Source organism: Hydractinia symbiolongicarpus, chromosome 1 (assembly GCF_029227915.1).
Source record: "Hydractinia symbiolongicarpus strain clone_291-10 chromosome 1, HSymV2.1, whole genome shotgun sequence".
In the NCBI taxonomy this organism is placed as follows: domain Eukaryota; kingdom Metazoa; phylum Cnidaria; class Hydrozoa; order Anthoathecata; family Hydractiniidae; genus Hydractinia; species Hydractinia symbiolongicarpus.
In genome coordinates, this window is record NC_079875.1 from 26,587,092 (window position 1) to 26,659,180 (window position 72,089).

General features: G+C 33.8%; 7 protein-coding genes across 7 annotated transcripts; 6 read left to right on the forward strand and 1 right to left on the reverse strand.

The window, feature by feature from the left end:
• Positions 1-13,536: 13,536 nt before the first annotated feature.
• On the forward strand, positions 13,537-16,123 carry LOC130638570 (N-lysine methyltransferase KMT5A-A-like). Its single transcript, XM_057447017.1, has 5 exons — positions 13,537-13,702; positions 14,184-14,276; positions 14,859-14,918; positions 15,163-15,274; positions 15,804-16,123. The coding sequence occupies exons 1-5, from the start codon at positions 13,660-13,662 to the stop codon at positions 15,967-15,969; spliced, it is 474 nt and encodes a 157-aa protein (XP_057303000.1). The 5' UTR covers positions 13,537-13,659; the 3' UTR covers positions 15,970-16,123.
• Positions 16,077-18,023, forward strand: LOC130638409 (uncharacterized). The gene is made up of 3 exons (XM_057447004.1): positions 16,077-16,131; positions 16,381-16,419; positions 17,011-18,023. The coding sequence occupies exon 3, from the start codon at positions 17,014-17,016 to the stop codon at positions 17,491-17,493; it is 480 nt and encodes a 159-aa protein (XP_057302987.1). The 5' UTR covers positions 16,077-16,131; positions 16,381-16,419; positions 17,011-17,013; the 3' UTR covers positions 17,494-18,023.
• Positions 18,024-22,117: 4,094 nt separating this feature from the next.
• LOC130623804 (uncharacterized) lies at positions 22,118-23,386 on the forward strand. The gene is made up of 2 exons (XM_057439359.1): positions 22,118-23,180; positions 23,307-23,386. The coding sequence occupies exons 1-2, from the start codon at positions 22,118-22,120 to the stop codon at positions 23,384-23,386; spliced, it is 1,143 nt and encodes a 380-aa protein (XP_057295342.1).
• A 5,668-nt stretch (positions 23,387-29,054) lies between these two features.
• LOC130623983 (uncharacterized) lies at positions 29,055-30,509 on the forward strand. Its single transcript, XM_057439570.1, has one exon. It carries the CDS (start codon positions 29,055-29,057, stop codon positions 30,507-30,509), a length of 1,455 nt encoding a protein of 484 aa, XP_057295553.1.
• A 2,900-nt stretch (positions 30,510-33,409) lies between these two features.
• Positions 33,410-34,678, forward strand: LOC130624072 (uncharacterized). The gene is made up of 2 exons (XM_057439672.1): positions 33,410-34,523; positions 34,644-34,678. The coding sequence occupies exons 1-2, from the start codon at positions 33,410-33,412 to the stop codon at positions 34,676-34,678; spliced, it is 1,149 nt and encodes a 382-aa protein (XP_057295655.1).
• Positions 34,679-54,182: 19,504 nt separating this feature from the next.
• LOC130648563 (uncharacterized) lies at positions 54,183-55,852 on the forward strand. The gene is made up of 2 exons (XM_057454618.1): positions 54,183-54,343; positions 54,433-55,852. The coding sequence occupies exon 2, from the start codon at positions 54,816-54,818 to the stop codon at positions 55,845-55,847; it is 1,032 nt and encodes a 343-aa protein (XP_057310601.1). The 5' UTR covers positions 54,183-54,343; positions 54,433-54,815; the 3' UTR covers positions 55,848-55,852.
• A 7,080-nt stretch (positions 55,853-62,932) lies between these two features.
• LOC130624171 (uncharacterized) lies at positions 62,933-64,256 on the reverse strand. Its single transcript, XM_057439773.1, has 2 exons — positions 63,683-64,256; positions 62,933-63,633 (listed from the first exon to the last, which is right to left on the reverse strand). The coding sequence occupies exons 1-2, from the start codon at positions 64,254-64,256 to the stop codon at positions 62,933-62,935; spliced, it is 1,275 nt and encodes a 424-aa protein (XP_057295756.1).
• Positions 64,257-72,089: the final 7,833 nt, after the last annotated feature.

Below are 72,089 nucleotides of genomic sequence, written 5' to 3' on the forward strand. Positions count from 1 at the left end.
AAAGAAAAAATATATGTCGCCATAAGCTGCATTAATCCAACTGCTGAAAACAACACAAACATGACCCAAATCAAAGAAAAAATATATGTCCCCATAAGCTGCATTAATCCAATTGCTGAAAACAAAACAAATATGACCAATATCAAAGAAAAACATATATATGCCCCCATAAGCTGCATTAATCCAACTGCTGAAAACAACACAAACATGACTCAAATCAAAGAAAAAATGTATGTCCCCATAAGCTGCATTAATCCAAATGCTGAAAACAACACAAACATGACCCAAATCAAAGAAAAAATGTGTGTCCCCATAAGCTGCATTAATCCAATTGCTGAAAACAACACAAACATGACCCAAATCAAGGAAAAACATATATGTCCCCATAAGCTGCATTAATCAAATTGCTGAAAACAACACAAACATGACCCAAATTAAAGAAAAAATATATGTCGCCATAAGCTGCATTAATCCAACTGCTGAAAACAACACAAACATGACCCAAATCAAAGAAAAAATATATGTCCCCATAAGCTGCATTAATTCAACTGCTGAAAACAACACAAACATGACCCAAATTAAAGAAAAAATGTATGTCCCCATAAGCTGCATTAATCCAACTGCTGAAAACAACACAAACATGACCCAAATCAAAGAAAAAATGTATGTCCCCATAAGCTGCATTAATCCAATTGCTGAAAACAACATAAACATGACCCAAATCAAAGAAAAAATGTGTGTCCCCATAAGCTGCATTAATCCAATTGCTGAAAACAACACAAACATGACCCAAATCAAAGAAAATATATATGTCCCCATAAGCTGCATTAATCAAATTGCTAAAAACAACACAAACATGACCCAAATCAAGGAAAAACATATATGTCCCCATAAGCTGCATTAGTATCAATCAATTAAATAAAACGGAAACATAGAGCTATTTCCCCAATCATTATAGTCTCCAATAATATAAAACTATTGCAAACAACAAACATGTGAACATAGTATCTTTTTAATCACAGAAAAAAAAAGATTCCAAAAGCTGCATTGACGTAAAAATACCATCAAAAAGGAATAACATCATACTGTTACAAATGCCAACAAGGACTGCTTCCTTAATTAGATAAAAACAGACCGGTTCACATATAGCTTGCAATTTTATTAAAAACTATCATTACTAAAAATGGCATGAAATTTAATACAACTCCTTAAACTAACAAAAAAGATAAAGCTGATTTGCAATCAAAGAAAAAATATCTGCAATAATATAAGGTTAATACAAACAACAAAGACATGGATTTATGTCCCCATAAACTGCATTATTAATTAGCCTCAATTAAAAAAAGGACATGAAATTATTATAATGACATAAAAGTATTTATTATGTCCCCATAAGCTGCATTTATTCAAAAAGAAAACAAGCATGACTTAAATGAAAGAAAAAAACATAACCCAAATGAAAGAAAAACATATATGCTGCAAATAACGTCAAGTTAGCATAAACAACAAATTAATTAGAGAGAAAGAGATAATGTCCTGTCAGTTGCATTTTTTATACTTAAAAGAACAAAAACATGAAGTATTTCGTAAATCACAGAATAAAAGAAAATATTTCTATAAACCGCAATAATAAAAAACTACATATATATATTTATATATATATATATATTGAAGACAACAAAGACAGGATAATTATCCAAACTAAGAATGTAGGTAGAAGTAGCCACAAGTACTGCAGGTACAGGTGTGGGCATGAAACTTTAATAACGATATTTACTTTCAAAGAAAACATTATATGTCCCCATAAGCTGCAATAACATAAAACTGATTCCTTAATGACTACCAGATGTGTCATCACATGCTTTAGAAACAACATGTTAAACCTACACTCAAAATGTACAGCTTGCTATAAAAAGTGAATTAAAACAATAAGTTAGAGTTAGCTTTTGACTTTGCTATTCATATACAATAGTAGCAAAAAAGCTGTCTTATTTTTAGTCTTAGAATTAATTTACATAAACAAGGTAGCTTCCTAAAGGTATTATTTAATCTTTTGACTAAAGGCAGAATTTTCATGCTGGATCTATAAGTATTCAGATTAAAATCATTGCTTTTAGTTAATTGCTTCAAAACTATAGAGCAGTTTTTGAATACAAACATAAGAAAAGAATAATTTAAGCTACGTTACGTTTTTTTCAAACAAAATGTTTTATATAATTAAAGTTGAGTTTCTGTTACATGGACTTCTAACATTTATTTTTAAACTCGGCATAGGCTCTGGTCAGAAAACACAATCTAAGCATGGCTAATAGATAAATTGCCAACTTTCCTTTTATACATTATATATATATATATATAAATATAATATTGATAAATATCTACTACCGGAGTCGAACCGGGACTTAGATGTTGCTTCATGACCATTTACGTACAGTCCTAATGTGTTATTGGGTCTGGTTGCCACAAAATTTTGCCCAATTATGTATGGTGCTTCACACAGCTAAAATAACTTAGGGTGCGTTATTGCTAATTTATTACTTATTAAAAAAATTCAAGGCGCGTGATTTGCAACCTCAGATGTCCAACGTAGCCAAAATAGTATATATTGCTAGCTAGCTATAGTGAAGTTTTTGCTTCAAATAACTTTGATTTCTTTTTTTTTCTTTACCTTCCATGCTCTTCAAAAAATTACTCTTAATGTTTATCTTTGTGTATAAATATGTATATATATATATAGCTAGCTATACAAAGAAGTTTTCACTGACTGTTTATTTATCAAACAATTTTCTAACGAAAGAGATTGTTAAAATTCTATTCAAAAAAGGAATTCAGAACTTTCCAAAAAAATCTGAATATAAGTCAAAGACTTTTTAAACAAAACAAAAATTGTCAGAAAAAACCATATTTAGTCACTTTTGAAGTTTAACATATGTGAAGAACAGGAGTAAAACTGAAAATGGAATAGTATTGTTATGATTACTAATTCCATACTGCACACACCAGGCTCCTGTTGCTAGCTACTGCGAGATAAGTATATATATGCTAAAAATGATTAGCTACCAGACATTCACAATCCACCCAATAATTGATGCAAGTAGTAACCATGCTAGTATAGCAATTATTATGTTCATAAGTCATAACTCTCTATTAGCTAGCTAGCTGGCTAGCTATCTCAGTCAAAACAAATATGGCGGAATTTCATTCTGAAATTTTTGAAAGGTAAAAAAATGTATATTTGCAATAAAAAACTTGTTTTACATTGTATTGACACAAAATTAAACCTACTAATGCAGGTAAATAAAATAAAGTTTCTGAGTGAAAAAAGCCCTAAATATCTGCATCTTAAAAGAAAATATAGAAGAAAAACATCATGTCCCCGAAAAGTTATTTTTCCGAGACATCGCAGTATTTGAGTAATATACAAGCCAGTTTTTCCAAGTGTTTTCCTTGTGTAACTATCATTCTGTTTTTTACATTAACCTTTACACTGCGTAGTTTTTAATGAAACGCGCCCGGGCTGTGATATTTGCATGACTTTTTGAGGACTATCTCCGTATAAAAAGAGCACAAACTTTGCGGGGACACAGTAGTGTCCCCGAAAATTCCATGTCCCCGTGAATACACTTTTTTTTGCAAGTTTTGTGCCCGTAAGCAGCAAATAGTCATATATATATATATATATATATATATATATATATATATATATATATATATATATATATATATATATATATATATATATATATATATATATATATATATATATATATATATATATAAATTTTACTGCGATATGTTGCCAAAGGGGAATGTTGATTTAAGGGGAATTTTTCGTTTCCCCTATTATCTTCTGGGCTATTTTTTGCATTTAAGGCAAAAATTTTTTCATTCATTAATTGCGTTGTTTGATACCTCTTATTCAAGTTTAAGGTGTGGCCGAAGCTCTGACATCTACACCGACCTCAATGCACAAAAATTAACTTCGAAATTTTGCCATGTATATTTCACATAGTTACTATATCAAGTTTTAGGGGAAAACAGACAATTGTAAATACTTTGTTATTTTTGTATGCATATTTTATTTTTTATTATTGAAAAGGAAACCCTATTATAACATCTTTTATTTTGCGTACAGTTTTTGCGATCTGTATCTCCACTAGTAATAAAAAAGCCTCCATCATTTTGAAGGCCATATTTAGTATATATATTAGTGAATTCCAAGAATATTAACCCGTTTTATATGTGCTGGTATACGAAAAGTGATTAATTCAATGGCCGTAGAGTCCCATTATGATTATCTTTGATTTCTAGCACTGTGATAAGAATTCCCCTTTTTGTGAAAAATATGCTAAAAATATTATTCCCCCAAAACCGAAAAATATGCTAAAAATATTTTTCCACTAGAACTATATATTATGATATTTTTTTAACAAACTCACAATAGTTGTTTAGTTGCTGCCGTTATTCCCAAAAAGCTTGCCTCGAGGGCTACGGAGACTAGAACGACAAATAAGGTTAATTGAGTTTACTGAATTCAAAAAAATATTGATGAAAAAATGCACGTTCACGGAAAATAATTTAAAATAAAATAATCCAAAGTTATAATGGCAAGGTTTAGATGAAATATTTCGTAAGTGAAGTAATCAAAGATTCTGGGCCAGCGAAAATTGCCGCCATTCAAAAGCAGGTGAGCCTAGAAAAGTTCACAAAAATAACTTTATTGTTTCACGCCTGTAAAAATAATTCATTACCGTAGAAAAGAAACTTACTGGCCTTGGAACTTACAACTTACAACTCACTCAACTCACGACTAGAAGTTTTCACATGCCCCAAATGCAAAGGCAAGATATCAAAATGTTTTGATACCCTTGCGTTTGCATAATATAACTTTTACACATTTTATTTATGTTTGTTTATGTTTTCTTGCATTATATGGTCAAGTGTGAAGGTCTTGCGTTTGTGTCAGATTTTTAAAATTAACATTGCACATGCGATGTTGTTTGCGTTTGCACTTACTTCGCATATATAAACTAGGATTTGCAGGTACGAAAGGAAAAATATACCCTTTTGAAATAATGCTGAAGTGTAAGTGTTAGTCTATGCCCCTTAAGTACAGGCCCAAACTTGCCTAAAATCTCCACAAAACATAGCCACATAGTCGATAACTATCTCTCTCTGTCCTGAACATTCTACAACTCAATACCGTTTTCAATTTGGTCATCATTATTTTCTTGTCTTCGCCGTTTCAACAAATAATCGAGTAAAGTAACGCATTTGCATGCGTGTCGGTGGCAATGTTCAAACATACCATATGTCAGGGTTTAAGATTCATTGAAGCCATCCTTGCTACTAATGTCATAAGTTATCCCATGTGAGTTTACAAAGACGAAATATGTATTTGCAGCGAAACGCACCAAGCCATAGAAAAAAATAACGATAAGTACATAGCGCTTCATCTTCGTCCTACACTTGTGAGAAATTATGTAAGAATGACTTGTTACAAAGTGTTGTGATACGACGTCATAAAATTTTAGAGAGTAATTCCCGTAGATCAGCTTGGCTGTGCTCGCGAGCGGCTACAATGATTCAAAATCTCGTATCCGTTTCCGAACAGTATTTCAAATTTCAACAACTTCCATTTTTTTGTCAAAATATGTCCTATCTAAACTTTGTCAGAAGAAGACAAATAAAAACAATCGAGCCTGAAAAAGTGCGACAAAAATAATCAGTTCATCTAAAACACAGACGTTCATAAATGTTCACAATGAAATCTGTGTATTTGCTCAAGCGTTGGAACATGACTTCTCCGTCAAAGTTTTCGCTGTGAGCATTCCGCATATGTTTTGCGCCAAGCAAATCGTCAACAACATTCGCACCGATGATTTCATCGTGTGCCTCTTCAAACACTACTTCTAGAACTTTCTTTCCGGCGTCCTTATTGTAATTTATGTCGGATTCACTTGGCATGTTATACACTACCTCCTCCAAAGCATTCGACTTCTTATAACGCAAATCAAAGCACACAACACTAAGTGCTTTGAAAAACTCCTTCCGTGGTGAAAAAAAGGCAAAGTATGTAGAAACAATATGCAAGTATTCCTCTAAACAGAATATGCTTTTGGAAGATCTAAAGCTTATAGTGATGCAAATTATGGCAAGTCTGTACACAATTTTGGATACTATAATGGAGTATTTATCGCACTAACCAGTTTATAAATGGTTCTCTTTAACTAGTGGTGAAGAAATACAATAATGTGTTGTTAGATACTTCAAACGAAGCGACCGATGAAGCGTTTTCTTGTATAACATACTAATGTTGTTTTGGGAGAATATAATGATATATATTTTGCACAGATCGGCATATGAAGATGTGAACATTATAATGTATATTTCTAGATTGTTTTCCTAAAAAATATAAATCGTCTTCTTGACAAAATATTCACTAGAATGTGTTGTTTTTAAAGCATCTTTTAAGAAAAATGTCAAAATTATGGGGATTTGCGACATATATCTTTTATACTATTTAAAACGTTCTCCTAAATACAATTAATAAAACATGCCGTTTATGAAGAATAGAATTAAATACTTTTTAGCATTCCACGGCTTAGACACCATATCTGACTGTCCTGAGGAAATTATTAACAAAAACAATAAAATTTGCGTTAAGTTTGAAGATATATAGCTGCAAAGACCACAATGTAACAAAAATTATATAAAATATGTCGAGAATCGCCACACATAGCTCGCACTTAAAACAAAAATCACAACATATATCTCGTATTCTTACAACTCTTTTACCCGATTGTTTAAAAACAAATATAATTATTAAAATACGTTGTTTTGGAAGAATCCGGCAACAAATATGCGAAAGTTATCAAGATTCGCCAAATATATCTCGTTTACTTAACACTCTTGTAATCGTCTTTTAAAGAAAACAAATATAACTACTATAATATGTTGTCTTGGGAGAATCTAACAACAAATATGCGAAAATTATCAAGATTCGCCAAATATATCTCGTTTACCTAAAAAAATCTTTCAATCCTCTCATAAAGAAAACAAATGTGATGACTATAATATGTTGTTTTGGGAGAATCTAACAACAAATATGCGAAAATTATTAAGGTTCATCACATATATTTTGTATATTTAAAAACTCTTGTAATTATCTCTTAAAGAAAACAAATATAATTATTATAATATGTTATTTTGGGAGAATCTAACAACAAATATGTGAAAATTATTAAGGTTCATCACATATATTTTGTATATTTAAAAACTCTTGTAATTATCTCTTAAAGAAAACAAATATAATTACTATAATACGTTGTTTTGGGAGAATCTAACAACAAATATGCAAAAATTATCAAGATTCACCACCTATATCTCGTATACCTAAAAAGATCTTTTAATCCTCTCATAAAGAAAACAAATATGATGACTATAATATGTTGTTTTGGGAGAATCTAACAACAAACATGCGAAAATTATCAAGATTCACCACATATATCTCGTATACCTAAAAAACTCTTGAAATCGTCTCTTAAAGAAAACCAATATAATTACTATATTATGTTGTTTTGGGAGAATCTAACAACAAATATGCGAAAATTATTAAGGTTCATCACATATATTTTGTATATTTAAAAACTCTTGTAATTATCTCTTAAAGAAAACAAATATAATTACTATAATATGTTGTTTTGGGAGAATCTAACAACAAATATGCAAAAATTATCAAGATTCGCCAAATATATCTCGTATATTTAAAAAACTCTTGTAATCGTCTCTTAAAGAAAACAAATATAATTACTATAATATGTTGTTTTGGGAGAATCTAACAACAAGTATGCGAAAATTATCAAGATTCGCCACATATATCTCGTATATTTAAAAAACTCTTCTAATTGTCTCTTAAAGAAAACAAATATAATTACTACAATAGGTTGTTTTTGTAGAATCTAACAACAAAGATGGGAAAATATCAAGATTCACAACATATATTTCGTATAATTAAAAAACTCTTGTAATCGTCCCCTAAAGAAAACAAATATAATTATTAAAATACGTTGTTTTGAGAGAATCCGGCAACAAATATGCGAAAATTATCAAGATTCACCAAATATATCTCGTTTACTTAAAACTCTTGTAATCGTCTCCGAAAGAAAACAAATATAATTACTATAATACGTTGTTTTGGGATAATCTAACAACAAATATGCGAAAGTTATCAAGATTCACAACATATATCTCGTATACTTAAAAAACTCTTGTAATCGTCTCTTAAAGAAAACAAATATAACTACTATAATATGTTGTTTTGGGAGAATCTAGCAACAAATAAGCGAAAATTATCAAGATTCGCCATATATATCTCGTATACCTAAAAAAATCTTTTAATCCTCTCATAAAGAAAACAAATATGATGACTATAATATGTTGTTTTGGGAGAATCTAACAACAAGTATGCGAAAATTATGAAGATTCACCACACATATCTCGTATACTTAAAAAACTCTTGTAATCCTCTCATAAAGAAAACAAATATGATGACTATAATATGTTGTTTTGGGAGAATCTAACAACAAATATGCGAAAGTTATCAAGATTCGCCACATATATCTCGTATATTTAAAAAACTCTTTTAATTGTCTCTTAAAGAAAACAAATATAATTACTACAATAGGTTGTTTTTGTAGAATCTAACAACAAAGATGGGAAAATATCAAGATTCACAGCATATATTTTGTATAATTAAAAAACTCTTGTAATCGTCCCCTAAAGAAAACAAATATAATTATTAAAATACGTTGTTTTGGGAGAATCTAACAACAAATATGTGAAAATTATTAAGGTTCATCACATATATTTTGTATATTTAAAAACTCTTGTAATTATCTCTTAAAGAAAACAAATATAATTACTATAATACGTTGTTTTGGGAGAATCTAACAACAAATATGCAAAAATTATCAAGATTCACCACCTATATCTCGTATACCTAAAAAGATCTTTTAATCCTCTCATAAAGAAAACAAATATGATGACTATAATATGTTGTTTTGGGAGAATCTAACAACAAACATGCGAAAATTATCAAGATTCACCACATATATCTCGTATACCTAAAAAACTCTTGAAATCGTCTCTTAAAGAAAACCAATATAATTACTATATTATGTTGTTTTGGGAGAATCTAGTAACAAATATGCCAAAATAATCAAGAATTACCACATTATATGTTGTTCTTAAAACTCTTTTATTCGCTCTCCCGAATGCAATTGGACTTTCCTTGACACTAAATCGGATGTTTTGTGCAAATTGTTCAATAGAATATATTTTTTTTTGGAGAATCAGAAACAAAGATGTGAAAATTACGGAAAATTTTTGGGACACTTGTAGAATCTAAGGCCACATATGCTAAATTTAGTTTATCATACCTGGCCGCCTATTTCTTCCATTGAACACTACTTAGAAAGCTTCCTTAAACAAAACATTTACTAAAACTCTATGCTCTAAAAGAATTCAAGCGCATATATGCAGAATTTGTGGCAAATTTCTCCACATTTCATGTACTGAACAAACTGAATATTTTTTTTCTTAAGCGAAATATTTATTAAAATATAGTGTTTGGAAAAATGTGATAGGGCATTTCTTTCACTTTACATCAGCCTACGAATCGTTTTCTGGTGTAAAATATCTACCAAGATCAATTATTTTTTGGGAGAGTTTGACGTCGAATGTGCTGAATAGTTCTCGTACGAAATGCTCTATAAATCGTGCTCTTAAATAAATATTTTAATTGTGGAAGAGTAAATAAATTAAACATTTATTGCACTGAGAGCCTATAAATCGATTTTCTGTTGGAAAAATGTTCTTTTGCACTGAATACACTTTGAATACACTTAAAATTTACTAAAGTATCTTATAAGAAATGTCCTCTATAATCAAACATCCATAAAAATACATTGTTTTACGAAGAAAATTCATTGAACTTTAGCTGGTATTTTATATTTTGTCAAAAATGTAAAAAAAAGTAAACAAGACGTATGATATACGCAAACAACCTCGCGAATAAAGTTTACCAAAGGCTGTCTATCAAATTGGGATTTTTGTTGCGAAGTTAGACACGACATATTTTACTATTCAGATATGCAATAATATTTGTTACACACTTATTTTTCAAAATTGATTTGTGAGACCTTCCTGAACGGAAAATTCCTCGAACTTTTAATTTTCGATGGGTCCGTCATGGGTGAACCGACTGACAGGAAGGAGAAAGACCACAAACCCACAAACCCCAAAATTTGCGAAATTCATTAATTCACTTAATTCTGCCTACATTCACTTTTAAAAAGTTTGGTGGAAACACCTTTAAACAAGTGTTTTGAACACTTGTCTTATCTTTTTAAAAAAGAAAAAAGAAAAAAAAAGAAAAAATAGTTACCAAGATGAGATTCGAACACGCGACGACTCCGTGTCGGTGCTCAGAGAGGCAAAAATTTCCATTCTTGTAGCACACATTTGCGTTTTAATACAAGCTCACGAGCTTGTAATTAAGCTATCACATAACGTTTTAAAACGTGATTTATAATTAAGCTCTGTAACAAATTTGGAGAAAACAAGAAAAAGGAAGAAGCTAGATATATGGTTTCTCAGATGACAGAAAGTATAGGACTTATCGGAGAAGATCAAAACTATTCGCAAATATCTTTTCCGGGTTTGATAATGAGGAGCCTAAATACACAGTTTTAATAAAACTTATTATAAAAATTATTACTACTACTTAGTGTAACACGACTTTTTCTCTCGCGATAAAGTTTCATGAATAAGTGAAAAAGGACCACCGTTCCCATCGCTGAAAAGATATCAAATTTTAACCTCGACCCCAGGACTTTCTAAGTTCCGTATATAACACGTTTAAATCTTACCCCATAAAAGAGTCAACGGGCACGCTCAGCCCTTATTCCACGCTATTTTGTTCGCCTATACAACGACTCATTTCTCGCAGACCAGAAAAAACTGTAGGCGAGTTCACCATGAGCCCTGTAACGAATTTGAAAAGTACGCACCTATACCATTTTAAGAAGAAAACAGTAAAAAGAGTATAAGCTTAAGATATTTATCATATACCCGTGTATACGAAAGCAATTGTCAACGTTGTTGGGTAATTGAGTTTCCGAACTAAAAAAAAATTCACGAAGCCAAGATATCTGATTAATCAATCGTGTTTATTATATATGTGAGAAGCGAGTCAGTCAACCTCCTTGACGAGATCCGACAAAGTGGAGTAAATAAGGGGCCCTATGAAAATTTTTTTCCTGCCCTAAATAAGATTTTGAAGTTTATCCATTCGTTGTTTCAGTGTTTAAAGCCCTACTTAAGATAAATATTTTTAGCAAAAACACAAGTTCCGCATTATAAGATCATTCTTACAACCGACCCAGCTTGTCTTATATTTTGCCCTACTTGGGATAGCTGACTTTGAGCTAATTCCCTACCATGGGTGGAACAAATAAGCGGGAAATCTAGAAAAAAAATGGATGCAAGTAAAAGTCAGCTGCGCAAAAAGAAGACTGCCACCAAACATAGATGTATTTATATATATTTTCTATTACCTTATTATATTTCTATTATCTGCCTGGCTAAGTACTTTTCCTGTAAATTAGACAGTCCTCAGTAAATTTGCTTGCTCTAGCTGGCAGCTACTTAGCTAGCTAGCTACTACTTTACTAGCTACCTACAAATATCACTGGGTGAATACCCGATTTTTAGTTGCAACAATTTTAAGGTAAAATTATCAAAGTAATCACAGTCTAAGTTAACCACTACAATAAAATTTGTTCTTTAAATGTTTAGCTAAAGACTTTTCAGCTTGTGCCCAACAACCAATCCAACCATATCCAAGCATATCTATCAGTCAGGGTAAATACCTAATTAGGCAGCATGACCTAATTAGGCGTGTCGTTTAGTTAGGCGACGTGATGTAGTTTAATTAGGCTACCCGTAGTCTAACTAGGCGAACGAAAACTTTCTGTTGTAAATACGTCGAAATCATTGCGTTTCGCACTACAATTTTTATGTGAATCAAATCTGTCCACTTTGCAGATAATTTCGACCATTTGCCATGTTATGTGCATCGCGCATTGTAAATTATGGCCCAAACCTCGTGTGGCACTATTTGTTGTTTTAAATAATGGATTTCAGCCGTTCACGCCGCAGGGAAAAAATAAATATGGCGGACGAAGATGTCACCTAAATAGGCGACACTTAACCTAATTAGGTTATATATTTCATTTTAACATAATTCTTAGTTGTGCGAACATATCGAGGCACGAGTGACATTTTTGGAATCATGGTCGCGTAGACTATCCATTCAGAACAAAGATTTTTTGCGATTTTTCTTAGGAATGTGTGAAGAGCCATTAAATATTGTAATGTCTTAACTAGGTTACATATGGCCTAACTAGGCTACAATGAGTCGCCTAAATAGGTGGTATGCCCTGACTGTCTATTTATAATTTATCTGCTTGTGACATAACTTCTTCGTTCTAACTGTAATTAAGCCCCTGAAACACATTTTCAAAAATGCCAGTGAACAATATGGTTTCTCCAAGGTCAATTAGAAAAAAGAATCTGAAACTTCCTAATTCCTTGATTTTTATTGGTGAGCTACCCCAGTGATTTTTTGGCTGTCTGTTTTGTAATGTGCACAAATTTCAGTTATACTTGTGAAATTGGTATATAATACAATAGATCCTAGACATAAGGTTCAGGATAACATTTCATAGCCATATCCAGTGTTTCCAGTAGAAAGAAAAAGTAAGCAAGAAAATTGAAATTGTGTAATTAAGACGTAATCACGTAATATGGACGGCTTTGCCAGCTATATAGCATAATTGCCGATATTATACGTGTTACTGTGATCTAGCAACTCTGCTTGTTACATAAGTTTATGGTTTTGACTTTAAGCTTTCCCTTAAAACAATTTTGCAATTTTTGGGTTTTTGTTCAGGGTCTAGCAAAAAATTAATTGACTGAAATGTCCCAGTTGCATGATTTATGTCTGAATTTAGTGGTTTATTGTTTTTTTCAATGTGAGATCCACTTCATTAATTTTCTGGTTACAAAGGATATTAACCATAATCAAAAGAATTACTCTCAATAGAGCCTCTGTATACATTCTAGCACTTGTTGCTTTGCTACAAAGAACATGGGTTTAAATACCAATGTGCCCCACTGCAACAGAAAATTATTGATGGTAACGTAATTCCTATATTGTGCAATGATAGGAATTGATTGAGGAAGTTTTTATTGCATTTAATGTATTGTTGTCAAAAATGTTATACTTTCAAAAATGGTTCTGTGTCCTGAAACAGCTGAAAAAACTAAGAAACTATGACTTTATACTATATAGTATAGAGTTTTCAATAAAGCAAAAGGATGTTTTATTGTCTTTTGGACATTATGTCATGGTCGAATGTGCATATACTTTCTATTGTTATTCTTGTATGAGTAGCTTAACTTCTATCACTCCAAAACTTTGTAATGTTGTTATATATATAATATTAATTGACATTCTGGTTATTATTGTATGTCGCAATATCATCTTATATTTCTGATTATAGAAGTCAAAAGAAATTATAGATTAAAATATACATGACAACAATTATAAAGGAGGTAATGGATAGAAAACTGAGAGGTAAATATTTACATTTATACGGTAATTGAATTGACTTCAGATTTTACTACTCGAACAGCAATGCTTTTTTTTCTTTTGATGCTAATGCAAAATATTTTTGTATTTTGCTCTAAAAGAACAAAGAAAAAACATTATAGCTTACCTGACATTTAGTTGTCTAGGATTTGGTAAATTATTATTATAACTTGTGATAACATTTACAGACAAATTTGGTAAAAGACAAATGTCATAGGCAAGTGGAAACAAGAAAAACTTTAGAAGGACTAATTAAAAAACAAAATCAATCAAGAGACCACCTGCAAAAATATAAACCCACTTATTTTCCTAGCACAAAACAATATATATAATCAAATTGTCTTGTTATACCTGAGGTTACATTGGAAGAACTGGAATGTACTAAAACTGGAAATGAAGCTGTGTGGATTAAGTTGACAAAAATGTTTTTATACGATCTTAAATGAATTTATATTTTCTTTCACAGACAAGGGAAGAAATAAACCCAGCCTCAGTAATCTTCTTTGCAAAGGCGATGATCTTTCCAAATTTCAAGTTCTAAAGATCAATGAGGAGATAGGTAGGAAGTTTAAGTTACATTATTAAACGATTTAAGCAATTATTAAGCGATTTAAGTCTTAATAATTCTGTGTGAAAAACTTATACAAATCACGATATGTTTGCATTAGACCTGGGAAAACATTTGCAAATTAGTGACAAAGAACATTCCTAGGTTAAATATCTTTCAAAGTGTATTGATCTGTGTTAATTTTACAATCAAGAAGTCCACAAATTCAATTTTTTTTACAGTCTGCATTGTAAATTCTCAGGTGCTGAGAATTTTGCAAATTAGTGACAAGGGACATTCCTAGATTAAATATCTTTTAAAGTGCATTGATCTGTGTTAATTTTACAATCAAGAAGTCCACAAATTCAATTTTTTTTACAGTCTGCATTGTAAATTCTCAGGTGCTTAATTTGGTTTCAATGAAAAACAAAATTCTAAGAATGTGTCATAATGACAATCCATTTTCCAAAATTTTAGTTGCTTGAATTTTATGTATTTTTTTATAAAAGCTATCAGGCTTTAAAACTGAAAAAATGTTTTTTAGAAAAAAGTATATTTAAAACGTTAAATTAAGCATGTTTTACTTTGCAATAGGTTTTGGAGTGTTTGCTCTAACAGATTTTTCCATGGGAGAGTTCTTGATGGAGTACAGAGGTTAGCATTTTAAATGTGTATGGTTAAACATGGTGGGTTTCTAAATCAAAATTTTTTAATTGATTGAGATTGACTTTAAAAAAGATTTAAAAACAAACCACTTGAAATAAGGATTTGGTTAATAAGTTATGAATAACTTATGCAAAAATAAGATCATTTTCTTTATGCTACAAAGAAATTTCTGATTGATGCTGCAAAAAGGAGTTTATCGAATTAACTTTACAATTTGTTAGAATATTTTTAGGAAATTGGATTAGTCAATGTGATGTTCTTACTTTGCAAAGAAAGTATGAAAACGAAAATATAGGAAGTTACATTTATTTTGACGTTGTTGATATTTTTGGAAAAAAAAAGTGGTAAGTTAATTGAATATGTTATTTATTATTGTTTTTAATTGCAAAACAATATAATAATATCCCACTTTTATTTCTAATGTGCTGCCTGCTTATAGATAGTTTTTGTGTTGCCAAGTTTTAATGGATAACAGCTTCTCATTAATTTTATATGTAACAAGTCTAGAAGTTAATAAAGTCTTTTGTTATGTTTAAGAAAAACTTTTAAAAATATCTATTTCCTATGGCAAACAAAAAACTGCACAAATATGAAGTTTTTGGCATAAACAAAGATAAAGAAGCAGTCCAAAGTTGAAAAAAGACCATTTTTTACTTAGAAAGGAAGATATTCATAAAATCTTTTTTTGTTAAAAAATCAACAACACTACACAACGGTGTAAGGAAAAAATTATAAAAATGTATCTACTCATATTCTCAATACGACTCACATAAAGCAATTTTAATTGTTATACTAATGAACAGCAACATTAGTAATGTTTTATTGCACACACAGAAATGTATAACTATGATATTTTGTTTTTTACTTTTTTAGTATTGATGCAACTAATGTGGATGGCATTGGTAAACTTGTCAACGATTCTCCATCACGATTGGCCAATTCCAAAATGCGCAGAGTGATTGTAGGCAATAGTGTTCACCTTTGTCTTTTTGCTACACGTCATATTACCGCCGGCACTGAAGTTAGGTATATGCTTTAATTTTTGTCAATGCTATGTTTAAAAAATGTCACTTAGAAGTTTTAAGTGTTATTGCAAACCAGGAAGGTTTCACAGCTTAAAACAAATTATTCTTTATTTTACTATATTTTATATAGATATGACTATGGTGAGGATCGTGCACAATTACCTTGGCGTAAAGAGGTGTGTGCATTTAAATTATTCTAAATTTGAACTTTATGGGAATGCCATATTTCCATTAGAGTATGAATATCACACCTCCTTATCATGTTGTGTAGCTTTATTCCTTCTTTTAAATCCCAAAGTTTTAAAAGAGCAAACAATTGTGTATTATGAATGATTCCTTAGTCAACAATTTTGGTAACAGATTTGGATCCTTTGTAGGGACAAATCACTTTCTATTTTATGCATATTAAGTTAATTGCATTTTAGAAATGGAAATGTCATCCTTTAAAAAGCAAAGATGTTTCTGTAAGTTATTTTGAAATAATGGGTTCTATGTTTTAAATTATCTTTTAACATTTTAACATGATAAGCATAATTTGATTTAGAGATGAAATCAAGTTTTCCATTAGTTTTTCGTTGATTAAGGGTGAGGGAATGACAACGGTGATTTGATAGTGGAATACCAGTATCCAACCTAAAAATTAAAAAAATAAATGACTGGAACTTTCTTAATTTTACTTTCTCTTGTGTGATTTCCCCTGCTCTTAAAAAGAATGATAAGTGTTTTTCAAATTTATAGTTTAAACATTTGGCTAGTTACATCTTTACCAGGTGGCATTAACCTAAACTGTCCACATTTACTTTGTTTAAGGAACATCTTTTGCACACCTGTTTATATACTGCCCTAATTATTTTCTTTCTAAACCATCAACAAACTTTAAAGAAAGTAAAGTGGTTCCTAAAATAATACCACTCATTTTCAAATTTACTCTAAAATAACACCTCACTACTAAAATGTTTTTGTTGATCCATTAAGTGATTCTTAAAATTAAGAATTAGTTGAAGTATAGTAAAAGTTTATGCTTCTAAGTCAAGTGTAAAAAATGGCTTGTTTAGGAAATGGAACAAACAAAGGGAAAAAAAGGTCAAAAAGAGAATAAAGGCAGTGACAAATATGCTGATAAAAATGAAATAGAAAATATAAAAAAAGAAACAAAAAAACTGAAGGAAAGTATAAAATACGAGAAAGAAGAAGGAAAAGAAGATAAGAAAGTAGGTAATGAAGATATAAAAACAGAAACAAAGAAGAAGAAAGAAGAGAAAGAGAAAACAAAGAAAGAATATAAAAAAGAAGCTGAAGAAAAAAGTGAGACAAAAAAAAGACAAGAGGATAAGAAAGAAGTTAAAGAAAAAAATGAGAAAGAAGAGGCTAATGGAGATAATAAAGAAAGCAAAGAGAAAACAATAGAAGAAGAAAACAACATGAAAATTAAAAATAAAAAGGAGAATGGTGAACAGGACATTGAAGATAAAAAAAAAGAAAAAAAAGAAACTAATGCTGAATGTAGTGCTACGGTAAGTTTAACTTCTTTAGTTTAACTTCCTACCAATAATTTTAAAAAAGACAGTAAAATTTGTCTTTAAATGCAAAAGTGGTAACGTTTGCTTTATTCTTTTTCATATAGAATTCAAATTTTATTCACTTTGATTGGCAGCATACAAATATTTAAGATTTAATTTGTGAAGCTTTTTAAAAATGTTATAACGTAAATTTCTACAGGATGTCATTATTTTTAATTATTTGTTTGATTGTTTTTACCTGTATAAGTTTTGATAGATGTTTTTATTGCCTGATGATGTACTAGAAGTATGAAATGCTTCACAATAAATACATTTTTATGAATTTATATACTTTTTTCAATATTAGGAATAAAACACGGCTTTATTTTTGTAATATTAAATATTTAGGAGTTTTAACAAACTTTAAAGCTTAATAGTTACATCTGATTCGTTTCATGTGGAAATAATACATCCAAGACAAAAACTTTGGTTATGATTATAAGCTTGATAAATAAAAACGAAAAAAATATTTCACCACTAAAATATGACTGTAAAACTCTGTTTTCATAAATTTTTGCCCTGTAAAAAAGTAACATATGCATCCTCTGCTTGAAAATGATTGAACATTCAATGACACTCCATATGAGCTTCATTTTTTAAATTTCTAGGTAATGTGGAATTCAAAAATCCAAAATCCATTTACTGAAAGTATTGACTTTCAATTGGAAATTGCCAAGGTAAAGTACATTAAAAGATCACAAAACTGAAAACATGTCAAAAAAGCTTTCTTGTGTAGACACTAATCAGCATGAGATATTTAAGTATGCAATGTAATAAATGTACTCCACAATGTAACAATAAGAAAAAATTACTGAGACTTTCAAAAGTAATGCGAAAGGCATAGGTTTTGCAAGTGTTCCTTTTTATATAGGAAAGTAAACTTGTCGCTGGAGATGTTGCAAGTATAAACCTACCTTCACAGGTATTCAATTATTTTCTTACAATAGAACTGACCAAAGAAGTGTTCAACCATTAAACTAATTTCTAATTAATATTTTAGTTATCGTATTGTTTTGCTTTTTGTTATGTTTTATCAGTTTTTAATTAATTTACATCAAGGGATGATTTTCGTCACTTCTAAAGTTTCGGTACCTTTATTAAACAAATTTAAACTTGTATTTAATCTGGCAGTTGGCTAAAATAGAATTTGGTTTCACCAATGAAAAATTTAGTTAATAATGAAAAAAAAGGAACAAAGCAGCTCATCAATATTTTAATTCAACTTGTTGTATTTGTTTCATTTCCGAATTAGGTATCTATAACCAACGATTCTGGCTTCTTGATAGACCATTCTGTAACTATCCTTGATACCAGTGTGGAAAATGAGATAAATGGTATGGAAAGTAAAGGGCCAAGCGAGGATGAGATTCCCAATTTTGTTAGCAGCACACTTAGTGGTTCAAGAAATGTTATGGTAATTTCTTCTTTCCCTTTCGCTTACTTCTATAGTTTAATTTTCTTAGTCTTTGGCAGAAAAGTGAAAAAAATGTGTCCTTCTTTAGAAATAAAATATAGGCTTTATAGGATTCACAAAATGTGTAAGATCTCTACCCAAAAGGAAACACCTTACATTATTCTTAAGATCATCTGAAAAGTTGTAGTGCAAAATTAAATGATTCGTTATTTAAACTTATTCACCTGATATGTCCAAAAAAGTGAGTTTACTTGTAGGTAGGAAAAAGGATAGGAAGATTAACAACTTCATTTTATGAAATTGTGTGTTTCTTTATTGATAATAATAATTTTATATGCAGCAAAATCTAGTTCTAAACCTGAAGAGAAGTCTTAATTCCTTGTGGTGGTATCAAACTACCATACATAACTTTTGAGAAAAAAAGTTCTGAAAAGGGATCCTATCCAGAGATTACACAATCATTAAAGAAACTATGTGTTATACGTTTAGGCTTGAATATAATAACTAAAATATTTTTAGTAGATTGCATTCTAAAAGTCTTTTTTTAGCCTCAAGATTTATACTTTAGTGACATAGATGACTCTAACTCTGATAATGAAACTATTTACAATATTCACTTGCCAAGTATGGAACTTGTTGCACCGGTAAGTGAAACATTTCTTCCACCTTAATTTTAGTAGGTTAAACTACTGACCATCTCTTATTGTTGTTTTTTGGTTTTAAATCATGGAAATATTGGTTCAGCTTTTTTAATTTATGATAAAAACAAAAAAACATTAGAATTTTTAATTGAAACAAGTTAGTGTTATTCCCTTTTATTTTAACTTTCACTAGAAAATTGCAGGGCCGTTCATTTGTGGATGTAAGCGACCATTTATTACCAAGTTGATGTATCAGCTGCATTCAGAAAAGTGCATAAAGGTAATTTTTTTATTGATGTTAATTCCATTTAACTGTCATCCTTTTGACATCTTGACAATAAAAACTTTTCTTTCCCACAACAGAACATTTATGTCGCATGCAGTTCTTAATCAAATTCTCAAATTACATTACCACCCACAATCTTGGACAAAAATATTGAGAGAAAGACAGTTTTTTCCTCATTTTCCAAATATGGACAAAAGTGTCAAACAGTCAATGCACTGCAGTAGGCAGGCTGCAAAGTCGCTACTTTTGTACACACATAGACCAGACAGACAGCGCTGAAAAGTTTGTAGTTAACCAAATAGCCTAAGAAATTAAGTCCAAATGTGTGAATTTTATAAAAAAAATAGCCTACGCAATTACTATGCTCCTTATCCCCAAACCAGCCAATGGAAATATTCTGCAGTCAATTATACTGTACCTAAACACCCAAAAGCAAGTTTTTAGAGAAGTATAAGCCAATTTGATAAGAGCTTATACATAGCAGACACCTCTTTATAGCTGATACTTATAGTTTTTGTGGTGTCCAATATAAAGTTAATGCTTAAATTATTCAAATCTTCTTTATTGTAATTTGAAGCCATTTTTGGAATTATTAAAGTTCCTTAATAAATTCAGAAAATACTGCTTTTGTTTTAGGGAAAGGAACAAAGAAAAAAAGAAATTGGGAAAGACAAAAAGGACGATCCCAGAAGAAAAAATGGGAAAAGTAGAAAAGAAACAGAACAAAGTAAAAGTAATGAAAACAGGAAAGTTTTGGAAAAACCAAATGGAAAAGAGAAAGACGGAGAAAAGAGAATGAAGGAAAGTATAGCAGAAACAAAAGAAGGTACAGGAATAGAATGGAAAAAAACAAATGAATTTAAAGAAATGAAAAATGAGAAAAAGAAAAATGAAGATAAAAAAGAAGAAGAAATGGTTAGAATTTTGTAACTTTTGAATCTAAGTCTTTGGGGCATTTTAATTCGGAAAGAAATTAATGTATATAACGTATCAAAACTGAGTACCTTCAGGTTAAAAAACTTCCGTAAGATGCAGACTTTGTAAAAGTCGGAATAATAATAAAGAACCTAAGGAATGAAAAATATATACTATATCGGACAGCGGATTAACAGCATGCTTATGACACTTCAGACACTAACAGTCTTATATTTTTGTTGTTTACATTTTCTTTCTTACAGCGTAAACCTCTGTTGTTTGTGTTTTTAATTGTTGTACAAAATTAAACAAAGTATTCCCCAATATACCTCTGCTACTTAAGTTTTAAGGAATTTTTTGTATCAAGAGTGTTTTTTTAAAAAACCCTTTCTTTAAATACAAGAAATTGCGGAAAATTTATTTATAAATGGAATTTTTTTTGTTTTATTTTGATAAATAATCATATTTTTACTTAGGAAAAAAAACAAAAATTAAAAAAAAATTCAAAGGGAGCAAAAAAAGTAAGATTTCCGAAAAATTCGTTTTTTTATTATTCTATTTTATTTTCTCTCTCTTTTCGCTTTAGTCTAAAATTCCCCTGCGATGAATTGTTTATTAAATTAACACAAAACACGCTTTAGATAAGTTTTTATCTTAACACATAACAAAATGAGGTTGGCTTATCATTGAAACCGTTTTGAAAATCATACCTGTTCTCTGCTGAAATTTCAGCAGTAAAATGATAGTAAAATATAGCAAAATAAACAAATTTCAGTTTTTTATCCAAATTATTGTTAAATTATTTTACCCTTAAAACCATAACCCTTTTATATTTTAGGTTCCATATAAGAAACCTTACCGTTTTTGTGTTTTTTGTAAGAAGATGTGCTCCAAACTTACTGATCACATTAAAAATTGCCATAAAGAACTAGAGGTAGTAAAAAAAACACTAATGCTGAAAAAAAGAGAGCGTGTGAATGCTTTTCAGCAGATGAAAAGATTGGGGATCAAAGAATTTAATGAAAAAGAAGCTGTTAAAAAAAATCCGATATATCAGGGTGAGAAAAAAAGAAGAAAGCATCAAAAATTGGTTAGATGTAGTATTTGTTCTGCTTTTATATCAAAACGATTTTTCTCGACCCACAAACACCGTTGCTCTAAGAAGTTCGACTCTACTGCTGTGCCGATACCGTTGCTTGAAGACTGCCTATTAACATCAACAAGGTTAAGCGATGAATTTATAATTGACGTTTTGGGCAAGGTCAGGGATGACGAATTGGGAGGGATTGTACGAAAGGACACAAGAAAAGCAAAATTGCGACTGTAAGAAAAACTGCTAGAAGTGAAATGGGGCTGTTAGCCCAAATGTATAAGGCTGCAATATCGTTTGCAGGCTTTATGGGCACTAATGGTAACGTTATCGATTTATTTTGCCGCGAGAACTTTCACCATTTGTGTGATGCGGTGGAGATGATAACTCAACGTGAGACTGGAAAGATGAAGGCTGGTCTTAGGCATAAAGCCTATTATCTTATAATTAAATCTTGTAAAAGGCTACGTGACCGCTTTTTTATTGAGAAGAAAGAGAATCTATCAAATGAGATTGATTCATTTTTAAAATCAGTTAAGTCGAGCGAGGATACATTTCTCACTAGTGCGCAATATTTATTGGAGAACGAAAAGCTGAGGAAGACAAGAAAACCATGCCAGTTACCACTAGAAGAAGATATAAAGAAACTCCATGCTTTCACGTCAAACCGCATCAAACATTTAACAAATGAGTACACTCTGATGACACCATCAACCTTTATAGAACTTCGTAATGTCACCATGGTACGTCTGACTCTTCTAAATGCAAGACAGGGAGGAGAGGTAGGTCGTCTTTTACTCAGTGAGTGGGATGAAGCAGAAAAGGATGGATGGATTGATCAACAAAGGCTACAAACGTTAACTCTATCGGACCGAATGCTTGTCAAATCATTAAAAATTGCCTATTTAGCTGGAAAAGGAAATAAACACATTGTGTCAATGATAGTTCCAAATGACACAGTTAAAGCCATGCAGCATCTCTCCAGAGTCAATTTTAGAAAAAGTGCTGGAGTTGCTAAGGATAATGATTTTTTATTTGCAAGTACACAGCTCTCAGACGTACAATTTTCTGGGTGGCATGCTCTCAAAGGTGTATGTTCTAAAGTAACAGCATTGAAAAAAACAGAGCTTATAAATTGGACCAACAATCGCCATAGAGTCAGCACCATTTACGCTAGTTTGGATATTGCAGAGACTGATAGAGAGCTGTTTTACAAGCACATGGGCCACTCCGCCCAGATGAACAAGGAAGTGTACCAATCACCATTGGCATTGCTTAGTGTTACAAATGTTGGAAAAAACTTAATAGATATTGAGACAGGTAGTTTCTTAAAACTTTCTTTCCGATTAAATTATTTCTAACAAATAAGTCCCACCTTTAAATAACCTCAAGCAGCGTTTATCTGAGTTAGTATAATACTTTTTTAAATAATAACTATATTTTCAGATAGTAAGCAGCTATTGAGGGGCAACATACAACCATTTCAGCAATATATCAAGAGCATTCGAAAAGCGTTTACTTTTTAAACACTTTTAAAGTAAGCATCCCCTGCCTCCTGCAAGACACCAGCCACATTCATTGAGACCAGCCGCCAAAACCAATAACTTTCGTTAAACGTTGGAAAAAGAAGAGTAGACAACGACAAATCATATTGTTGTTGCTTATACCTACTGACACAGAGCCCAGGGCTAAGAAAGGTAGACTTGGCACCCAGCCCTTAGAAAGGTTGTGACTAAGACTGAAAAGCAGCAAAACTGGAAACAAAAAAGCTTCCCGTCCTTAGACATGGACACTTAAAAAATCGTATCGTAATGCTTGCGCTGACCAAAAAACCACCCCTTATAAAGGCAGACTTAGAACCCAGCAAAGGCAACCCAGAATACCATGAATGTACTAGACACTTTTCATAGGACCCTCATTGATAACAGTATCATTAGAACCTGAATAGGTAATTAGGTAATAATAGGTAATAATAGGTAATAGTAACAGTAATGATATGTATGCGTGAAATAAAAAGGTTTACAATACAGTAGGCTGCACTGAAGTATCTTGTCTTTACGGACAGTGGATGTAAATAAAATTGCGATTAGGCTCCCAGAAGATGATGAATACACTTTCTTGCTTATTACAAGCATCAGTACTGCCCAACTTGGACCTATAACTATTCTCTTAGAAAATCCTGAAGAGAAAAAACAATCCTTCAATCACAAACGATTCGACAGAAGACAGAGCTAACAACATAAACGGACTGGTTACAAAACAAACACAAATAGAAAAAACGTATATCTCAAAAATATGTAATATAAAAAAGAATTCAATAAAACTCCGTTGCGCCAGAACTTGTGACTCTAGCGCACAGGAGGTAGCTTTTCACATGTGTTACAGGGCCCCAACACTCAGCCTTACACAGGAGGTTGTCATGACAGGAGCAGACTGTAAATATTTTGACTAAGGACACCAGGGTTGTCATGCCTGCATGGCAAGTTATTGAACTTGGGCACCTTACTGAACTGGGGTAATAAGCGGGGTCGTAAAGCAAGCCCTCTTGCAAACTTTTAAGTTACCAGAGAAGAGTGAGCTGAACTCTTTATTTTTGTTTTGTAAAAATAAGAGGTAAAAAATAATTTAGTTTCTAAATTGACACAATTGTTTTCTGTTTTTGAAAAGAAAATACTTATTACTTAAACTTCACGATATATGACACTAAAACCTACTTGGAGAGAAAAGGAACATCAGAGGACTCAGATGCACATTGTAACTGAGTAGGAGTAACACTTAATGCTTGCAAAAATAGAAATGGTGTAGCACGTATTACCCAGAGTTATTGATGCAGTCTTGTTGGTAGGCAAATATGGGAAAGGCTTTTCAGACAGGTTGCTCTTACAGTAAGTTCTTTTTGTTTCTGTGGCAAGGTTTTTGTTTTTGGAGGAATCAAGCACCGTTGGTGTGGAGAAAATGGAGATAAATCCATCTTGATTCCCTTCACTTGAAGTTCTTGCAATCCAAATACAACATGAATATCTCATACATACATCAGCAAGGTTACGGTGTTGTGGTGCCGTAGATTAGTGGTTATAGCTCTCGTACTCTGTGCGAGAGACGGGGGTTCGATTCCTCTTGACGGCGATTCAAAATGGGGGAGTGAATGTTACCATAGCCCCGGGTTAACCGAAGCCATGTAAGGGAAATTGGGAAGATTGCACACTGTGTGGGTTGTTGGATGTTGCCGGAAGTTTTCTAGTAGAACACGGGCTCTAATTGGGTCTGCGTAGCTCAAAATGAGCATTAAATACCCTATGACTCTCCATCTAAGCCATGGTCCCTCCTGGAAATAATAGACAGGGCATATCCCTCAATATTTGTGAGGCTGGCCATGTCAAATATGCACATCTATCTATCTATCATATTTGGCGTGATACTTACATGTGTGTTGGTAGTCTGGTATGCAATTGAAAAAGATACTTCGTTCAAAGTTACTATTATTCATCCTTTCAAACATAAAAGTCCTGTGTTAAAACACATCTCGACCGATAGATCTTACTTTGCTACATTTGCGATCGCAATACCCTCAGATATTTCATTACGTAACAAACATTGAGGTCGGACGTGTTTGAGGTCGGACGTGTTTTTTACAAGAGCTGGATTTACTTGTGTTCTTTGATACGATATTACTTATTTAATCACTCACGAACTTGCAGCTATTAATATTGATTTAGCTGGTATTTGATATTATTATTCAGTGGGTTTATGATCGTTGGTTGTCTACAGAATTACAGTTTTTGACTCATGGAAAGTAAAATAACGTAAACGAAAAAGTTTGTCATAATTTTCTTCACGCAACAAATCATCTACGATGGAGTTCAAGTGTTTTCAGATTATTTTAGTTCTATTGATATTTAATTATCGCGATGGGTCAGATTTTGCTATCACTGATCAACAGCATACTATATCGCAAACCCCTAATGGCGGAAAAGTGAAAAGATGTAAATCTCGTGTATTGTATTATGCTAACCACTGTGCCACGCAACAACTTGTAATGAGTGGCGATGTTGAAAGCAATCCTGGTCCCGCACTCCAACGCGGATTGAAAGCTCCATCTTGTTCAATCTGTGAGAAATGTGTTAAATGCAATCAAAGACGATTCATTTGTGATACATGCTGGGAAACCACTCACGCTGCTTGTTTGAACCAATCAAATTTAGTACTCAATGGTAGAATTCCGAAATATTGGACCTGTTCAGATTGCCATTTTACTGTGCTTCCCTTTTCGAATGTACGTGATGTTTGCGCATTGTACTCATCTATTCTGAGTGATGGTGGTGAATACGAGGAATTAATAACCATACCAAGCAATCCAAAACATACGAAAATTTGCCATCTAAATACGCAATCCTTACCGAGCACATTTGACGAGTTCTCATACATGCTCGAATGTCATAAATTTGACATAATCACGTTGTCCGAGACATGGTTAAAAAATAATCAGGTATTGATTGATTATGTAAACATTCCAGGATACCAATTTGAATATAAAAACAGAACTGATAAACGAGGAGGTGGTGTTGGAATGTACATCAAGGACGAACTTATTTACAAAACTAGAGACGACATAACCAAACTCGACAATTCTATCGAACATGTCTGGATCGAAGTGAAAGGTAGAAATAAAAATTACTCATATCTAGTTGGAACATTTTATCAGCCATCTTCTATAGAAAGAGAAAAAAAAGATTGGCTAGAACGATTTGATATTCTTTTGCGTCACATCACCGCAAAATGGGACGGTATTATCATAATTACAGGTGACTTCAATATCGACTTATTACAAGGTGATAAATCCACAATCGAATTATATCAAGATACACTTATGACTTATGACCTAAAACAACATATTACAAAACCAACCCGAAAATCGACATCCCTTATTGATCATGTTATTAGTAATATACCGGAAAAGGTAGTTAGTGAGAACGTTTTATTGTGCGATGAAATTTCTGACCATGATGCCCCGCATATCGTTATGAATATCAAAAAGGATAAATTCGAAAAACGATACAAATTTATACGTGACGAGAAGCAGTTGAACATCGATGAATATATTAGTGATATCGAGAAGATTCCTTTTTCCTTGATAGATACTTTTGATGATCCGGAAGATCAACTGTATGTTATGAATGAAGTCATACTGTCCTGCATTAATAGCCATGCTCCTTTGAAAAGGTGTAAATTTACACGACCACCAGCTCCCTGGATGAAGGACCCATCCATTGTATCGTCGAAACTGAAACTTGATGAACTTCGTAGTGAATTAAAATCTTGTGATGACAGAGAGGCTAAACATGAGTATGTTGAAACGAGAAATAAATTGAAGAAGGCTATCAAACACTCTAGAAGAACCTTCTATCAAAAGGCTTTATCAAGTAACCGTTCAAAGGAAGTATGGAAAACCATAAGAACTATTATTAAACCACAGTTCAAACAAATCAGGCAGAATCCCGATACCATCAATGATTATTTCAATTCCATTGCAATAAAGTTAAGCAATACAAATGAGTTAAACATTTCTCCCACCATGAATGATGAGGCTGTACCGGCAATGGATTTATTTGACCTTCGTCACGCTACCCAAGAGGATGTTCTCAAACATTTGAATTCATTGAGAAGTGATTGCTCTACTGGCGGTGATAACATACCAGCGAAATTCATAAAACCAGTCGCAGCCCAATTGTCGCCAGTCCTAACAAAGATTTTGAATAACTGCATCGATGCAAACGTATTTCCAACATGCTGGAAGAAATCACGTATCTGTCCGGTACCTAAAGTTCCAGGTGCTTCACAACTAGAAGATTTTCGTCCAATATCAATACTTCCTGTACTGTCGAAAGTATATGAGAAAGTCATTTTATCACAGCTTTGTGACTTCATTGATAGATATAACATTTACGCTTTAACTCAATCTGGTTTTCGCAAAGGTCACTCGTGCATCACGATACTCTTAAAATTAAAGGACGACATTTTGAAGGCTATGCAAAGAGGTGAAGTAACTTTATCAGTGTCAGCAGATTACTCCAAAGCATTTGATACTGTGAAATATGACGTTCTGATTAATAAGTTGAAGAAACTCCAAATGTCTCCTGCATTCATCAATTTGATCTCTAACTATTTGTCAAATCGCCAGCAGTTTGTGCAAATTGATGACAAAAAATCGGACACCTTGCTGATCAAATACGGTGTTCCCCAGGGATCTATTCTTGGTCCGATCTTGTTCAACATCTATGTCTCTGACCTATCGTTGAATTCGTCGTGTAATTCTATCCAGTACGCAGATGACACAAATCTTTACATACACTTCAAACTAAAAGAAATGGATATCGCAACAGCAAAGCTTCAAAGTGACATTAACCAAATAACAACATGGTCAAAGATAAACAATCTGATGTTTAATTCCATAAAGACAAAATCAATTATGTACTCGACAAGCCAGTTAAGCTGTATAAACAATTTAAACTTCAGTAACTTATTCAAATTCCATAGTAATGGTGCTGAGATTGAGCGGGTATCCTCTCTCAAAATACTGGGCATAACATTCGATGAACATATGACGTGGTCTACACATGTGAATAACATCATTAGATCATCATACGCTACGATTTCGACATTAAAGCGATTGAAACGTTTGGCACCTTTTCACGTGAGAAAGAATCTCGCTGAAGCACTGATATTATCAAAGATAGACTACGGAAATCTTGTCTATAATAAAATAAAACATAAACAAACAAATAACCTTGTTGTCAATCTCTCAAATATTACTTTAACCAACCATGACCACTCCATTCTAAATAAAGGGCTCATATATGTTCAAACATCTACATATGTTAACTCTCGCGAACACCTTACGTTAGCGCTCAATAAATTACGAAACCGCATGTACACAAAATATTATTTTTATCAGAACCCGCGACCTCAAGCAGGTCTTCACCGTCGGTCTGACTGGATGGCACCTAAACCTAAAAACACAACACTCCTAAAATATATCAACTCCATCCATGCTGATATTGAAATGTTCATTAACGATTCCCCCTCCTGAAAGATAAATACAACTGCACTCTCGAAGAATACAAAAGTCTAAAAAACCTTTCAAAAAACAAAGACATAGTAATTAAAAAAGCCGATAATGGTGGCTCAATCGTCATCATGAATAAATATGATTACGTTGAAAAAGTACGCAAGCACCTTGACAATAAAACGTACTATTCAAAGATCTCGGCTGATCCGACAAAGGATCTTATTACAAACATACACAGCTTTATTGAAACTTTACTCTATCATCACAAAATAGATAAAAACACAGCGAAATTCATAACACCTACCAGCCTCATCCGAATGCCACTTTTTTATATATTACCTGAAATTCACAAGGATGGCAACCCTGGTAGACCAATTGTATCAGCTGTGAATTCACCTACGGAAAATATATTAGAATTTTTAAATCTTTGTTTACAACCACTCCTACCCAAGCTGAAATCCTATATAAAGGATACAAAACACTTTATCACACGCATAAATAACCTACCAAAAATAAAGAAAAATGCTATTTTAGTGTCGGCAGATGTTACGTCGCTTTATACCAACATACCACACAAAGAAGGTGTGGACGCGTGTATACACTTCATGAAAATTTTTCAGCATCAACTACCAAACTTTACACCAAACGAACAAGTTACACGCGTACTGTTCTCCTTTATTTTGGAAAACAACTATTTTCAGTTCCTTGACGAAATTTTTCTACAACTAATAGGAACTGCTATGGGAACGAAGGTTGCACCACCATATGCATCTCTTTTTCTCGGCTTGTTTGAAGAAACACACATATGTAAAAAGTTTCCAGGCCTTCTTACGATTTACCTCCGCTTCTTAGATTACATTTTTTTCATATGGGAGCATGGAGAAAACAAACTCAAGGAGTTCTTTACGTACCTTAATTCAGTACACCCAACAATAAAGTTTACTTATAAATTTTCTATCGAGGAAATAGATTTTCTGGATACCACTGTCTATCTTGATCCAGAAACGGGAGACCTCAAAACAAAGCTATACATCAAACCTACTGACACACGAACCTTATTGCACCACAACTGCTACCATCCATATCACACAAAACAGAGTATTGTTTACTCACAAGCCCTGCGCTATCGTATGATAACAAAAGATAATATACTACTTCGAAAAGAGTTGGACCAACTTAAAAGCAACTTACTATTGAGGGGCTATAAGTTCCGTATGGTCAACTCAACTTTTAAACAAGTTTTAAAAATGAACCAGGAGGACGTACTAAACAATAACATAAAGAAACTCAAAGAAAATAAAAACAACTACAACGCCAACGAGAGAAAAATTAATAACAAAAAGAAACGGAGCAAAATCGACGAAATAAGCAGCGGCGTCCATAAAAATGACATTTTGCCCTTTATCATCCCTTATCATAGAGCGTTTATTCCTGTGAAAAATATTTTCAAGAAACATTGGTCAATCATTATAAACGACAGAGAACTGCATAAAGTTTTTCCAAACAAACCTTTTATTGCATACACAAGACACAAAAACATCCAGGACCACCTTGTCCGGACGAAATTGGGGACTGGTGACTAAATCTCTGGCGGCTGAATCATGCTTGTAATTAGAATATGAACTTTTTTAGAAGTACGAAGGAAATACCATCATTGATATAAACTGTGTTTTTTATAAGCGTAACTTTCTTTATATAAGAGCAACTTTCTTCCCCCATTACCCACTCTATTATAACAGGGAAACTTGATATACACCGTTATAAAACACAACATCACAATACCTTATTATTATTATTATTATTAACATTTATTTGGGTTCAATTTTGTACAAAATTGTTCTTCTCCCTAAAATGAAATATAAAAATGAAAAAAATTATAGATTAAGAATAAATAAGGGTTCAAAAAATAAATTTTTTTATATACATTAAATAAAAAAGAAAACCGCGATGAGAAAAACAGAAAAGGCTTGAAAGAAATTGAAACGCTCGAATCGACGAGAAATTAAGAAACGATATATGGAATCAACCTAAATTGTAACTAGACAAAAAGCAGAGAAAACGATAAATGGCCTTGAAAGTAAGGAAAATATAAATAAACTATAAATAAAGAATAAATAATTGTTCAAAAAAAAAAAAAAAAAAAAAAAAATTATCTTTTTATATATATACATTATAAAAACCGCGATGAAAAGCAAAATTAAAAATAAACTTGAAAGGCTCGAAAGAAATTGAAACACTCGAATCGACAAGATAAATAGAGACGATATTGGAATCAACCTAGATAGGAGTAACTATAAAAAAAACACAGAGAAAACGATAAATGGCCTTGGAAGTAAGAAAATATAAAATAAACTAATTGAATTATGAAAAAAAAAAAAAAAAAAAAATATTTCATATATATACTTGGCTAGTCGCAAATGGAGAAAAGGCAAAAGTAAACACAAGCTGAAATGAGTAAGGGTAGATTGTGAACAGGTCGATAGAATATTGGCACCCAAACTTCGGCGAACAGAATTCAAACAGACAAGACTCTAGCGACTGCCTTATTTAGATAAAATTGTTTTGCTTCTTTAGTAAATTTTTCTAGAGTTTCAATAATTTTTATACTATCCGGGATTTCATCGTAACACCGTGCTTGGTTTTGAAAAGTGCAATTTCCAACATTTTTAACAAGAGGCTCCTTCGTAGAAGATCTCAAATTTCGTGTTGGTATAACAAACTCTACGTTTAGATAGCTTGGATGGTTGTTATCAATTCTCGATTTGTGTACAAGTTTACTTATACTGAATTCAATATGTTCTTTTACGGGAAGCCATTTTAGATTCGTGACTTCTTGCAGATTAGCATAACGGCGGAGAACGTAACCAGCAGCCATGTTTTGGATCTTTTGTAGCCGACATATCAGATAATCAGGTATTTGCGAGAAGACAACATTACCGTAACTTATCCTTGATAAGATCAACGTTTCCGCCAAGGTTTTGCGTACATGGAAAGGTGTGAAACGACTAAACTTTCGTAGAGCACGTAGTGTTGAGTGCGAGGATTTTATAACATTGTTTATATGGCAGGTCCATGATAGATTTTGATCGAATTGAATGCCAAGTAACTTAACATTTTTTTCCTGCTCGATTGACATACCAGCACAACGACAAAGATAGCTTCGGTCAGAATCAAATGCTCTCAGTCGCTTAGAATGGAATATGATTAACTTAAGCTTGTCACTGTTGAACAAGAGATTGTTTTCTTTTGACCAAGCTAGAAGGTTATCTACATCCTTTTCCATATCTTTGATTGATTGAAATAGATCTCTGACTTTGCAGTGTTTATATAATGTTGTATCATCAGCATATTGGATACTGGCGGAGTTGATTTGATTTGATAACTCGATGACGTAGAGGTTAAACAGGACAGGGCCAAGTATGCTACCCTGTGGTACACCGTAAAACATTGATTTTAAAGATGAAATTTTGTCTTCAATTTGAACGTATTGTTTCCTATCTTTCAGATAACTTGATAATATCTTTAAAGCACGAAATGAAAAATTCATATCACGTAGTTTCAGCAGCAGATTTGCGTGTGAATGCTTTTCAGCAGATGAAAAGATTGGGGATCAAAGAATTTAATGAAAAAGAAGCTGTTAAAAAAAATCCGATATATCAGGGTGAGAAAAAAAGAAGAAAGCATCAAAAATTGGTTAGATGTAGTATTTGTTCTGCTTTTATATCAAAACGATTTTTCTCGACCCACAAACACCGTTGCTCTAAGAAGTTCGACTCTACTGCTGTGCCGATACCGTTGCTTGAAGACTGCCTATTAACATCAACAAGGTTAAGCGATGAATTTATAATTGACGTTTTGGGCAAGGTCAGGGATGACGAATTGGGAGGGATTGTACGAAAGGACACAAGAAAAGCAAAATTGCGACTGTAAGAAAAACTGCTAGAAGTGAAATGGGGCTGTTAGCCCAAATGTATAAGGCTGCAATATCGTTTGCAGGCTTTATGGGCACTAATGGTAACGTTATCGATTTATTTTGCCGCGAGAACTTTCACCATTTGTGTGATGCGGTGGAGATGATAACTCAACGTGAGACTGGAAAGATGAAGGCTGGTCTTAGGCATAAAGCCTATTATCTTATAATTAAATCTTGTAAAAGGCTACGTGACCGCTTTTTTATTGAGAAGAAAGAGAATCTATCAAATGAGATTGATTCATTTTTAAAATCAGTTAAGTCGAGCGAGGATACATTTCTCACTAGTGCGCAATATTTATTGGAGAACGAAAAGCTGAGGAAGACAAGAAAACCATGCCAGTTACCACTAGAAGAAGATATAAAGAAACTCCATGCTTTCACGTCAAACCGCATCAAACATTTAACAAATGAGTACACTCTGCTTATTTGATTATAGAACGTGGGAAACAAAAATGCACAGACGAAATACTTGAAATGAACAGTACCAAGATACAACCGATAGTAGAAGATATGACGTACAAGTACTTAGGTGTTGATGAGAATGTTTCGTACAAAGGCTCACTCAACAAGAACAGAATCCAAAGTGAGTACTTTAAGAGAGTTCGAAAGATATGGTGTAGTGAACTTAGCGGATATAACAAATACATCGCTCACAACTCATTTGCTTTACCTGTCTTGAGACCAACATTCGGCATTTTAAACTGGACTAAAGACGAAATCAAGGCGATTGATATAAAAACTAGAAAAGTATTGAATATGACCGGTAACTTTCATCGTAACTCTGACGTTGATCGATTATATGCACCACGAAAAGAAGGAGGCCGGGGTCTCAAGATGGTCAAGGAGGCATATGAAAGCCGCATAATATCAATTAACCAACACCTACACCAAAGCACACAACGTAATCCCTATCTCAAAAAGGTTGTGGAAGGAGAAAGCGAATGCATCGTACGACAAGCTAGAGAGTTTTTATCAACTGCGAACATCGATGTTGAAGAAAACTGTACGCCACAGAAACTATCACAGAAGTACTTACAGTACTGTAAAAAACAGAGATTACAACGATTTGAAGAAAAAGCTATGCACAGCTATATCTGGAGAAAGATATCATCACAAGAAAGTGTAAATCTTGCCAAAACAACATCTTGGTCGGCGAACAAGTATATGACTTCGCATTTTGAAGGTTATGCACATGCACTGTACGAACAAGAAATCAATACGAAAGACCTTCAATACCGCCGCGATAAAAAAGCCGGTTTGCAGCCTAAACACAACAACCGATGCCGACTCTGCAAAGTGCACGTCGAAGACATCACACACGTCGTCTCGTCATGTCCGAATATGTCAGCTAGATATTATCTCCCATTGCAACATGACCCGATTGCAGCAAGGGTCTATACGGCATTACGGAAGAAGGAAGACCCTCATGCGAACGTCAAATGCAGCAAAAACGAGTTTGTGTACAAGGAAGGGTGTAAGGAGTATTGGTGGAACGTACCGGTGAAGACAGCGACAAAGGTTAAACACAACAAACCCGATATCATCCAGTGGGATTTACAAAGTAAAACATGCAAGATTATCGAAATTAGCTGCCCTGCTGATGTAAACGTTATGGGCCGTGGAAGTATGTTTTTTCCGCCATTATAAACGAGGCGATAGACGAAGTGGTACTTTGTGAATTTGCTCTTTTGTCTATACTAACTATTTAGCTACATTGCTAGTTAAATTTGTATTTTATCTACAGGAAAGAATTTGTTTTGTATTATATTTGGATTTTAAAAGAAGGTGTAATAATAAAAGGTAGGGACTTTTTTATGTCTAGAGCTTGCTAGCTTAAGAATCCTGGCAGCTTTAGAATAAACGGGTAACATGAAAAAAGTCAATATTTGGCAAGCTAAGTAGATAGCTAAGTAGATAGCTACCTAGTCTGTAACTGAATTTGACATAAATAATTATTTTACTCTTTTACATTCATCTGAGCCAGGAACTTGCTAGGTAGCTCTATGCTATACACTTCAGCTACCTCCACCCCAGTTACATATAGATTAATTCTAAGCTCTTCGGCTCTGGCATTTGCGTGGCTGGAAAAAAGATCAAGATGCTAGGTGAAGAGAGGTTATTTTTAGTCAATTTTTTCACACAAAGGTATTGTTAAGATATAAACAAATCAGATAGCATCAATCTACACTCTATGATAATAGTTAAAAACCTCAACTTTGTTTCCGTGAGAGGAAATCCACAGGAAAGGCTCTCTAGCATCTCTAGCATGTTTCCTGCCCGGCAAATGCCACAGGTTAAGAGCCCGCTAAAGAGTAAACAAATTACGTCACACTGGAACTCATCTATGAAAACAATGCTGTAAAGTTCCTAAAATAAGTTAGCTAAGCCTCTCTGGTCTTGTTTTGTAGTGAAATTTTATGAAGTTCCAAAACATGTTAAATCCAAGGTGAAATTTACGAATTATAAACTATACAAGGTCTAGGGGTTTTAAAACTGATACACAAATGTAAACAAAAAAAGTGCCAGGAATGGTGAAAAATCTCACAAAAAAACCTCTTCTTTTTGGCACTTCTTGTATCCTTCCCACTTCGTGGCAAAATTAAGTATGCCTACACTAACTCTAAAAAGGCATATTATCTCGAACTCTCATGAATTATTCTCGAAATGCAAAAACAGTGCTTTAAATTCTGTTGACATATTGTAACAAAAGAAAAACAAACCTTGAGGTAAAAAGAGTTGTGAGACTTTATTTGTATAGTCGTGAAAGTTTATTCAAAAATCTTTGCAAGTATTTTGACTAGTGAAAGTTTCTCCGATTAAGGTAATATGTTATACTAGCTGAGGACCAGGCGTCACACGCCATGGTAAGCCACAAGTAAATGTGTTACCCAGCATTTAAAAATCCTGTGGCGCAATTAATAAGAACCGTAAACTGTGCAACACATTCAGGTGGAGCACTCTAGTACAGGTATACATATGTCAGGCAAAGTTATAAAGTGAATGTTACTCTGGGCAGTGCGCTTAGTACAGGTAAACAATGTCGCGCATTCATGTAGGTACAATACCTTTTTCCAAAAAAAAATTATCACAACTTTTGTCGTTAGCACTGGACTAAGCGCTTAGTTGCACGTGTTTATGCATAATACCCTTTCAGCACAGTTTATAACCCGTAGTTATCCCATCATAGCAAAAAAAATTAGGCAATATTATTTTATTTTGCAGAATAAGTTGCAGTAAATGTTAACAAATTAATCATGACACAGGATACACTCAGTTGAAACACAGAGTTAAGCCATAAGTAACTGTGTTACCCAGCGTTGAACACCAGAATGAGTGATTACTAAGAACCGTCAAATGTGCCACACATTCAGGTAAAGCGCTTTCATACAGGTATAAAGTATGTAGTAAATTCAGTAAAGTGCACACAATTCATGGTGTTTCCGGTGTAATAATTTCTTCAAAAATTCCACATTTTAAGCTGAAATAAAAACACAGATTACAATTTGTTGTCACCCCGTCATAGCATAAACAGCTGGCCAACCTTTTTTATTTTTTGGAGAATGTTCCCGGTGAAAGTTCAAAAGAGATGTTACTCCCAGTTGAGTGCTTAGTACAGGTAAACAATGTGATACATCACATCCATATAGGTGTAATAGCCTTTTCCGAAAAAAACGTTATTGCAATTTCGGTTAAACAGAAACACAGGAAACAGCCCTTGTTAACACTGGAATAAGCGCTTAGTACAGGTAAACCGTGTCACACATGAGTATAGGTGTAACACCATTTTTAAAAAAACTTTATCAGGACTTCGGTTAAAAAAAATCCATGGAAACCGCCTGTCGTTATCCTGTTTAGTTAAAAAAAATAGTCAGCAATTTTATTTTGCAGATAAGTTTTCATAACAGTAATAAAAGTGATAGCTGCTTAACTGCCTGCATTTATTTTTAGCATAAGAATTAAGAATTGTGTTGCAGCCAAACGGTGCATTTGGCTACTTTCACTTTTTACCCAGAGGTAGCTAAAGAGCTAGCTAGAAATAAATAATATGGGCTAGGATAAAAAGCTTTTATACCAAACTTAATAGTAATAACTAAGGGTAGCTAGCTAGGTGGCTGTAGATTGATCCTTAAAAATCTTTGTTCCTAGCCAAAAATCCTAAAAATGGTGTGTTTAAGATTTATACATGGCTAAAAACGTGACACTATATTTATCTGAACATGTAAAAACATATTAAAAATAATATTACAAAATAAAAAGCTTTTAGAAGACAAAAAAGGACAAACAGACCTTCAAACCCAGAACTGGCCACGACCACTTTGAAAACCAAAATGGCCTTCGTCATCATGTTCCTTCGTTCGGTATCACCAGGCCGCGAAAATTTTGGATTGGTGTTTCAAAGAATTAGGCGTTTTGATTGGTATACTCCGCGCGAGTGGTCAAAACAAAGTAATAAAACTGTCCTATTTGTTTTCTGTGGCTCCCAAGCAGAAATTGGCGATTAAGATCACGAGGGTAATTATTATTAAAAATGGTGTACTTAAATAATGCGTTCGTTTCAATTACCTAATTTATTTATTTAATTAAGGTTAGTAAATTAAAATGATTAAATTCTTTAAGGAAATAAATTAATTTCTTTAATATATTTTAATCAATAATAAGAGTTTCGATTAAACAACCCCCTGATTTTTAGAAATCGCGGAAAGATCGCGGAAAGGGATATTGGTAGCCATTTTGCGTGACAGACAGACGCACACTGGTATTATAATATAGATTATGAAAATATTTTATGTAGCAGAGCTTTGAGCATGCAACAGACTTTGCTCGATGTGTCCCAAAATTTTAGGTTTTTCTCCTTAAAAGAAAAATTAAAATTCCATTGCACGTCTATATATATATACTATATCAATATTTAATCTCTTTTAGATTTTTGGGATATCTACGGAGAATTCACATTTTGCATTGTTTTTTATTTTGAAAATGGAAAAAAGTCAGACAAGAAAAACGGTTTGTGAAACTTTTGCTTTTTTAATTATTTTTGACATTTTGGTAGATCTTTAGCGGTAACTAATACAGACTTCATTTTTTTCATATAGTTACGTAGGGATAATAAGAGTGATCCTATAAATGATGCCAAAAAGTGCTGCCGTTCAATGACTGATCCTGAAGGATTTAAGAAGCACTGGATAAATGAAAATATAGGTGAGTAAATTGCTATTATATATTTGCTCCAACCCATCTACTTTATCTTTTTATATGTTCATAAAGCGGGAATTACAAAATACAAAATAGTTTTAAGTTAATCATGTATAAACAGCAAAGCATTCTACAGGTGTACAAATCGAAACTCTACTTAACTCTACTTTTTTGTTATTGATGTTAAAAAATTGCGGCTTAGATTTTTTCTGCAACTGTCTAATATTTAACTGGTTAAAAATAGAGTAAAAATATATAATCAGTATACCACCAACAACATATTCCAGGCCCTCCATCAATAAGAAAATAACATTACATAAATCGCTCCCCCAAGGTTACAATAATTTGAAGTGGGTGAGCAATCTGAATAAATAGAATAAGTTATAAACGCATATTTTATCACGAATTCTTTTTATCTTACTTACTTACTTACTGCACTTTTATTGTGCGTTAATCCCCGTCCACGAGGGTTGCACAATCAACCTGTCTATCTATCTCTTTATATATATTTAATGTGTTGATATTGCTCTGGCAGAAAAACTTTTTTTTCAATTGGGGGGAACAATTAGTGTCTAAGCTAGCTTTTTATTTCTCAGAATTGGGCGAGCCTTTGCGTGAGCAAGAGCAATTACTCTATTACTCTCCCCTTATTGGTATAGGCCTCTTGTTTTTAATTTTAAATTTTAAGTAAATCATTATAAAAATGATTGTTCAAGTCACAAAAAGGTGATTACAATAAAAAAGGACCACAACTTACACTTAGCTTTTTTAACTTTTTTTATTTTAGGCGATGGTGTATTTGCCACACAAGCTTATCCAAAGGGCTCATTCCTGTTAGAATACAAGGGTGAATTAATCACAACCACAGAAGGTGATCGGCGAATGGATATGTACAATGAAGAGGAATGATCATTTATCTTCTATCATGGAAACATATGGTATATAGACAAATATATTTTCACTTTTGCTGTATATGTTGCATATTTTTTAAGAATACTAATTTTTTAACAATTTTTTTTAGCATTGATGCAACTAAGTCATCATGTATGGGGAAGTATGTGAATGACTCCAAAACACCCAATTGCTGTATGAAAGCTGTGGAGCTGGATGAGAGAAATCATATTTGTTTGTTTGCACTAATCTAAAACCATATATGGAACTGAGATACTCCTATGGAGTTTCTGGATTGCCGTGGAGAAAGGTATATACAATAATATAAAATAAGATCTGAGGTACCTTTCGTTAAATAATGGGTCTTGTTCCCGAACATGAAGGCGCTGCCCCTTTCCCACACTGCCTTCATGCTTCTCCAAGAGAAGCATGAAGGCACAAATGTACCTTTATGTTTCCAACGACCCGTAGTTGTATGTTTTTTTCGCCATTATAAACAAGGCCATAGACGAAGTAGTACTTTGTAAATTTGCTAAAAGACGGCTTAGCTTGAAAGTTTAGATTACCTGGTAGTCCAAAATTAATTTATCTTTCACTATTAAGAATTGTATGTCTGTCTTCCAAATAAGTGGTTATCTTGTCTCAAACACTCCAACAATTACACAGTTATTTTCAAGACATAGTTGTGTGATGCCTAAATTAGACTGTATATGATTCTTTTGTATATAAAGATATGAGTTTTAGTGTGTCGTTCAGCATTGTTTTCTTTGTGCACTACCTAAATTTTTTATATCTTTTCATAGATACTGACTTCTGCACCCTGGAACATGTTCAGATAGAAGCAGAAATAGCAACAGTTACTATTGACTCAAGTGTCGAAAAGGAAATGACTACAACTGTGCAAATTGATTCCAACCGTCAAGTTGATAGTGCAGTAACTGTGGTGGAAGATGATGGTAAAGTCCTAAATATACGTGTCATAAAAAATGCATTCAAACCTTTTTGCATACGTCTTTTCTTACTTCTGTGAATAATAAGGTTAAGACTTTTTGATAAACAAATCCTATGGCTCGAAGAGAAGGGATTTTACGAAGAGAAAATTTTACATGCTTGAACTAAATTGCTGTAATGTTTATTTCAACCTGTCATAGATTTCTTTTGTGCATTAGGTATGCTACAGGATCAAGATATAAAGGCTATGAGGGAATCTCTGCTACTAATGGATAAAGCCGTTTGGGTTGAACAAGTTAACCTTATTGTTGACTATCTAAATAAAATTTTCTCTGGTCAAGTATTCTCACAGAGACACAGTATATTTTATGGACCTGGAGCATATTATTTGAATATGGAAAAATTAAAATTTCTTAACCCTTCAGAATGTGTTGTGCCAGGTGATGACAGTCGTACTTTAGACATTGTGAAAACTATCCAGAAAAATTTTGTTGACGCTTCTAATGATTATGTGTGGAATGTAAGTTATGTATTTTATATTACACGCTGCTTTTCTAAAAACAACTCATCTTAATGCTTAAAGGACGATATTCCATTTGCATTTACATACGTCCCTGACATGTAAATTGTGAGCACAACTTTACAAATATTTAATTGTGCTTAAAACTAATATTCCAGAAACACCCTGTTTGTCACATTATCTTTGCACAAAAAAATGAAGCTGCTTATATATATATATATATATTGTTTGAGAGGATAGTTAAGATAAGGAGGAATATAAGTAAACATTGGCAAACCAGGCAACAGATCTCCACCACGAAATTATTGTTGTATCGTACTTAATTTTAATTTCACTTCTGTTACCATTATAGTGTTCTTTCTGCATGCAGCGAAGCAATAAATTAAGTTCTTGTCCAGCTACGCAATGCGTTATAAATTATGGTTGGTACTGTGACAGCTGTATTGGGAATCATGTTTGTGTAGAGAGCGACAAAGAGGTACCTTTTAGACATTGAAATTGCTGAGATACATTAGGCATTGAAACTGCTGAGGTGGAAAAGTGTTACTTTGTCACAGTTTAGTGAGACTATGTTTGATATTTTTGTTCTTTTAGTCAACAGACAATCGTGTATCGAATAAAGAACACGAACCTGTGGATACAGAGAGCGTTAAAGAGGTACTATTTTCTCTACATTTAGGCAGTGAAACTGCTGAGGTAGAAAAGTGTTACTTTGTCACAGTTTAGTGAGACTATGTTTGATATTTTTGTTCTTTTAGTCAACAGACAATCGTGTATCAAATAAAGAACAACAACCTGTTGAAACAGAGAGCGTTAAAGAGGTACTATTTTCTCTACATTTAGGCATTAAAACTGCTGAGGTGGAAAAGTGTTACTTTGTCACAGTTTAGTTGGACTATGTTTGATAGTTTTGTTCTTTTAGTCAACAGACAATGGTGTATCAAGTGAGCATGAACCTGAGTCAAATATTAGTCCTGCAACAAAAAAGAAATTGCACAAACTAATTGACAAGGAAGATATCAAGTCTGCGAGAAAGGTAATTTCTATTTTCTTGATGTTGTTGCTGTTGGTGATCTTTTGCACTCGTCGTCGTTTGAGTATACAATTATTTAAATTTGATGACATTCGTTGTGTTTATATATTTATAGTTACTTATGGAGATAGAAAAAAGTCAAGTCAAGCCAACGAATCAGCCAGAGCAAAAACAACGGCAAGTAGTTTGCCCTGTGTGTGGCAGGTAACAAATTAGTACTTTTAAAAATATGTTAAGAAAGTAAATTTTGTTCCAAATTGGAGCAGCAGAAAGGCATAAAATTCTTGATTGTATCATTAATTGTGTTGTTTTTTGTACTTTCTAGTTCGCGCATAATGTTAAAAAAACATTTAATAAAAGTTCACAATTGGCCGGAACATAAAGCCGCTGGAGCAAGGTTGGAATTCGGTTTAAACCGAAAAAGAAAGGGAGTGGAAGAGTCAGGGAGAAAGCGTCCTAAAAGAGTTTATTTGCCACGTGGCTGTTCATTTGTTCATTGTCAAAAAGTGGTTCTCAGAATGGACAATCATTTAAAAGAATTCCATCATTTAGTCGGTGACATGTTTAAAACAAAATTACAGGAATCGGTATTAGTAAATGTGGATGAACCGGGACAGGAGACAGGAGTAAACAATGAGAAGGAAAATGCGCCTGTTTGTCGAGAAGAAGAAGAAACACCTTGTCAGACGGAAGAGAAGGAAAATGCACCTGTTTTTCAAGAAGAAACGCCTTGTCAGACTGAAAAGGATCTTGACCAAGCGGACGAAACTCCTCAGAGGGAAGACAATTCCCGCGGAGAGAAAATTTTAGCGGAAATAGAAAGTCATTATGACATCTAAGGAAGAGCAGAACCACATGAACGAATTCTATGAGTGGTTAAAAAGCGTGGATGGTGGATTAAGACCAGTGCGATCAGCCCTGCAGCATCGAGATGTAGTTATGAACATTTTACATTTTTTGGATCCATCTGGAAAACATTATGAAAAGTTGTTTTGTCGCAAAGAACTAAACACTTGGATCAGCTATTTCGAAGCGAAAGGAAGAAAACCTGCCACCATAAAAACAAATTTGGGCTCTGTGAAGATATTTTACGACTATGTAATGATAACTCAGCCTGAATTTGTTAAGGTGTCCACGAGCATAGTTACTTCCATGAGAAGTGTGATTAATCAGTGGTGTCGCAACTATCACAAAAAAATCATGATTGAAAAACGTGGCAAACAGCTTGAAGACCTTACGAACTTGCCCACTCTGCAGGAAATTGTCAGAGTGGACAATTCAGACCACAAGAAAAAATCAATTATGATCTTATCGAGTGCGGCTTGTAGCAAGTTACCTCCAAGTCGCAGGTCATATTGTCATGTGCGTGATTATCTTATAACGTACATTGTGTTGGGAAATGCGAGCAGAGCAGGAGCCATCAGCAACATGACAATGAAAGAGTTTGATGCACAGGAGGTACAACCAGATGGTTCATACATTATCTCCGTTAAGGACCATAAAACTGCCGCGACTGCTGGGCCTGCAATGTTATCCATAGAGGAAGTAGTCATGCGTCATCTGCGCTTGTTTGTCCACCACATGCGAAATCGCTTAAGCGGCTTGATTCTTCATGCTGAGTGTCAAGTTTTTGTGAGCTGGAGTTGCAAGAAAATGGCTGGATCAATGGTCAGCACGCAAATAAACAAGTTTTGGAAGGCCAGCGTTGGTGTTGACCTGGAAAGAAACATCACTACCACCCCGTTAAGAAAGATGACGGCAACCACAGTGCACCAGAACGCACCAGAGTTGAGAGAGCCTGTTGCCGATTTGATGAATCACGACATCAAAACGGCTAGAAAAGAATATTTTCTTGTTGAAAAAAAGAAGTCGGTGGCGGAAACAGGTGCAAGACTGCGAAACATAATTCGAACACATTTCCAACCCGAGCAAGAGCGTTTAGCTGAAGCGTTTGTTCAGGAAATAAGTAGTGGATCGGTCACCATAGACGATGTTAGAAAAAAAATGGACAGTCACGCTTTCTTAAAACATTGGGATGAAATTAAGCTTCGTGACAAGGTACGTAGATGTCTCCAACTAATTTTGTCAACCATGTCTCTTTTTGATGTGACAATAATGTAATGAGGTAAAGTTAAACTAATACCGTATTTTCGCTACGAGGCGTCCACTTTTTAATAAGCGTACACCCATATAGGTAACATGCATGTACCGCAATTTGATTTTTTTTAGCCAACCTGTTTTTTTTATAGGTTCGGTACATTATAAAAACGGGGAAAGAGAAAACTAAAGGAGCTGACGAAAACGATGCCCAAAAAGATAAAGTTATGGATGAAGTGGTTCCTTATAACGACCCAGACTTCGAGCCAGATGTTGAGACGGAGTCAACGATTGAACCGCCTTCTACAATTGAACCGTCGTCTGACTTATTTAGTGAATGTTCCACAACGGGCCGTAGTCGGAAATGGTATACGGATCAAGATCTAGCGGTTATTCGAGAGGAGTGTTATCATGTTATCAACTCTACAAAGCCAATATGTTCTGCAGAGTTGAAGCAACTGTTTTCAACCAACGTAAGATTAAAGGCATTACTGCAACGTTTTGGCTTTAATTCTTTAAAAATTAAAATGAGGACAGAGAGGAACGCGAAGCTAGGTAAATAGTTTTATTTTTTAAGCCTCTCCAGCATTATAATTCTTTTTTCTGCCTACAAATAACGTAATTTACGAGATGTCTATAAATTAACGTTGCGAGTCATTTGTATGTAATGCTTGTAATAGGAAAGACATATTGCATATACGATACTTTTGCAGAATTTCCTACAATCGAAGATTGTCGAAAATCATGTTTCTTGAAGATTCTGCACGAATGTTTATCGCTTTCGCTACGCATGCGCAATAACTCTCACATATATTTATATATATTTTTATATATAACGATTTGTTGTATTATCAATTAAATTGCGTGTAACTTTCAGCAATCAAAAACGAAAGATATGCCATTATGCTACTACACTATTGTTATTTATTCTATTCCTAGATGATACTTGTGGAAGATTAGGCAAGAAGTATTTTATGTTGTTAAAATGTCAAACTAAACATGCATCTTCTACTCCATCGTACCAAGTGTTTAATCAACTTTCTTGTCTAGTAAAACTTGCTGTGTCACGACTTCGCTTAAAGTTCTTAACAAGAGGTTTTTGAAAATCGCCTGGGAAATACTTAAACCCAGTTGCTACTTTAAAACTGGTACTTGCACCCTGTTTCCCAATCTCTAAATATTGAATATTTACCTACACTGTTTTAGGTGCAATAAATTCTGAACCACAAAAGCTTTATATGAAACTTGGTCCATTTGTAAGTTAATATTTATACATTACAAAAAAAAAAGAAAAGAAACCACGAAGACATTTAGCCGCGATTGTATAATTGCGCAATTGCTAACAAGTTATTTTTATCTAAAGAATGATATCTAAGATCAACCTTATATATATTTCATCGCAAAATTAAAGTTTCCTTTATTGATTCTATACTATTTCATAGATTTTCTGCTGTTCTCTGTTTACTTGAGAACGGGATATGGAATAAAATGCGGGTTTTTGGCCTCACCACGCAAATTTCAAATTTATCTATTTTCAAGTAATTGAAACCACAATGTTATTGGTATTCCTGATTCGGGGCAAAATGGCTAACCACCTTCAACCACATTCAAACTGGGTGGTTACAACTAAATTAGAGAAACTTTCAAATTTTTTGGCCTAAATCGCGAAAGTTAGTCCCGCGAAAAATCTAAAAAGGTTCTGAAATTTCTCTCGTAAGATAAAAAAAATCCCCTATACCACTCTCATCCGTATTGTGTAAGGCTTTGTAATACTCGTTAACCGAGTCTTTTAATCGATTCATAATTATGCGGGTTTTTAAATCGGTGATGGTATTATGATGCTTTTAAACGCTATTTCCAGACAGTTGCCGGTTGCGAAAGTTAATTATCGCAAAAATCATTGAAATGATCATTCGCAAAAATTATTTTTTGAAATCGCGAAAGTTTCTTACTTTAAAGCAATTAAAATATTAGTTTGTTCATGACAAACCCGGAAATAAGCATAATTCCCATAGCCTCTTGCGCCTCAAGCTATGATAAATTTAATATAAATGAAACAAAATGCCGTAAGAACAAAGTTGATTTTTAGCTGAAATCTCGTTTCTTCGTCTTCGCGAAACAGACCTGCTCTAGCAAAGATCTTGTTGCAGAACAGATATATAAAAAAACCTCCTTATGCGATAAAATGCAACCTTACTTCATTTACTGTGAAATATTTTGCTTTTCGATCTACTACAATACCTTTTTTTGGTGACATTAATTTTGATTGGGTTCTAGTAAAGGGTGAGCAAATGTTGTTGAACAGAGCACTGTACTCAAGTGTCAAAAACAGAAACATCGAGAATCGTTAGTTTAGAGGTTGTAATTAAACACCTGGAGTACATTGAAACTGCAATTATTGACGGCCTTATTTAAAAACTTCAGATTTTTTGTCAAACTGATTCGTGTCATGAAATTTTGATTAAGTAGATTTTATATCCTGATGTATAATTTTGTAAATTTTTAATAATGGGGCTAAACGCGTTATAAATGTTAATAAGAATCTTTTTGTTTAAGAGGCGAATTATTTATTTATATCACAGTATGAAGAGGTCTCGGAAAAATAAACTTCGGTAGGTTCAACATTTTAAGAGACAAATTGGATAGAAATTGTGTCCCGTTTGAGTATGCAGTCAAACTTTCGAATTAACTTAAAATCGTTTTCAACAATGTCAAGTGTCACAAGAAATCCATAGTTGTCAAAAAGTCAACCTTTTACCTTAAATTAAGCAAAGAAAAACTGAATGTTTATCTCGTCCTAAGGGCCACAACACTTCAGTAAAAATATATTGCCAATATGTTTCTATTTTTTCCGCGTATGAAGGAATACTATTTCTAGGCCTAGAGTTGTTTTAGTTATTTTTTACCATTTCACAGAGAAAAAAAAATAAAAAAAAAAAGAAAAAATGTAACAAGAGACCTGAAAGATGGAAAACACGACAAAATTTTCTCCGTGTAGCAAATATTTTGTCCGTCGAACAAAACGATTACCGAAGAGGCGGATAAGAATTGTAAGTCCTTCTTGTTTTGTTTGCTTTGGAGGGAAAAAGAAGCTAATGTTCTAAACAAACATACAACTGTTGTAAAAAAATGTTGTAAAAATGTCCATTTTTTAGGTCGTCCACCGCTTTATAGAAGAATTATGCGATAGAGGAATTAGTCCCGGACAAATTAAACTGTGTGTCTCATGGTAGTGTCTGCTTTAGAAGTGGCCGCTTTAGGGAAACTTATTATTAGATAACTTATTATAAGAGTATTTTTATACGCATGCGTATTAATCACAACTTTCATGCAAGTCCTAGATAGAATAAATGACATTTCTTAGTGAAAATGACGCTTTTGTGCGCAGGGTGACTCCTTTTACAAATTAATTTTTAGATTATCCTCTGAATTACGATTAATTAAAATTAAACAAACAAGCTTATTTCTTACATAGGTGATTTTTTATCATTGCAGCACGTAGTGTAGTGGGTTTGTCTGCGACTACAAGTTCTGGGGACCGCGGATCCAATCCTCCTTGCTGCCAGGCAGTATGTTAGTGATGAATAAAGTAGTTCTTCTTCAATATAAGCTTATTTCTCCTTTCACTAGAACTCATTTTAAGAGGTGCAAAACATATAGAAATGAGCTAATTCTAACTACTTCAAACCATTTTACATTAGCAATACGGCTGTAACGTGAAGAACACTGCTACTTTGTACATCGTTGCCAGAAGAAAGTCTTTAAACAGCAGCAGAACAGACGGTCGCTAATATTCAATATGAACCTCCTTTCTAAAGTCTTTCCATTTATGCTTTGAAACAAGAGGAACATTATTATCACGAAGTTTTAATGTATAATGATATCGATTGGCAAATTACTTTTTATAGACGTGGGCTTGCGCGGATTTTACTTTTGATCGAAAATACAAGAAGAATTAAACAGTCTGTTTTACTGCCAACGTAATCAATTTGTACATTTATCTGGCGTTACTCTAAAAGTAGCAAAATTTTAGCAATTTGACAACTCGCTTTCAGGAATGTTTGCCCCATATTTAATTGCTCTCTGATAGAAAAGGCGAAAAAGGGCCATGTGACCAGGTTAAGCAATTCACATATTCTTTGAAAACAAGACGTTTATGGGGCAAATTAAATGTGTTTTTTGGAATCAGAACATGAAAATTGACTAAAAACATTAAATAATTTATAACATATTTTACATCCAAAATAGTCAAATTTTGCTCCTTTATGCGTCTTAATAGTAACATTTGTACCTGCAAAAATAAAAATTACAAAGATTTTTGTACTACCTGAAATTGTTCACTTTCCTAGACCACTACTACATTTATAATAAAAGTAATGCATTCTGGGTTTTTTGATTTCTTGTTTTTGCGCCTTTATGCTGCCTTTGTTAATTTTGGAATAATGACGTCACCAAAGCAGTATAGTGAGTTTGTGTAACATCACTAGTTACAACAATTTCAGGTGAAAACTTTTGCATTATTACACATTTTAAAAAAAGTCTATACCAGCGCCTATTAAAAATAATAAAAATTTCGAGAAAACACGAAAATGTTCCTTTGAGCTTCCTTTAACTCCTAACTTACCTCTACTTCTATTTTCAGACTCCTTGGGCAATAAATTTTATTTCATGTGCAATGATAACATATGTTAAGAAGAATTAAATTCCAAAGACAATTTTCTGTAATGGTACATATGACTCCTCAAAATTGCTTGTTATATTTGGCCTTCATGCTTCCTTAAAAAGCCAATCTAAGCGCATGCGCTTTGACAGCCTTGCAGAAAACTTCTCAGCATGAAAATTTGTCTTCAAATCACATTTAGCGTCTATTTTTCAGATTCGTAAATGTTTATTGCAAATTATTTAAATTTCTTGTATACTTGTCATTTGTTCAGCGTGTTTCGACATATCGCGAGTTGGAGCCAGTTGGGTACAACAACTATAGATTATGACAAGATCTTGCGCGAGCCAATTTTTTTCAAAAAACAGTAGTAACAAGTTTTAAGTTAAATGAAAAGTGATGTCTATAGACTATTTTTGGAGGGAATTAAAAGGTCTTTCCAAGAAAATTTAGGCCGAGTCTCCAAATTCCCTCATTTGGTCAATTTTACCCTTGTGCATTTATGCTTCTCAAAACACTTAATTAATACTATAAAACCAAATGTCAACAACTGAAAATTATTTTTTTCATTACGTCACATTAATTTATACACAAAAAGTTAAGAAAAATGTTTAGAATGTATCTTTTGTTAAAAATTTACTTATAAGTCTGCCAGTGCTACGGGAAGCATAAAGAGTGTAGAACGCTATAATACGGTTACTGTAGTAGTAGTATTTATATCGTGTGAGATAACTGTATTTATTACTTCAAATAAATACCTACGGGGAGACCATCAGATAGTATAAATACTAATGTAGGTGATGGCCACCTATATAAGATCAAACGATTGCAATAAGCAGTATGACACTACAAAAAATTTTTGCGGAGAGAAGTGGAGGGCGCGTCAGCGCCCGGAGCGTAGCGGAGCCCATTTCCTCATTAAATAAGCCAAATATAAAAGAAAAAGGAAGTACGGTGGAGAGTATATAGGATTTCTATATGATTTCCGCGCCTCGTCCCCCTAGACATCAAAAATATCCAAAATTCGGCCGTTTTTGAGTCAGTTTCCCAGCGATTTAATATGGTCATTCTTAATTACATTTTTTAGTAAGCGAGACAATATGTGTTTAGCACGGCGATGGAGTTTTTGTTGTTTTTTAACCAAGCGTAAATAGTGCTGTTTCCAGTTGAGATTAAGTTTGCCTACAATTTTTAGCCACGTGATACACATATTAATTTCACTAATATTACATGACTTTTTTCTCGGACACATAGCGCCTTAAACTTAAACTTTCGTTAATCTAAGCTATATCGCAACTGACGGAAGGGCTTGTTCAAGAAAACGAAGAAAGGGTATGTTTTTAGCTAGCTAGTATATCACTATTCCTTTACATGTAATGAACTCTTTATTATTCTCACTCACACTTAAGGCTAGCTAGCATAAAACTACTGACTGAGCTGGCTGGCATAAAATAGAGCAATAGAACAAACATATAACATATACAGCTAGCATAAAACTGGCTACAGAGCTAGCATAAATTTAACTCCTTTTTGGCGTAAATATTTAAAAAATGCCTTAAATAAGCGCCTCTATTTTCTCAGGAGGTGTTAATTTCACACCAACTATTTAAAGCAGCGCTTTTTTAAAATAAAATTTGTTAACATAATACACGCTTTTTTTATAAGAATAGTGTTTTTTTTGTTGAGGGTGAAAGTATTCTTATGATTTAGCAAAATATGGGGGTGAAGTATTCTTAATGTAGTCTTATTTTTCAGAGTAAAGTTTTTGTCACATGTATGAACAAGAATAACTATTTCGCGACAGCTGAATATGTTTCTTTTTCTAAGCAAACTCACCCTGGAAATATTCTTACAATTTAGGCAATTTTCACCCTGATATTCTTATAGAAGTTATTCTTATAAAAAAAAGCGTGCAGCTTAGCTATCTTTCTTTGACACATACATTTTTTGTTAGCTTTATTACTTTCATTGTTTAGTTTAGAGAGAAGATAGAGCTATATTGTGGTGTCCTTGATTTTATTTAATAAGTGCCTTATTTTAGAATATAAAATTAGCACCCCCCTTTGAGAACTTAAAATTAAATAAGAGCCGCAGGTACTCAAGTATGGTACAGTTGAATTTTAAAAATTTTGTTAACATTTATAAAAGAATATAAACCATAAAATGTTGATATTTCTTTTTGAGAAGTTCCTTCTTTGTTCACGTTTATAGGTGTCATTCATTTATATCAAAATCATAGTCCAAGCGGCAAAAATAATTATGGTTAAAAAAGGAAAATTTAAGAAACTCCAATTATTTGAGCCTGCATCTGTTCTCATTTTGTTTTTATTTTTTGGAAAAATTTGAGTGCTTGTCTCTTATGAAATTGTTCTTATAAAAATGCGTATATTTTTTTCGATATGCCGTTTTTACTTCCTAAAACAGTGAATAATTTTATGCCCCGTTGGTCTAATGGCTACGACACTCATGCAAATGAGAGATCCGGTTCGAATCCTGGACGGGGCTAGGAAACACAATTATGCATCTAACAACGCCCAGGTAATCCGTCGGTATACCTTATGGAGAACGAGTAAATTCGAGGTTTGGTGGGTTTCCCCCAACCAACATTTCCCCCGTGTTTTTTCCCTGATAAGATACAAAGTCAGGGAGCCAGGGGTCAAAATTGGACAATCAAGGGCGGCAATTGACTTTGCTTTTATTCAAATACCCCAAATACCCCAAATGTTGCCCATCGAACTCTTACTTGTAGATTAATTTGTATTTAATTTGAAATTCCCGGACTATATATACCTTAGAAATATTGAGTATACGTAATCTTTGATTTGTAGGGGGAGAGTTTCTATTAAGGTGCCTGCCCCTGCCTTGCCGTTGCCTTGCCAGCACTTACCGTGCCTTTGCCTACCCTTCCTATACCTTTTCTCCTGCCTGCCCACTATGCCCTTGCCTGTGCCTCCCATGCCTTGCCTACCCCTGCCTTGCTGATTCCTCTTCCTGTTCCCTTGCCTGCCTTGCCAGCACTGACCATGCCTTTCTTTACCTGCCCTTCCTATGCCTTTTCTGGTGCCTGCCTACTAAGTCCTTGCCTGTGCCTCTCATGTCTGTGCCTCCCATGCCTTGCCTACCCCTGCCTTCCTGATTCCTTTTCCTGTTTCCTTGCCTGCCTTTGCCCTTTCCTTTCCTTGCCGTGCTTAATGCCTTTGCCTTGGCAACCTCTCCGCAACACTTTCTATACTGGTTGCGGAGCGTAGCGGAGCCCATTTTCTCATTGCGGAGAGTAGCGGAGGGCGCGTCAGCGCCCGGAGCCCATTTCCTCATTGCGGAGCAAAGCGTAGTGAGCGCCAGCGAACGGAGCGTAGCGGAGCTATTTTCCTCGTTCCCATAAATATATTAGAGCGTGACATATTTCCGTGATTTTCTCCCAGTACATCAAAAATTTAAAACGTCCGATTTTTGACTCACTTGCCCAACTCTTTTTAATGGTCATTTCTTCAAAATGTTCTGTTAAAACCTGGTTGGTCGAGACCACGCCGTTTCCAGTTGAGATCAGGTCGGCATAGAGCTTTTGCCATGGTCACTTTTACTAACATCACGTGACCTTTTCTAAGATACTTAGCGCTTCAAACGGAAATTGCGTTGATAGCCATATTGGCTTGTTGGTCGCAATGGACAAAAGTTCATTTTCAAGAAACGAAGAAAAGGTATGTTTAGCTAGCTGATATATCACTATATTTTTACATGTAATGATCCCCTTCTTAGCATTTCTCACACCTAAAGCTAGCTAGCATAAAACTGCAGACTTAGCTGCAATAATAATAGAACTTAGATAGCAAACTATATAACTACCTATAGCTACTTCTTGTTTGCTCTTTTTATGTTAACTAGCTAGCATAAAAAAAGAGCAAACAGTGCCATATAGCTAGCATAATACACTAGCTACACAGCTAGCATAAAATTAACTACTTACATGGGTTAAAACTACCAATGTAGCTAACATAAAATTCGCTATTTTTGCTAGCATAAAATCAGCTACATATCACCATAGAAAAGTTGTTTTAAACATATTTTCTAACTAGCTAGCTAACTAGCTATATATATACTACACAGTGAGTGAGATAATTCTACTCTTTAGAAATGTCCCATCACATAGATTGTTCTAGCTAAAATCATCCACAAAATTTCTCGTCTGTACTGGCAATTTTATTCCAAAAACCAAGAACTAAAAAGTTTAGAAAGTCGAACTTAGAAAGAAGAACGTAGCTAGCTAGATATTTTGCAGATAGTATGTTCATGAAGGTATGTCACGTGTAACTGTTTACCTTGCTGAGCCACAAAGGTCAGTGTTTAACATGAGGGGGAATGGAGAGCCATATTGGACGATTGTAGTTATATATATATTGTACGCACGTCCAGGAAATGTTTCATCAAATCGAAGATGAAACCGTTTGATCGATTACCATGAGGCACGTGGGAACTTTGTTTTTTATACGAATTATTGTACAATTCAACCGAAAGTGGCATCTAAAATTTTTCGCTTGCGAACCTAGGGAACTCAGTTCCACGCTCCGCAACACTTTCTATATTGATTAGTAAAATCTTTTTTATGCAGTGGAGAGATTAGTGTTATAGCAATCTAGAAGATAAGATTTGCAGATTTTTTTTAGTTATTTTAGAGTGAGAGAGGCTAGGTCGTATTGGTGAAAGTGTTGTTGGATATTGTTCCAATTAATAATAGATTGGTAACGGATAGATTTGAGACCAAATGAGGTAGTCCTAACAGAAGGTCTAGCTAGAAGTTTAATGGATTTACTTTACCTGGAGAATGCAGACTTATAATACTAAAAGTTAAAATAATGTTGAGAAATTTTATAAGATCTGAAAGAGTAAGAATATTAAGATTAAGAAAAATAGGATTTGATGGTGAGTTAAAATTAGAAAAACTACCCTTCCTATGCCTTTTCTGGTGCCTGCCTACATGTCCTTGCTTGTGCCTCCCATGCCTGTGGCTCCCGTGCCTTGCCTACCCCTGCCTTTCTGATTCCTCTTCCTGTTTCCTTGCCTGTCTTTGCCCTTTCCTTGCCGTGCTTAATGCCTTTGCCTTGGCAACCTCTCCGCAACACTTTCTATATTGATTAAAACCGGTTTCCCTAAAATTAATTGAATTTTGAAATATTTTCTAACATACTTTAATTCCTACCAACCCGAATTTTATAAGTTTCACACTTTTTTTGTAAAAATTCATTTTCTAAGGTAAATTTTGCAAATAAGTACCCTTCAGGTTATCAACTGTAAAATATTTTTCCCAAGATCCTCATCGTGAGGCTTTTAGTATGTTAATGTACATAAATTTCGGTTGTAACGGTACCAAATAAGCTAGTCCGTAAATTTTTGCTAGGTCTACATTTAATTTAGCCACACTATAACAAGACATTATTGGCGCAATACTTTAGCAAACGTTTTGCTACACGATTATGTCTATTGCCACCAATTTTACGAAGCTAGCAGAAGCGCCAGCAATAATGCTATTCGTCTCAAAGGGGGGTTTACATTAAGTAAGTGAGTAATATATTTTCTCTTTTATAATGTACAGATGGCGTAAAAAATGTATACACAAAAACAACCATTATGTATGGCTTTCTGGTTATACACATAAATATAGTTACAAAACTAATTATTTAATATGCTTAAAATATATAAATATAATATTTGTTGAGTCAGCTCTATGTTAAAATTTGTCTTTATGTTTTGTCTGCCATGTTTGTTCTGTAATTTATTTAACTATTGTGTTGTCAAGTGTAGTTACCCAAGTGTATTTAGTGTAAAAATTTAATCACCTGTTTGTGTCCTTGTGTTAATTAAATGTCAATTTGTGCAATGTTATAAAATTTAATTGTAAAGTATACTCTATAGGGAATTTATATTTATTTATTTAAAAGCAGATTTTTCAGTTCACTTGTTCACTTGAAGTCACTGAGGTGATCACATCTTTTTCAATGTCAAGAAAAGTTTAAATAATCTTTCACAAATTCAATTTTTTTTTCAGCAAGTCTATTTAAATTCTAATCAAGTTTATTTTTCAAAGCTCTTACACTTGGCAAGCTGGTAAGCATTATATAGTTTATAATATTTGTTATATTTCCTTAGTCATTTTTTTGAATATTCACTAGATACATTTTTCTTATATATTGTAGTTTGAACACGTCGTTACAAGCATCAAGAGTGTGAGCGAAACTTGTCTTTTTTTTTGGTTAACCCTACATTCAAACAGCAGGCGATTGTTTGTTAATGAGGCGTAGTGAAAGGATCGCCGATAAAGTTCGTATTGACTACAAATCATTACATGCTACTGGAGCTATAAATCAAATTTCTTCTCAAGTTCAAGATACTCCAGTAGATGGAAAAATTATAGTAATGGCATCCGAAGACACTAGTATCAGCAAAAAACTCAGACCCAGTTATTCAACTATCAATCGATGAATCAATACTAGCTGATGACATTGACGATTTTGTGGATGAAAACCAGTCAGGATATTATGGCGAATCAATTGAAGATATAGATTCGAATATCAAGCAAATGGAAAATTTACGCACCCAGTATAGGCGAAAACACAGGGAGCTATCAGCAAACTTAAAGGAACTTTACGAAGGAACGTATGGTAAATCATATACTCTCAAAATCGAAAGCATGAAGAGTTTCGTTATGATGAAGAGAGAGCGTCGACAGAGATTACGAGAAAGACAAAATCTTGGCGACATAGAATCATCAGAAAGAAAAATGAAATTCCTTGTCAATGAAATCATTCAGTTAATTTCGTATTTACAGGAATCTTTCACATCATCCCTGTCCACCTTGGATGATAAGGAAATCAAAAAGAGAAAAGAGGATTTGCCGGAGCAGTTAAGCCAGATGGAAACATTAAGAAAATCCTTTAAAGAAATGATCGAAACCGCGAAAAGGAAGGATGAAGGTAATTTAGATGATCTAAATAAAAGGTATGACAAACTTGTTGATCTCAAAAACTGTTACATCAAAACCCTTGATCAGGAATATCAGGATAGGGAACTTTCAAAAGTGGAGAAGTTTAACTCATCAACTTTGAATATAAAATTACCTATATTTAAAGGTTATGGCAGTGTTTGTGATATATATACATTTCAAACTGACTTCGAAAAATTGTACCTAAGATCCACACCTAATGCTGTTCTACCAGATCTTCTGAAGAATAATTTTTTAGAACACCCAGCGTTGACACTGGTGAGAAATGTAACCAATATCAATGAGATCTGGAGGAGACTTAAAGATGCATATGGAGATCAGAAAACGCTATTATCAAAGAAATTGGCAGAGTTGAATAAAACTGAACTGAAGCACAAGGATCCAGAAAAGGTGGTTGAAGGACTTAGCCACATTGTCAACATCATGAAGGATCTGATACACTTAGCGAAGTGTCACAGAATTGAAAATGAGTTATTCTATGGTGATGGTCTGGAAAGGATCTATAAATTGATCGGTGATAACAGAGTGACAAGGTGGTTGGCTGCTAGTTGTGATGATGATTCAGTAGGAGAAAGTAAGTGGCATAAACTCATCACATTCTTGGAATAAGAAATCAAAGTTTATCAACAGAAAGCCCTACTTCAAAATACCACACTAGAACCAAGAAAAGTTCCATCAAAATATGGTAACCGACAGTCGCATTATACTGGAAAGAATGATCAAGATCTCACCGATTTTAATGAGGTACCAAATTCTTGTTTTATCTGTAATCAACCTGATCATGTGATGACCAATGGTCCCGGAGGCACAAAAATTGTACAGTATTTTGTTTGTGAACGCTTTGTCAATATGTCACCAGCTGAACGATTTTCAGTGCTGAGATCTAAAGGCCTCTGTTTTCAGTGTCTTTTTCCAGGTGCAACAATGAATAGAGGCAAACACAAAGAAGGTCATTGTCAAAGGGACTTTATTTGTAAGCATCCTTCGCATGATAAGTACCCAAGAAAGAAACATATTCTTGTGTGTGAAGAACACAAGGACAACGAAGAAAATCAAGACGTACTCGACATCTACAAAACCAGATGTATTTTGAGACGATATCAAGTTGAATTACCTTCTTATGCAAAGGATATCAAATTGTCACACCATGTTGAAGCAACCAAAAGCTCTAGCTATAAATCAACGTTAATCAACGAAAAGGAAGACAATAAAGCAATCTATATGCTACAAACAATCGAGATTGATAATCACCAATACTCGATGTTCTACGATACAGGATGTGGTGATTTTATAAGCAGACTCAATGCTGTTCATAAGCTTGGGCAACGTGCAGTTCAAGAGTGTACTGGACCGATAACCCTTGGTGGAGTCGGAGGTATCACGACAAAAACACCTCATGGAATATATAGTGTCAGACTGCCACTTGCTAATGGAGGAGATGCTGTGATGTCAGGATTATGCATGGAACAAGTAACAGCAACGTTCCCAAAATACCCACTTGGTGGAAGAGTAGAGTCTGATATTAAAGAATCATACCGTCAATCAGGAAATGATGTAAGAAACTTACCTTCTTTGTTACCATTCGTCGGTGGAGAAACAGACTTCATGCTGGGAGTGAAATACCTACGATACTTTCCTGAAGCAGTATACCAGATGCCATCCGGGTTAACAATTTATAAATCACATTTTAAAAATACTGATGGTAGTTATGGTGTGATTGGAGGGCCGCATGAAGTATTCACCCAAATTGAAAGGTATCACCATTTATCTTATTGCAAATCCTTTCTATCAAATCAACATTGTCTTTTTAAGAATGGGTATCAAGTAAACCCAGATGTTTCCCTGTTAGGATATAAAAATGATTTATTTGACATTTCAGTAAATGACGTTAATAACTTTGACTTTGAGAATAATCACCACACGTTTGTATCAAAAAACATCAAATCTTTTAATCAAGTGGAAGCTGCAGGGAGCGAAATAAATTACAGATGCATCAAATGTCGTACGTGTTCAACTTGCAAAAACCATGACCAAAATGAATCGTTGTCAATCAAGGAGGAAATAGAACAAGAGGTTATTAATAAATCTGTGCATGTTGATATCAAGAACTGCATTACGATCGCTAACCTTCCATTCATGCGAGACCCAAGTATCAATTTAAGTCCGAATCGACACAAAGCTCTGAACGTATACTTCCAACAACTGAAACGATTGGAGAAAAATCAAGCAGATAAAGAATCAATTATAAAATCAGAGGCCAAACTTCACTCACTTGGTTTTGTTGAATATGTTAAAAATCTACCAGCCAATATTCAAACATCACTTGCTAAAAATCAAATAAAAAACTACATTCCTTGGAGGGTGGCATGGAAAGATAATTCAACAACAACACCATGTCGCATTGTATACGATGCATCACAACCAACATCAACTGGATTCAGCCTTAACAGTATCCTTGCCAAAGGTCGAAATAACATGAACAATCTTGTCGAAATCTTCATTCGATGGAGAATACACAAAGTTGGATTCCACACAGATATACAAAAAATGTATAATGCTGTCAAACTTCGTGAAGAGGACTGGTGCTATCAACGATACTTGTGGCAACAGCAGTTAGATCCAAATAAACCGCCGGAGGAAAAAGTTATCAAGACAATCATCTATGGTGTAAAATCATCTGGAAATCAGGCAGAACGTGGTCTACGAGAAACTGCCAAATTATTTCAAGAACCATACCCGGAGGTATATGAAACCGTCTGCAAAGACATATACGTTGATGACTGTATGTCAGGCTGTCCAACAATGGATCAAACGTTACAAAGAGTAGATGAACTGGAACTAGTTCTAAATCGTGGTGGATTCACACTCAAAGGTGTCACAATATCTGGGAAGAAGCCACAAGAAAATTTATCAAGTGATGGACTCACGCTGTGTGTGGCTGGTCTTCTTTGGTATCCAAAGGTAGATGAAATTTCCCTCGATATCAAAGATCTTAACTTTGCAAAGAAACATCGTGGTCGCAAAGTGAAGCAGATCACACAAATACCAGAGCAACTCACCAGACGGAATTGCGCATCGAAGGTGGCAGAAATCTTTGACATCTCAGGAATGTTAACTCCAATTACTGCCACGATGAAAATGGATCTGCACGAACTTGTGAAACGCTTCTTGGATTGGGATGACATAATTCCCGATTCCTTGAGATCAATTTGGATATCACACTTTCAAATGATGGATGAAATAAAAAACATCCGATTTCAACGAGCAGTTGTTCCAGATGATGCGGAAAGCCTTGACGCATCCACATTAGATTTTGGAGATGCCAGCCAATCACTGGTTTGTGTTGCCATCTACATTCGATTCAAAAGAAAAAGTAAAGGATTTTCTTCTCAACTCATTTTTGCAAAATCTCGCTTAATTCCAGACGGTATGTCACAGCCTCGAGCAGAGTTATTCGCAGCTATTGTCAACACACATTGTGGTGAAGTGGTAAGAAGATCTCTTCATAAGATCCACAAGAAAGCCATCAAATTCACAGATAGCCAAATTGTCCTGTACTGGTTAGCGAATGAAAATCGAGCTCTAAAGCAATACGTAAGAAATCGAGTTATAGAAATTCAAAGATTCACATCTATTGATCAATGGAGATATGTCAGATCAGAAGATATGATTGCAGATATTGGTACCCGAAGATGTATTTCCATTAGCAATGTTCTAACTGAATCTGTTTGGTGTAGAGGTTTCGAGTGGATGAGAGGTGAAGAGTCCAATTTTCCAATGATGGATGCTAAGGAAATTGTTCTAAATAACCAAAATCTTCAATTGATTAAACGTGAAACTCCACCAAAATACGAACCAGAGCCACAAACCACATACCTAGCTCTTGATTCTACCATCACAAAAGAAATATCTGACAGATATCAATTTTCGAAATACCTTATCGATCCCAACAGACATCGCTGGAAAGTAGTGGTAAGAATCCTCGCCATTGTTTTTAGATTTATACGAAATTGTCGTATAAAAAATTTAAACAAGATTTCATCAAATCAATCATCAAAAATCAAAAATATCGTTGTGCTGTCAGATGTGGAGATAAAAGACGCAGAAAACTATTTCCACAAGAAGGCAACAATGGAAATTAAACAATTCCTGAAGTCAAATCAATATGAAAAAATCAGTCACGAAAAGGATGGAATTCTCCTTTACTCTGGAAGGATTCTTCCGACAGATGAAGTTACGATTGTTGGACAAGCAACAAAAGTTATGAAGGACCTGTCATCAACAACATTTTGTGTCCCAGTGGTCGACCGACATTCACCGATAGCATACAGTGTTGTAAACGATATTCACTGGCATGACAAAACTGTACGTCATTCAGGGGTCGAGACAACATGGAGATATGTATTAAAGCAGATTTACATCATTGAAGGAAGATCATTGGTAAAAAAGGTGAAAGCTGCTTGCGCAAGATGCAGGTACTTGGAGAAAAGGACATTGGAAGTGGTAATGGGACCTGTATCAAAACACAATCTAACTATTGCACCTGTGTTTTATATTACGCAGCTTGATCTTTCAGGTCCATTTCTTTCATACTCGATGCATCATCGACGAACCACTGTCAAAATATGGTTGATAGTTTTTTGCTGTACAACAACATCAACGGTTAATATCAAGGTGATGGAAGATTACAGCACTTCTGCATTTCTACAAGCCTTCACAAGATTTGCATGTGAAGTCGGTTATCCAAAAGTACTCCTTCCAGATGAAGGCAGTCAGTTAATGAAAGGTTGCGAATCAATGCGATTGGATTTTGTCAACATTAAATATCAACTTCATCAAAACGAGGCAGTCGAATTTAAAGTATGCCCTGTTGGTGCTCATAGCATGCATGGTAAAGTCGAACGTAAGATTCGTCAAATAAAAGTTTCACTTGAGAAGAATTTACATAATTCAAGATTGTCGATTATTCAATGGGAAACAATAGCATCGTCCATCGCCAACAGTATTAACAACCTACCTTTGGCTCTTGGAAACAACAAATCCAATTTTGAAGCCATGGATCTGATAACCCCTAATCGTTTAAGATTAGGTCGAAATAACGAACGAAGTCCGATTGGAAGTATGAAAGTAGTTAACGATTACGATAAAATTCTGAGAACGAATAAGAAGATATTCGATACATGGTATGAAAATTGGTTAATTTCGCATGTTCCCAAATTAATGGATCATCCGAAATGGTTCAGATCGGATGTGGATGTTCAAGAAGGCGACGTAGTTTTATTTTTAAAACAAGAATCAATGTTAAGTTCGAATTATCAATTTGGTATGATCAAGTCGGTCGATTATGGTCGAGACGATAAAATTAGACGAGTTCTTGTTAAATATCGAAATAACAATGAAAACGTTGACCGCGAAACCCATCGCTCAGTTAGAAACTTGATTGTTATTCATCGAATTGACGAATTGAATTTGTACGAGGAACTATACAAAGCTGCACAGTATTGCGATTCCAAGTTTCTTAATGACTCAAGTTATTGTTCAAAATAAAGTACAAATTTTATCATCGTTGGGGAGTGTTGAGTCAGCTCTATGTTAAAATTTGTCTTTATGTTTTGTCTGCCATGTTTGTTCTGTAATTTATTTAACTATTGTGTTGTCAAGTGTAGTTACCCAAGTGTATTTAGTGTAAAAATTTAATCACCTGTTTGTGTCCTTGTGTTCTATAGGGAATTTATATTTATTTATTTAAAAGCAGATTTTTCAGTTCACTTGTTCACTTGAAGTCACTGAGGTGATCACATCTTTTTCAATGCCAAGAAAAGTTTAAATAATCTTTCACAAATTCAATTTTTTTTTCAGCAAGTCTATTTAAATTCTAATCAAGTTTATTTTTCAAAGCTCTTACACTTGGCAAGCTGGTAAGCATTATATAGTTTATAATATTTGTTATATTTCCTTAGTCATTTTTTTGAATATTCACTAGATACATTTTTCTTATATATTGTAGTTTGAACACGTTGTTACAAGCATCAAGAGTGTGAGCGAAACTTGTCTTTTTTTTTGGTTAACCCTACAATATTAACTTACTTATAAGAACAAGATGTTTTTTCTGAAATATGTTCAGAATTGACTAGACGCAAACGCAGGGCTACTTTTAAATAAAAATATTATAATAATGGAAAGAGCTGATTGATTAAAATTAGCAAAATATAGTTTACAAAGTTTGTGAATATTTCTAAGGCACTATAAAACTATAAAACCTGGTATCACGAAGAAGAAAAGAAAAAAACCCCAAAAAACAAAACAAACAAACAAAAAAAAAACAAGAACAAAACAAGCAATGTTAAACTCAAGAGTTGTTGTGATAGTTGCAAAATAGGTTATGCATTCCATAATTTGTTGATCAGTTTGTCTTTCAATTTCTTGAAAAACAGACTTTTATTATTTATATTTAATAGATCTGTGCAATATGTGTTCCAATTTAAAGAGCATAAATATGAAACTTGATTATATTTAGTTTGATGTGGAATATGGAAATTATGTGCACGACGAGTAATGTGATAATGGTTTTTAAGACAAAATAAATTTTTTAGGTTGTTAGGTAACGTATTGTTATAAAAAGCATATGCAATCTTCAGGTTTCCATGATCAGGAGACCATCATAGTTGAGGATTTTAGTTTCAAATAGAATGTTATTAAAATTTTTGTTTGTATTGTATGTCATCAATTTAATACATTTATTTACTCCATTTAAAACTTGAGTTTTAACTGATGATCTACCTAAACCCCAGAGTGTGATGCCATAAGTAATATGAGATTGAATAAAACTGAAATATATTTGACGAATTGATCTTAAAGGGAGTACAAATCTTAATTTACAATTTATACCAATGCCTTGTCTGATTTTAGAGTTAACATAAGATAATTGATGCGTCCATTTTAGGCTATCATCTATCCTCAGACCAAGATAAACTTACAAATGGTTTTTGTTGTATAGATTCTCCAGATATAGAGATTTTTATAGTTTTATCATATTCCTGTCTAACACAAAAATAAAGACACTTTGACTTATCTACATTTAGACTTAATTTGTTGGCAATAAGCCAGTCAGACACATTTACTAGTTGTTTGCTAATCATTTCCTCAAGTTGATTTTGATTTTTATTTTTGTAAAAAAGGCTAGTGTCATCAGCAAACAGTGTATAATGAAGTGTTTTTGATGAATTAGTTATATCATTAATATATATTAAGAAAAGTAATGGTCCCAAGACAGAACCCTGAGGTACAACACATTTAGTTAATTTGGGGTTAGATAGTCCTCCTGCAACAGAAACACATTGTTTTCTGTTAAATAAATAGGAAAACCAGTTCAGTGGAGTCCCTCTTATCCCATAATGTTTTAGTTTTTGTAGTAGTATTTGATGATCAACAGTATCAAATGCTTTTGCAAAGTCTAGAAAAATTGCACAAGACAATTCTTTACTTTCCATTGCTTCGGTAACTTTTGATAATAAGTCATGCACAGCAAAACTAGTAGAACTATTTTCTCTGAATCCATACTGGCTAGATGTGAGCACTTTATTCATGTTAAGAAAGTTTAAAAGACGTTTGCACATTAGCTTTTCAATTAATTTATCAAAAATTGGTAGAACAGAAATGGTTCTATAATTTTTTGCTTCAAAGCGTGAGTTACCTTAATACAAGGGTGTTATTTTTGCAAGTTTTAGTTTATCTGGAAAGATTCCTGTTGAAAAGGACTTATTAATTATTATAATTAGTGGTTCACTAATGATAGTTTTAATGTCTTTAATGACATTGATAGGAAAGTTGTAAATGTCAGATGCTTTTTTCCCATTAAATGACCCTAGTAGATCCTCCACTTCACATTTGGTAACTGGTGCTATATAGAAGCTTGTGCCAATTTGATTTTCAAGGTAAGAAGTAAAATCTCTCTTTGTAGTTTGTTTTGGAAGTTTTTTAATGAGAGATGGAGCAACATTTACAAAGTACGAATTTAGCTGTTCTGTGATATCGGTTGGATTATTATATGTTTTCCCATTGGAGATGATAACATTTGGTGATTCATCTTTTACCTGTTTGCAATTAATAATTTGGTTGACTTCCTTCCAGAACTTTCTTATGTTATTCTTACATGAAGTAAAATGATCTTTGTAGTATTGGTATTTTGCTTTACGTATTTTGTGGTTAATGTCATTTCTAATCGACCTGTATTGCTTAAGAATTTCCCTGTCACCGGTTTGGATAAAATGGCTATATAGGGTGTTTTTTTTCCCAATAAGTTTTAGAATAAAATCATTGATCCATGGCTTTCTTCTTTGCTTCATTTTTTTGTTAGAGATTGATTTCAATGGAGCATGTTTATCGATAAGAAGACCTATTTTGTCATAAAAAAAAATCATACATAGAATTTATGTCTGTGGTACCTTCTAGGGAGTCAACCATATTACAATTTGTTAGATCTGCCAGAAAAGCTTTCTGATCAAAATTTTTGTAGTCCCTTTTGTAAACCTTATTTTTGCTTTTCCTGTCCTGTTTTTTGCAGATTATTAAAAAATTAGGTAAATGATCAGAAATGTGAGAAAGCAAGTTACCACTTGTGCAAACATATTCGAGCCTATTAAAAAAAATATTATCTATTAGTGAGTGACCATCATTCTCAGAAAATCTAGTAGGTTGTATATTGTGCAGTTGATAAAACCGAGATAAAAGAATATTGAGAAATGTATCATTTTTGGCTGACAAAAAATTAATATTTAAATCCCCCATAATTACAGACTCCTTTTTTTCTTTATCACATGTAGCCAGTATGGATTCCATCTTCTCCAAATACGGTGCAAGATTGCTTTTTGGATGTCTATAAACAACACCTATTATCATATTTTTTAAATTTTTGTTATAAATTTCGATAAAAAGTGTTTCAAATTCACAGCCATTTTCATTACAATTGATGGAAAGATCCTCTCTTTTAATGTAGTTAATATCTTTTTTAACATACATACCACAACCTGAATTTTGAGATTAGCCACAAGTATATGTATAAGGAGAATATGCTTCCATAGTCTCTACGTTAATGTTACTGCTAGTTGTATGCCATGTTTCACTTAGACCAATTATATCAAATTCAAAATTTAAATTTTGTAATAGTAGTGTTAAAGATGTGATGTTTTTGTTGTAAGATCTAATATTTGTGTGAAAGATGGAAAAATTGTCCTTTGAAATATTTTTTGTAAGTTTTGAGAAAGTGTGTAGGTTGTAGTATCCAAAGTCAATAATACAGGAATTGTCAATAGAATCATTAGTTTGTTTATCATGTGAGTAATCTTCTACAGGAAAATCTAGCTTAGGCAGTTCTTTAAGAAATTGAAAGGAATCATTATTAATTTTAATTATATATTTATTGATGTTTATATCATCTACGGTAGAGTTAAACCTGCTTTGTAAGTTAAAGTCTTCATTATCAAGTGTATGATATGGAAATGGGTTACATTCCATGCAATTCCATAAACTTAGATTTAATTGCTTAATTTTATTTTTATTCAAAAACGCACATTGCAAATGAAGATGATGTTTCCTGCTCTACAGTAGATACTATTATTTTCAATGAATTTTATTATCTTATTACATTGATTACAGTTAACATCTGGTAAAGTTGATGGAAGTTTTACACATGAGTTGAATGTCATGGATTTAATAGATGCTGTGGTTGACTCTATAAAAGGAAGGGTGTTAGTCACACAGATTTCACAGAACCAAGGATCGTTACTTTTAGATAATTTTTTTAATGCTAACTTAGAGAGTTTCAGACAGTTTATATGAAGCCAGGTTTTACAACTATCACAAAAAATAGAGTCAGACAGAACTAGCTGATCACAGACATTTTCAATTGTTGCTGACATCATAGTTTGGTTATGAAAAGAACTACATCAACAATAAAGTTAAACAAAAAGAAAGTCCAAGAGAGAGCAGTAGAGATTGTACTGTAAATGGTTATTTATGTTATATACCTGTTATTGTCCATTTCCATATTGCTGTTTTAGTTTTAAAATGGTATCTTTATCCTTTATCTGCACGGTGTTGGAGTCATTGTCCTTTCTTAGAAATATTTTCCCATTTTTAGTCCATATATAGCTTACTAACTTGTTGTCTTTTGGCATCAGGTTATCACGTGCGTCCTTGAGTAACATTGCATTAGGCTGAGTGAGGCTTTCGTTTATATAAATCTTTTTTTCGTCGATATATCCAATATCTCGTGTCGTTTTGTCAATAAGTGTTTTTCGTTTCGATATAAATTCCTCTCTTTTTTTTCGTGCGAAAAACTTCACAATAATGGCTGCATCGTTAGATGTTGAAGTACGGTGCGAGACTTCTATATCATTGGTGCTGATGTTAGCTTGCCTTACGTTAGCTACGTTGAGAACAATTTTGTCGGTGTTCTCTGATATTGATCTTGGGATGCCCCTTATATCCACCATGTTCCGACGTCCATATTATTCTAGATTATTAAACTCATCATTTACCTTTTTCAGTTGGATACCATTTTCCATCTTTCCTGTTTGCAATTCATGTATTATTTTAATGTTTTTCTTATTTTCTGTTTGGAGCTCCTTGATGGTTTTTACCTGTGCTTCAAACTTCTCATTAATAAGTGCTTGAGACGCAACAACTGCCTCCACGTTAGACTTAAATGTTTTCCTGAATAGTAACTACAACATTTAATGTAGTTTCAATTTTGTTTAAACGATCTACCAGGAAGCGAAAATTGTCTTCTGATAATGTTGTTGACATTGTGAGATAAACAGTGAAACAAAGACTTAATAAGTAAAAGATAGCTACTGCTACATTTATAAGTGCCTTTGAACAGAGATTGCTAAGATAAAATCGGATATTTACGTAGAATTTTCCATGTGTGGATTAAAATTGTAGCTGCGTGAAAAAAACGCGTGCGCCATCTTGGTCTCGTCGATCTTGCCCCGTATCATTCATCGTAAGTGTATGGACTTCTTCTCTTCAATTTTCATGTTGGAGTATTCAGCCCATTCATAGAATCTGTTACGGCTTCCTTATGGTTAGACATCTGCAACAGCTCGACTTTACCGTTTATCAGTAAAACATTTGAAGTTTCTGTGTTTGATATTTTTTATCAACATCATTGATGAGCAACAGAAATATTAGTGGTTCCAAGACACCTACTTGTGGTGCACCAGAGAGTTCAACAACTGGTACTGATGTGCTGTTTTGTCTTGCGTTTGTTTTGTGATCATTTAAACATCACTCTCTATTGTTAGTTACCAGTTCTAGTGAAATAGTCAGCAATAGGCAGATAGTACTTACATGGAAGGTGTCAATAGGTTAACTTGTGTGATGGCATGAAAAACATGCCTGCTGAGCCCACATCAAAGTTACCAGCACTAACCCAATTGTTATCTGCCACACCCACGAAGCTTAAGCTGGCTGTGGGATGTTATTGATCCAGACCTTATTAGGACTAGCACTTCAGATATCAATTTTAATACAATTGTCGCACAGTGTTCTTTCTCAGCCACGGGCAGTTATTTGTAACCTTAAGAACATAGACAAAATGCAACCATTTGCATGCCAAAAAATCTGCGGACACTGCTGATAGTGCAAGTAGTGCATGTTGCGAGTGCGCTTGTTCTCAAAATATTTTGTTTATGAGTGGGTACAGAGATTGTTCAAATTTGGACTCTTGAAATTAAAAAAAGTTGCATAATTTGTTCATTTAGATTTATTTGAAAAAATAATTTTGTACGGGCTTACCATGGCAGTAGGGAGGTATTATGTGTGTGAGGGATATATCACTAAAAATAGCAATAATCTGTGTGTTTTATTGTGCTTGCTGGTGCTGGTGGTTTATATTATTTTTCTTGGGTTTGATAGTTGTTTTGTTTTTTTCTCTTTGATTTTTATGGTAGTCATTGGATTGTGTGTTTTTTTTATTGGAATTGGAGTTGGTGTTTTTGTAGTGTAATTTAGGTGGTCCGATTTTGAGGTTCATGAGTGGTACTGGTCGTTGTGTTTGATTCGGAATTTTTCTTTTCCGAGGAGTGTAGTTTTTTTAGTTGACAGAGGTGTAGAGGGCTACCTACCTGACTTACCTGGAGAGGGTTGGCCGCACGCTACCTTGTCTGGTATGGGTGAGGTATTTATATGTACTGTAATTCAATTTGATTTAATTTAGATTGATGTTTTTATTGACTTACTCCAGAAAAATATGGTGAAGGGAAATGGTGGTGATGATATTTATGCATGGCCCAAAATTCTCGGTTTCTGTTTTTCTTTTCCGAGCATGTCCAAGCTTTGATTTTTTTTCTTTTTGAAGGGGTTTATGGTGTACGAAGGTAGGGGAGTCTTCTGGAACGCCAGAACTGACTTGATCGCAGTCCATGATTACACTTAAGAATGCGAAGGCACAACATTCTTCACTTTCAGCCATATGGCTTGACATTGCTAATGCGTACCCTTCAGTTCTGCACAAACTGTTTTTTATGGCTATCAGACGCTATGGTGTACCAGAATCCTGGATAGGGCTCATACAGCTATACTACGACAGCCTGTGGAGTAAGACTTTTTCCGTTTCTGCTCCTTCCAGTTGGCATCAACATTGTAGGACAATTTTTATCGGCTGTACACATTCTATTATGCCATTTCTTGCAACTATAAGCGTTATTATTGAATATGTGTTTATTACCCCAAGCCTTATTGATACTGAAAGTAATAAAAATAAAATCCCAGACCAACCCCAATAAGAGCTTTTATGGATTATATATTCATAATGTCCACGTCAATTCCAAGTACTCTAAATTTATTAAACAGGTGTCGACAGCTCTTGATTGGGTAAGCATGTCGTTGGAACCTTCTAAATCACGCAGCATTGTTATTGATAAGGGAAAAGTCGTCCAAAGTTCACCGTTTACAGTCAGTAGCGAAAAAATTCTATCCATTCATTTTAATCCAATTAGGTTTTTAGGTAGAACAATAAACTCATCCTCGTCTGATTCTGCTGCAATACAAGAATTTCTAAATGATGCCGAAGACAAGCTTATAGCTATAGACAGGTCCTTTCATAAAGGGGACATAAGGTTCGGTTTTTACACCGTCTGTTAATTCCCAGAATCCGCTGGCCATTATTAATTTATGAAATTTCTGTATCTACCATCGCAAAACTAGAGCCAAGATTTTCTGTTTTCATTAGGAAATAGATCAAACTACATCATTCAATTGCCAACATTTCCTTGTATTCCTCGACATGTCTACAATTCTAATGACATAAACAAATCCGTTGAATACCTCTCTACCCAGCTGAAAAATGTGTTTGACAAACCATGCACCGCTGATTGAAAAACGCGTCCGAGGAAAACCCTGTCCAACGAGTCCGACTGTAGAACGAGTATAAAGTTCAGCATAATCGGTGTACCAGTGCTGTGCGAAAAGCCAAAGCATTGTACAATCAAAGAATACTCAATGATAACCGCCTGAACCCTCGCAAGTTCTGGAATACTATCAAGTCAATCTTTCCAACTAAACCCAAAATATCTTCTCCAAAAACTGATGATGCAAGCACCGGTTAAATTGCTTTGCTGAGTATTTTTCGACCATTGTTTCTGTTTTGAAAAAATCAGCTTATCCTCTGATTAACTTTGTATGGCGGTATCCGAAAAAACCCGGTTACGTATGAAGTCCATCTTTAAGTTTTCGTATATATCGTCCGTCTACATCGAAAAAGAACTTCGAAATCTCAAAAGCAAAAAGGCTGCTGGAGTTAATTTAATGTCTTTTAATTAAAAATGAATTTAAAATTGTACTTTATGCGTACGTATTTCTTTGTACTTAAATATATATATATATATATTATATATATATGTATATATTAATTATTATAGAGCAGTATTTTCCAGTTTCAGAAGCGCTACATTATTTCCGTATATAAGTATAAAAAAATATGATTTAAGGTACAAACTTTAACGCCATTTTAACACAGTAATTAATATTGTAATAAATCTTTACAAAATCTATGTATGTACGATGTGCTGTCCTCCTCGTCTACGTCATTAAGCATGTCCAATAAAGACCTCTTTGAAGCGGAGGAACATGAAGCAGACGTGCTTGGTGACTTTGCACAAGTCGTAATAATTTTTTAAAGTCGGTTTGTCCTTGAACGTTTTCCAACTTTCTTTCCCTGCTCCACCTTGCTCCGCAACAAAGGGTAAATTCGTATGGACGAATCGAGCGCATTTTAGATGAAGTGACGTTGAGTACAGCGCTGCACCAGTCTTTAGGGCGACATCTAAGTACTTATCGAATATCTAAATTTAAAATGAGAATTATAAGACATTGTGACATTAGTGCATTAATTTAATTACTTCTTCATCCTTTTCGGGCAGCGTAGCACCTGTTACTGCCAAAGTAACTTTTTTCAATTTTGACTTTGAGGGTTTTTCTTGTTCAGATTTTCTGTTAAAGGGTTGTAACGATTCCTTCACTTTAGATATTCGGTCTTTTACCATGTTGTTGAGCTTCTTATCGCCAAGCAACGGCAAGTTTTCCTTAATTGTCTCAGAGTTGGTTTCAAGTGTTTCGGATAACTCTGACAAGGCTACGCTAGGTCGGTTCAGCCATTCGCATGTGAATGACTTTAACTTTTTGCGAAAATCATCATCCGAACCTGTTTCTTCTTTGGTTGCAGGACCATAACCACGTATATAATCCTTAGCGAATTGGTCTAAGAAATTGACAGCTGTTTGTAGTTTTTTTGTTAGACATTTCTAAATTAAGGAAAACATGAGGATAATGGAAAGATAAAAATAATTCTTTTAAGTAATTAAATAGTAAAGTGTAACATTAAAATACTCACCGGTGTAGAATATGAAGCACTGTCAGTTTCGACGGCTAAATGTGGAATGAAAATGCAGTTGCTGTCATCAGTATTTATACTTTTTTTCCATAACAATTAAAGTGACCTTTGACCCCTAGACTTTCTAGCGAAATCTGATTGGTTGAACGTCTATCTCACCACTTTGAAATGCGCATTAATATTTTTTGCGTTGTCTAATTGGCTGAAATTGTATCATTCCATTTTATTTCATCCAATGAATGATGTTTTCAACATTAATATGATTGGATAAAAATAATCACACCATTTTACTCTCTAGTTCCATATTTAGGACATTTTATGTTGCAGGTGCGGCCCCTGTGTAAAGATAAAATGGGAAGCCCCTTTTTATTTACTCGGGAAACGTAAAGTCAATGTCAAATGCCATAATAATAATTGGTTCAAATAAATGTTGTTATAGTACGCTACCTTACATTTTTAATTTAAAAAAAAAAACTTATGCAAAGTAATTAGCAATTAAAAAGTTCTGTATAGGATAGGTGAGCGTGATATAAAGAACACAAAAAAATGACCATTTTAAAACAAATTACAAAATGTTAAACAAATTATTTAAAAGATAACTGTGTTAATGCTGGTGAAATTGTAATGGTACGTCACGCTCCATTTTAAAATGTAAAAAAAAGGCAATAGTACGCAAAATAAATGACAATATGACATGTCAATTACAACTTCCTAAGTCATGCAAAAATTGGCTGGTGCACTAAAAAGAGTGGAAAAAAGAAATTATGGCTTGAAGGAGAAGTTATTTGTGTTACAATTATGACACCAATTTTCATTATGACAAAGGTAACTATTGTACTATTCCAAAGACACAGACACCTTCACAATGATCGTGTAGCATTGTGTTTATTAAATCCGTCTAACAAACATATGCCAACATAATAAAAGCTACAACCGCTATAACGATATCTCATTTCCTTCACAGAGCACTAATGGCGACTAGTACCGTTTACCCGATTATGCAAATGCTTTGTACCACCTACATAGTTTCTACTTGTGTTACTATCATTACTATAAAATACGTTGCTTCATTCACGGACAAAGGATTCTTCCACGACGCGGGTGCAGGGATGCGGCAAACGGCTGCTCGGCTTACATAATTGCTGCTGCGCGCAACGTGTTAATTAAGTAATGATTGAACCGAAGCGGGGGCCGTTAAAATTTTCTACAGGTAGGCGTGGTTGTAGTGAACCGTCGTATTAACATGACATACCTTGTCCGCTCTTCCTTACTCTATAGCGCCTTTCCACAGTTTCCCACGTATTAACATGGCATACCTTGTCCGCTCTTCCTTACTCTATAGCGCCTTTCCACAGTTTCCCACATCAAAACGGGGACCGTAAACATTTTCTGTCGCGGAATACCTAACCTCACTATGACAAAACCTGACCATGACAACCCCTAAGACTGCACTTACTATATAGCACATTTTTCCAGTTTTTGACACCAAAGTGGGGCCGTAAATGTTTTTCCGAGGCACTACGTTTCCGCGTTCCCAATGCATGAGTATTTCACCACGACATACCTTGACGGGTCTCTCTTACTATATACCGCAATTTTCCAGTTTCACACGGCAAAGTGGAGGTAAGAACCTTTTTCGGCTACGTACGTTAGCATGCTCCGAAGGATGTACTTTTTCCGGCCGATAACTTTTCCTAACGGGCAATGTAGGTGTGCTTATGACCTCACTTGACTGACCGCGCGTCCTTACTATATAGCGCAATTTGTACTATCTCACTATACAGCGCAATTTTCCAGTTTGTAACGCGAAAGGCCTTAGGGTAACTTTAGAACTTGGACGTCCCCAAAAGAAAAACGACCCATTTGGGTATTCACCCCCTCCCTGCCACCCATCGCAATAGGAGAGATCAAATTTGAAATTTCGTCAAAATAGTTAACATGGATACATCTTGCATGTA

Coding starts and splice junctions, on each gene's coding strand:
- LOC130638570 (XM_057447017.1), top strand. CDS start 13,660: ATGACAACAATTATAAAGGAGGTAATGGATAGAAAACTGAGAG. Junction 14,919..15,162: donor GTTCTTGATGGAGTACAGAG/GTTAGCATTTTA, acceptor GAATATTTTTAG/GAAATTGGATTAGTCAATGT. Junction 15,275..15,803: donor ATTTTTGGAAAAAAAAAGTG/GTAAGTTAATTG, acceptor TTACTTTTTTAG/TATTGATGCAACTAATGTGG.
- LOC130638409 (XM_057447004.1), top strand. CDS start 17,014: ATGGAACAAACAAAGGGAAAAAAAGGTCAAAAAGAGAATAAAGGCAGT.
- LOC130623804 (XM_057439359.1), top strand. CDS start 22,118: ATGGGGCTGTTAGCCCAAATGTATAAGGCTGCAATATCGTTTGCAGGC. Junction 23,181..23,306: donor CTTAATAGATATTGAGACAG/GTAGTTTCTTAA, acceptor CTATATTTTCAG/ATAGTAAGCAGCTATTGAGG.
- LOC130623983 (XM_057439570.1), top strand. CDS start 29,055: ATGAATAAATATGATTACGTTGAAAAAGTACGCAAGCACCTTGACAAT.
- LOC130624072 (XM_057439672.1), top strand. CDS start 33,410: ATGACGTACAAGTACTTAGGTGTTGATGAGAATGTTTCGTACAAAGGC. Junction 34,524..34,643: donor AAACGTTATGGGCCGTGGAA/GTATGTTTTTTC, acceptor TTTTATCTACAG/GAAAGAATTTGTTTTGTATT.
- LOC130648563 (XM_057454618.1), top strand. CDS start 54,816: ATGGAAAATTTACGCACCCAGTATAGGCGAAAACACAGGGAGCTATCA.
- LOC130624171 (XM_057439773.1), bottom strand. CDS start 64,256: ATGTATGTTAAAAAAGATATTAACTACATTAAAAGAGAGGATCTTTCC. Junction 63,634..63,682: donor TATGGTTGACTCCCTAGAAG/GTACCACAGACA, acceptor ATGACAAAATAG/GTCTTCTTATCGATAAACAT.